The sequence below is a fragment of the Panicum hallii genome, chromosome 1 (assembly GCF_002211085.1).
Source record: "Panicum hallii strain FIL2 chromosome 1, PHallii_v3.1, whole genome shotgun sequence".
NCBI classification, from domain to species: domain Eukaryota; kingdom Viridiplantae; phylum Streptophyta; class Magnoliopsida; order Poales; family Poaceae; genus Panicum; species Panicum hallii.
The window spans coordinates 40998878-41070966 of record NC_038042.1 but is presented as its reverse complement, the minus strand read 5'-3'; the positions used below and the strand labels follow the sequence as shown (position 1 = coordinate 41070966).

The 72089-nt window shown below is 46.1% G+C and overlaps 1 long non-coding RNA gene across 2 annotated transcripts; it reads left to right on the top strand.

Annotated features, from left to right (window-relative positions):
* The first annotated feature begins 44710 nt into the window (after positions 1 to 44710).
* LOC112874805 lies at positions 44711 to 46255 on the top strand. Of its 2 annotated transcripts, none has more exons than XR_003225041.1 (3): positions 44711 to 45037; positions 45442 to 45552; positions 45842 to 46255. It is a non-coding gene; the product is annotated as an uncharacterized LOC112874805 (long non-coding RNA). The 2 variants fall into 2 exon arrangements; XR_003225043.1 differs by having other exon boundaries at positions 45437 to 45552.
* The last annotated feature ends 25834 nt before the right edge of the window (positions 46256 to 72089 follow it).

The window sequence follows — 72089 nt, the reverse complement described above, 5'->3', positions numbered from 1 at the left end:
TTCTCCTTCTTGACTTCCCCCTCGGTTCTGGCTTACTTCTTGTTCTCCTTGGGGAAGATCTTGTTCAACGGGATGTGCTCCGATACTAGCGGCTACGGGGTTCCGGCCACGGGAGGCCCTCGCAACGTTCCGGGGGGTCACCTGTTGATTGGGTAAATCGGAGTTACGATTTTGTGATGTTTAAGTTGTTTAATTCGTATATATATAAGGCAGAATCTACCTCCTGCCGGTACTCATATAAATAATCAGCACACAACAAACCAGCACACAACATCACAAACAACAAGCACAAGCCATTTTATTACTGCAAGGGGGTACAACTTAGGGTAAGGCTAGGTCTCGTACTACTCGTCTGAGATCAGGCACAACAACAACAAAAGTGGCTGGGGACACATCACTAGGGTGGCGCCGGTCATTTTACTCGCGGGGCAGGCCTTCTTCTGGGGCGGAGAGCGCGAGTGATCCTTGCTCGCCGTCCTCTGGGTTTCCACCGGCCAGGGGTTGCGCTTGAGCATCCCTTTCGACGGCGGCAGCAGAGCTTTCAGGGTTCCCTGGTGGGGCTTGTGTGTTTCCAAAAAGGGGTCCCCATCCTATGATGGGCGTCCCGAGTAAAACATGGTCCTCCCCAATTGCCGGGACTGGTGTCCCACTTCGGGTCCAATCTTGCATGCGCCGGTCTCGGGCTTGCCTGAGGCTTTCTTGGGCGACTGCTTCGTTACTGACCGCGGCTGCGGCTCTTGCCTCGGCGTGGGCGGCTCGGATCTGCTGTAATCTTACTGCGAGCTCCGCTTGCTCGGCTCGATGGGTCTGCTCCCTTAGAAGGTTGGCTTGCTCATCAAAGAGTTGGTCCAGGGCGGCTAGGTAAGTAGCCACTTGGTACAGGGGGCCTTCTTCGTGGCGACGTCGTTCTAGGTTTCTCATGCGTGCCTCCCAGACTGGGGTTCTGATGGCCGGCGGGAAGAACTTCGCTGGCGTGGGGGCGAGGTGTTCTTCAAAAATCCGGCACAAATAACGGAGTGCTTTTCTGATGGCCAAGGGGTAGGTGTCTTGGTGTCTATACCCTGTGGCGGTCGCCCGCCAGGGCTGGATGTCGGGGTAGCGATTGCTCCTGGCGATGACCAGGATCACCCTGCAGCGGAGGGTACCATGGTGCTCGTACTCTCGGCTGTAGTACCTTGGGCGCTCTGTAACGCCAAGGCCTTCCAGGGTGTCGATCAAGAGGCTGGGGAATCCAGGTGCAGCTTGGCAATCGCCCTGGGTCCATCCTTCCTCAGCCATCTGAAACAGAAATAGGGTAAACAACCTGGTATAGGTGCAAACGGGAGTAGATTTATTATTACAACAAGGGTGGTACAGTTTTCATGGATACGTGGTCATTAGGGTAGGGTTTTTGCTAGGGGTGCTAATCCTATCATGGGGATTCTTCCTCGGTCCTGATAGAGCGCTTCTTTATTGGAAGAAACCGATCCATCTCGTTTTCGGTCTGAGTACCCTTATCCCAATGGGTTTCCATGGGTTCTTCTTCTTCTTCCTCGATCCATCCACCTATCCTGTTGCGGTTCTCGTATTCTTGCATCTGGGCTTGGAGGGCGGCTAAGGAATACTCGGCGCTTGCGGCTCTTGTCCGTTGTTCCTCCAGTTCCTGGGTTAACTTTTCAATCCCATGGATTAGCTGCTTCAGTTGTGCCGCCTGTTCGCGGTAGAGTGCATCCAAGCCAGTGAGGTAGATGGACAGGTGGGAAACCGTGTCTTCCAGGTCTTCTTCTTCTCGTCCAAGTCCCCTCATTCGGGCAATCCAAGTGCGCCCTCTTCCCTCAGCGGGTGGGAAAAATCCCATAGGAGTCCGCTGAAGGTGGTGCCTGTAGAGCGCACGCAGTCGCCGCAGGGCTTTACGAGCGGCCTTTCGATAGGTGTCGGGGAAGCGGAAACCAGTGGTGGAGATGAACCAAGGGTCCACATCAGGGTAGCGGGTGCTTCTCTCCACAAAAACCATTACGTCGCACCGAAGGGTGCCTCCGGCGATGTACTCACGGTAGGCATACTCCGGTGGTTCCATAATCCCGACGTGTTCCAGGCTGAGCAATAGCAACTTGGGGAGGCCGGGCTCTGCGTGGCAGATTCTGCTAACCCATCCATTGCCAGCCATCTGGAACAAGGCAAAGACCAGTGGTGAGTGTTTGTGCAGAAAATTTCTGAATCGGGACAAGTTCTAGGGCCTGAAAAGGGGTCTCGCTCCTAGGGTCACGTCCTACGGCCAGCCTACGGCTCTGATATCATCTGAAGCGTCCCCCCATCAGGGAAGACTTAAAAGTGTTGCTTTATCAGTCCCAGGAGGCTGATAACACTTTTATTACATCAGATGGTACATCACCGTACAACTCTACGCGGTAATGGGCAGTGAAGCGCCACTATCGCGAGGATTACAACCAAAACCCACAAAACTACACTAGCTACGAACAAAGGATCATCAGAGTCTTGCGCCATGCGGAATCCAACGGTGGCCTCAACCACAGGCAAGACTGGGTGCAGGACGAAACCCTACTCGTTGTCTTCGGGGACGTAGTCTGGGTCTTCCACTGTAAAAATAGGAATGGGGTGAGTACAAACGTACTCAGCAAGTCCAATCACACCCACGGAGGGGGTATAGAAATTAATGCAAAGGACAATCCAAGGGTACGGTTAGGGTTTGTTTGCGGAAAAACTCGGTTATATGCAGGGGTTCATTTTGAAAACACTTTTCAAAACAAGTTTTTCCAATACCAAGGAGCACACGATGTTGATCCACACAGGATCCAAGTTTTAAACTGCTACCGGACTCCCCGTCCGCCGTAGCACACGGCACAACTGCCGGACACTTTCCAAACAACTCACACTAGCCCATCCATTCCCAAGATAAACACTAGTTATGTGACCACACCGTAACTTGCCCAATACCGTGGGCACGGCTATTCGAATAGATTTTCAACTCTGCAGAGGTGTGCAACTTTACCCACAGGTGGGGTACCACAGCACGAACACCTTAGTGCCGGTGCAGATCCCATCGAAGCCCTTACCCACCTTAGCTAGACCTGACTAGCCACCACGGGATTTATCAAGGGGTCATTCGACCTACCACCGAGGTTTAACCGGGGCATAAGTCACACAGAGCTTATCCCGTCTCCTTGATCACCCGTTGCTCCCAGCTCTCCTGATGGCTATCAGACTAACTAGTGGGGTTAGGCCAAGCCGTTGCCCATACAACGGTCAAGTGGTTTGCACGACAGGAAGCTAGGTGAGACGACACATCAACTCGGTCCTTAGGGGTGACAAGATGGATATCTCCCTTCCACGCTCAACCACACAGGTACGAGCTCACCAACGGCAATTCACACAGAAATGCCATCCATCCCGTCCGACTCGTCTTTCGAAACCACATTTTACCCTTTCCCACACACACGCATTTTCTTTATAAAATCAGGTGTTCCAGGTATGGTTATCACAACAAGGGTGGCTATCCTACCCTGGTTACGGCACGCAAAACCATGCAATTTTATAAAACAGGCCATCGGGTTGTGTTTATAAAAACTAGGACAGAAACATGCATCAAAGGGCGGGATTGAACTTGCCATCGTCAAGTCCTTGCGGAAAGTCCTGATCGAAGCACTGTCCTTCGGGTTCGGGGTCGCAGAACTGGTCCTCAGTTGCTCGGTCGCAGTCGGGAACCTCGTCGTTCACTCCGTGTCCTACGACGCAAACAAACAGACACACGATCAAGCGAAGGAACTAAAAGCTTTTATCGTTGAGCTTGAATCAGAAATAATTTAGTTACGGAGTTAGGGATGATATCTTTGGGTGGTTTCTTAATGGCATGATTAAAACTATACTAGAAAGGGCGTGGTAAAGTTTCGGGTCGATCGGAGGTCGTTTCGCACATAAAATGACGCGCTAAAGGTGGTTTCAGGGCTTAAACGGGGGTCCAGGGACTTGTTCGTAATTATCTAAAGGGGGTAAGGGCTTATTTGCTAATCCTAGAAGTACCCTGTGCATGCTAAAAAAAGTATCAAATATATCTTGGTTTATGTATCGAGGGGTTCGCTTTGAAATAACGGAAAGCGTAGGGTTTCTTTTGCAAAAAGGAGTGGACAGGGGGTTTCTTTCGGAGAAATACAGGAAAGGGAGGGGGTTTTGGGCAAAAAGGCCCTTTCTTCCTCCTCCCTCCCGCACAGAACAGAGGAGGGATGGGGGAGGGTACGGCGCCGGCCAATCCTCGGCGGCCGAGGCCCGGGCGGCTCGGGGTGGAGGGGGAAAAGAGGGAGGGGGCGCAGGGAACCAGTTCCCGGCCTCACCTCGGGCCGGGGCAGCGCGTGGAAGCGGGGCGGCGGAGGCCGGCGATGGTGGCCGCGGGAGCTCGGCGGGGGTGGTGCTGGGTGTGGAGGAGCGAGAGGCTGGGTGGCGGTGCAGGTCGTGGGGGGGGTGAGCCGCGCGGAGAGGCCAATTTATAGAGGGGAAAGGCAATGGGCCGGCGGAACCGTGCGGCAGCCGGTCACCGGCTCGGCGGGCGGTGCGGTACGCCTTAATGGCGGTCGTGTCGTGTCATGTGTGTCGCCGAGCGGCGGTGCGGCGAGGTCGAGGCGACGTGACGCGGGCACGTGGGGCGGCGCGCGCGGCGGGGCGGGGCAGGGACGGGCGGCGCGGCACGCGCGGCACAGAGCGCGCGGGGGCGTGGCGTGGCGCAGCGGGCGACGCGGCGTTGAGGGGCCGGGCGTGCGTGCGGCGCGGCGGAGCGCGGGCCAGGGCGTGCGCGAGCGGCGGCCGACACGGCGCGGCGCGCGGCCACGCGGTGCGCGTGCGCGCGCGTCGCGGCGCGGCCGAGGCAGGGGCTCGCGTGCGGCGCGGCGGGGCTCGCGTGCGGCCAAGGCGAGCGTGCAGGAGTGTTCGTGCGCGTGTACGCGGCACGGGCGCGGTTGGCCAGGAGCAGGCGCGCGCGCGTGCGGAGGCCGAGCAGGGGGCGGCGCGGGCTGAGCAGTGCTCGGGCAGGGGAGAGGAGAAGGGGAAGAAGGGGGAAGGGAAAAGAAGAAAGGAAGGAAGAAAGAAAAGGAAGAGAGGGAAAAGGGGAAGAAAAGAAAAGAAATAGAGGGAGAGAAAAGGAGAAAGAGAAAGGAGAGAGAGAGAGAGAGAGAAAAAGGGAGGGGCGCGTCGGCGCCGGTCGCGGCGGTGACCGCGGCCGGTCGGCCACGCGCGCGCGGGATTCGCGCGCTGCGCGAGTTAGGACTTGCGCCGGCGCTGATTGCGGAAAGCGGTCGCGCGCGGTCGTCGTGACGCGGTGGCGAGGGTTGAGGCGGTGCGCGCGGGCGTTGTGCGGCACAGGGCGGGGGACGTACGCACACGTGTGGCAGAGGGGGTCAGGGTATTACGGTGAGTCCGCTCTTAGTTGGAACACCCTATCGCGTAGTTTAGACTTGAGATTTTCAGGGCGTTACAATTGCCCTATGGTTCTGATGGAAAACCCTAGGGAAAGTTTCCCTAGGAATCTTTGGACCCTAGGGAACTTGCCGATAAAACATTAAAAAAATGCCCCGACCGTGCTCCTTCCTCTTGCATCGCCGCCGCCGCGCTCCCCCTGCTCGCCTTGCCGCCGGCCGCGCTCGCCTGCTCGCCTTGTCGCCTGCTGCGAGCTCCACCGGCCGCGAGCTCCGCCGGTCGCGAGTTCCGGCTGCGACCTCCACCGGTCATGAGCTCCACTGGCCGTGAGCTCTGCCGGCACCTCCGTCCGCTAGCTCCCTGCGTCATGCTCCGCCGTGGGCACGCGGCCGTGGGCACCGCCGCCAGTAGACGAAGCCTAGAACATCATGCGCTCCGGCCGCGAGCTCCATCGGTTCCGCATGGGCGCCCGGCGGGCCTCACACCATGCCGCCGTGCTCCACCCATCACCGGCCTTGCACCCTGGTTTTGCTCGCTGGCATTGCGGTGGCTTCGCTCACCGGCATTGCGCGCTGTGAATGGGAGGAGAGAGATAGAGGAAGGCAGTATGTGGAGATGAGGATAAGAGAGAGGAGTGAGGGGATGAGAGGATAAGAGAGAGAGGAGAGCTGGAGAAGGGATGAGATTGAACTATTTGAATATAGAGCGCGGTGGACGTGATTTCCCTAGGAATATGGTTAGATTCCCTTCCTATGGTTAGATTCCTAGGGAAAGATCCAATTTTTCCCTAGGAAACGAGTTAGGTTCCAAGGGAAATCCATAGTTCCCTACGCTTTCTAAATAAACTCTAGAGAAATAGTCTTTCCCTAGGAAACTCAGATAATCCTAGGTAAACATGTGGATTTCAGTAGTGATTGTTTCATTATGATTGCAAAAGGCATATTTTGTACTACCATTGCAGTTTCTTTTGTTGAAGTTGTCTTTAGTTACGGTAACCATCTTAAGGGGAAGTTTTAATTTCCATAACCAATTTCCTAGAACCAGGATAGGTACAATCATTAATTGTTTGTACATAGTTTGGATTGGGAATTGTCCATCCCTCTGTAGGACCCACATGAAAACATCTCTTTCCTCACAAAGTTGAACATTAATCAAATGAGTTATCATACGTTGCCAGTCAATTAGTTTATCCCCAACAATTAGTTTTATCAACTCTCTCCCTCTCTCATTGATGAGCGGACCCCACTTGTCAGTTCTTCCTCCCAGTCACCTCCTCCTCTCCTCTCCAACCACCACCACTCGATTTCTTGCTGTCAGAATGGCGTGGCTTCCTGCTGCCGCAGTCGTCACACGCTGCCGGAGCTGGGGGCCACGCCCAGGCGGAGTAGGGCGGAGCGGAGTTGGGGAGCAGGGCGAAGCGCCGCTTGCGCTCGTGCGGAGCAGAGCAAGGCGAGCGGTGGAGCAGGGCCCGTGCTCGGGCGGAGCGGAGCTGGGGAGCAGGGAGAAGCGGCGCCCACGCTTGTGCAAAGCAGAGCAGGGCGGACGCTCGGGCGTAGCAGGGCGAAGCGGCGCCCGAGCTTAGGCGGAGCAAAGCTGGGTAGCAGGACGGCTCGCCGGGGCCAGGAGGCTTGCCCGCGGTGGAGGCACTCACGCTGCGGCGGAGGCTCGCAGCGGCCCCTCGCCCGTGCGGGGCCGGGGAGGCCTGCCCGCGGTGGAGGCCTCTCGCCTACGCGGGGGCCGGGTGGCGGCCCGCCCGCCGGTGGTGGAGCTTGCACCGGCCAAGGCTCGCGCCGGCGGGAACCGGCGAGGAAGGTGGCGGCGGGAACCGGCAGGGGAGGAGCGGTGGCAGCAGACAAAGGAGAAAGGCTGCTCGGGAAAAAAATAAAGGAACTGTTTTCTTTCATAAACAGTGGCAGGTGGGTAATTTTAAGCAGAAGTTACCCCTCACACGAAAGAGAAGCAGGGGGAGGGCTGCTATGAAGATCGAACTCCAAAAAAACTACTTTTGGCTGTGGCTTTTGGGGACAACCAACCCCTTTGGTTGGCTTTTGGCTGGGGGAGGGGGGCAAAGCCACGGCCAAAAGCCAAACCAAACAGACTCTAAGTGGTATTGATCTCATGACTTCAGCTACTATATCTTGTTTCCTTCTAACATTATTATATGATGAAGGATATTGTTCATATAATAGTCTATTATTAAGCCAAGTGTCTTTCCAAAATCCGATTTGACAGTCATTCTTTAACCGAAATGACCCCCATTTATAGAATTCATTCTTAACTTTCATAAGACCGGACTAGAAGTGACAATCTCCTTGTTTGCATTGTGCTTGTGTCAATGATTTACTACCCAAATATTTATTTCAAAGTAACTGTTGCCAAACCCATCCTCATTAAGTAGCTGATAAAGCCATTTGCTAAGAAGACATGTATTCTTGACTGCAAGATTGGTAATACCTAGTTCGCTTTGATCCTTTGGTTGGCAGACTATATTCCATTTGGTGAGTCTATACTTCTTCTTATGATTGTCCCCTTACCAAAAAAAACTAGAACAAGAATGATCTAATCTTTTAAGAAGACCTTACGGTATCTCAAAGAAGGACATCATAAATATTGGGAGGGAACTTAAGAATGAATTGATGAGCACTAATTAATCGGCCCCCAGCAGACATCAGTTTTCCCTTCCAAGTACTCAATTTCTTCTCAAATCTGTCTTCCACCACCTTCCAATCACTATTTCTAAGCCTTCTATGCATCATGGGGATACCAAGGTATTTGAACAGCACAACACCAATGTTGCAACCAAATAATTATACATATTGATACGCATATTCAGTAGCATCCCCATAACAGAAGAGTTCACTTTTATGAAAGTTTATTTTTAGCCCAGATAGTTGCTCGAACACACAGAGCAGAAGCTTCATATTTGTTGCTTGCTCTATATTGTGGTCCATGAAGATAATAGTGTCATCTGCATATTGTAAAATCTACAAGCCATCATCCACCAAATGTGGTACAACTCCACTAATCTGCCCATCATTTTTAGCCCTCGATATTAATATTTCCAACATATCTAAGTCCTTTATTTGTTCGAAAATAAGGTCCATCTTCATTGTTAACCTTAATTCCAACATGCCCCCTAGACACAGAGTTATGGATCCAATCACACCATTGTGATGAGAATCCTTTCATTTGCAATGCTTGTTGGAGAAACGGCCATTTTACTTTGTCGTACGCTTTTTCAAAATCAATCTTTAGTATTACCCCATTCAACTTCTTCCTATGTATTTTATGAATGGTCTCATAGAGAATTATTACTCTTTCAATTATATTGTGGCCCGTCATGAAAGCCGTCTAAGTTGGTCTAATCACCTTCTCAGCTACATTGCTGATCCTATTAGTTGCAACTTTAGTAAAAATTTTAAAGCTGACATTCAATAAGCATATGGGGCGATACTCTTGTATTTTTATTGCATTACCTTTCTCAGGAAGAAGGGCAATGACTCCAAAGTTTAGGCTGTATATCAATAATTGTCCTTGATGAAAATCATAAATGAAAATCATAAAGAGAGCCATGAGATTGTCTTTGATTACTTTCCAGAATACCTGATAAAATTCTGCTGAGAAACCATTTGCGCCTGGAGCTTCATTATGCTCCATTTGGAATATTGCTTTCCTTACATTCTCTTCTCCAAAGGGAGCGGTAAGTATCTCATTCTCTCTTTCGCTAACTTTAGGTATATCATGGCTTATAGACTCATTCATTGCAAAATTGTTTTGCTCGGGTTTGCCGAATAAGCTTTGTAGTATTTAGTTATATATCTCTTGAGCTCGGTAACAGTACAAATTGGATTTTTTCATATTTTAAGATGAAAATTTTTAGGTTGAGAAATGGGAATATCTAACTCCCAGATTTTGGCTCCACCACTTGCAACCACCGGGATTCTCACCACAAAACTGGATAGGAGGCTTCCTCCAGCCTTAAAGCAAGGTTGCGGGACGGGCCATGCTGCTTCCCCTCCTTACCCGTCATGAGTTCATGCCGTGAGATGGGTATTCACTCTACGGTGGTGCGTGTGCACCCTAGTACCCATTGATGGCCATGGATGCTCTCACCAACCATGCATGTCATAGACCATCTGCATATAATATGAGAGGAGGGGAGAGGCGCGCCTACGGCCAGGCTCGCCATCATCATCTGCCCACATCTCATCGCCACCTATCACTTCGGGACAAAGCACGTATGGGCACAAGGGAGCTAGGTGGGCACAAGCTCTAGGAATATAGCTTTCAAGTGCGCACTTCGCAAAAAGCCTCAAGGCATCAGTAGTGTAGGGAATAAGGGAGTCCTAAGCCATCTAGGATCTACGATTGACCTCACACGTTACAGGGTCGACCTCAAGATCGACCTTAGCAAAAAGCGCTAGAGATTGTCCTCAAGCTTGTGGTCGGGTCCTTCTTTAGAAAAAAGCTTGTGGTTGGGTCCTAACGAATAAAAAAAAATGTGAGCCGAACGCTTGAGCCCTGAACGGCTGCCTGGTGGACCGAGAGTTAAGCGAGCCGGCCACGACAGGCTTGAAGAGGAGGCGTGGCCGGCCTCCGGTGATAGCGCGTGGGCAGAGGACCTAGCGCAAGAAGTGCCAGGAGGCTGCCGGCGGTGAGTTTAGCATGGCAGTGTGGCCGGATGTGAGGACATGATAGAGGTAGAGGCAGCACGTGGGAGCTCCAAGGAAGGGGAAGCGATGGAGACGGGAAGGGGAGCTCTAAATCAGCGCATGGGGAGCCGGTAGGAATCGATCCTGGAAGTTGCGGAGGAAGACAGAATGAACAAATGGATACATTTTTTCCATTTTAATTATAGGATGAGAATCCCACCTTAAAGGCCCATACAAGCCCTTATACATAATAGAGGAAGACCTCATCTGAGATGGGCCCCAGCTTAAGGTCGAGTCGGACCTTTACTACTCCGGATGCCTAGCAAGGGCGACAGACACTGTGGCTAGATGAGGCGGCATAGACCTCGGACGGTGCGTGCTGTTTGTGAAGTTATGCTTGAAGGTCACTTTGGTTAACGGATTTTACACCACAGGCTGCATGGCTTCATATGACATTAAATATCTGAGAACACAATTGGCAATCTCTATAGCACGGGGGGTTTAAACATTGATATAGCAATCAAGGCACCAATCATCTCTATAATTGTAGCATTAAAACTTTTGATGGAACATGTTGCTGTGATACCTTAAATTAATCAAATTATGTTTCACGTTTGCATTAATATATGTTTGCCATCGTGATCAACATTTCAAATTGATGGCTTTATGTTACGTGGAGTAACTAATATATTGCCGTCACTTTCACCACCGCAAATTGCTTGTGGCATGTGAGGTTTAAATATTAAGAAAAACAAAAGAAATTCTAGATACTTGTCTGCATGAGCACTAGAGGTCATCCAAGTTCCTTCAAAAATCTGAGAACACAACGGCATTCATCAAAAAAATACAAAATTTTATGGACAAAAATCAATTTCATGGGCTTGAGTGTCTGCTAGCAAAAGCACCTTTTGGGTACAAGAACAGAAGAGATTCCCTCTTCTGGCCTGCTATAGTATCATATATCTCCTTTTGTTTATAAAATTTAAGCGGATCTCTAGACGGCCTAGTTGGTAGGATCACGTTAACCACAGATGGTAAACCACTGAAACCGCAGCTGCTCGAGGTTCACGTGATGAATGCGGCCTTTTGCCACCAACCCCAGCAGTCGGAGGACATGACTGACATAAGCCACGTACATTGCATTGCCCTGCTTATCCATGGAGACCCATGTCTAGGGAGGCTACTAGAACAGAGTGCAACTGTTTAAACATGAGTTCACTGCTCAGAACTTGAAATGATTGTTCGGAGGACAAACTTTTCCTAGTAATATTCCACAAGTTCCACCCATTCATGAGGTCCTAAGATATAAAGCATGAAGTTGATCCTCTCTTGCATGAATCACCACTCTCATATACTATCATAGTTCTGTGAAAGTAGTGGTTGAAGTTTGTTATTGGATACCGTGTTGATGTCCCGATACCTCATATTTAGGAACATTGGCATAATCAATTAGGAAACCATTTGGTGAAATGACCTTTGCCTAAACTTCTTTGAATTACTCACACCACTTACCAAATAATTGACATGTAATTTGGACGTCTCTAAAATGCAACTTTAATTGAACTAGCACTTCCTGTTACAATAGCAAAAGGAACCTTTAGAACAAATGCTATTTATCATCCTCAGAGAAGAATTAATAAGGTGGTTTACTACTTTTTTTTAGATTACACAATACAACTCAAATACCCTCAACGCACGCACACTCACCCCTATGAACGCACGTACGCAAACCCTACCCCTATAAGTATTTTCGAAGATTGAGCCGGCAAATCCTCAAGATTGACGAAGTCGCCACAGGCGCCTCGCTATCGACGGGAACGTCACCTACCACTGAGAGCACAACACCCTTAAATCCTAGAAAATTCGCTCCCACGGGGAGTCGAAACCAGGACTTAAGGTGATCACAAGTCTACAGGCCCTTCCGCAGGAGGTTCACTAGCTATAACGTGGAATGTACTAAATTTTAATTTTAATAAGAAAAATAACAAAACATTTGGACCAAATGCCACTTTATAATAATCCTTGAAAAGGTACATGAGTTAATGTCGCAGATTTGTACCCCATAAATACTCTCACAAGAGAAAATACATATTGATACTAAGCAATCGGCTACTCGGGATCCTAAGTAAGAGGTATGCGAAGCTAAAGGTTTATACATGTTCCTTATGCAATCTTGCAAGCCGATCCCGGCTTCCATAGGCACATATATACTCCACGTTAAGTTACCTTTGAAGGTGAGTTGAACCTGGATTCGCTCATCACTGCCTTCCCCTCTCATCCCTTGTTTTTCTAATCTCCATGTGTTCTGTTCAGAGGGTCTTCCTGTTGGATGATGAAATTGCATCTAGACTTCTAATTCGATTTTGATAATTTATGACACTACCACAAAATAGAGATTTCGTAAGAGGAGCGTCATTTTCATGAGAGTAATGAGCAACCCTTATGAAAATATTTATTTTCATGAAGGTGAGAAAGAAACTCTCATGAAAATGTCATGAAAATGTTTATTTTCGTGTGGGTGATCCCAAAGCTCTCGTGAAAATTATGTTTATTTGTGAAGATATTGCATAACTCTCATGAAAATAATTTTCATGAGAGGCAAAAATATAGGAGCACATGGGATTCGAACCTAAGGTCTTAAGAATAGACACATACAACTTACCATTACACCATGCATCCAATCAAGACAATGTTTTGTAATAGAAACTTTTACAATGAAAAGGCTCGTAACGAAAAGCAAATGTGTAGTTCATCTTTATCTTTTTAATTCGGAACTAAAATTTATAATTAATATTTCTCCCTAATAAGAACTCCAAATTTGATGATTTTCCCTAAATTTTTTTAAATTCCGGATCTTACATTTAATAGTATTTGTTTGCATGTTTATTGCTATTTCTTGGATCTTTTACATATGGCTTATTTTCTTCCACACAAATAGAGAATAGAAAAACATATTTTTACATAGCAATTGGTAACATAACTTTATATTTTCTAATACTATAGTAAACATAAGGTTGTGTCCAAATTTGAGGTGCATACGAGTTCAAAAATATTATGAGAGGTATTCAAATCTCGAAGTTTTACTTGACTTATATGAAACTATATGAGACATGTATCCTTTTGTAACAAATGTATGGACCCACTTTACTAAAATTATTTAAATTTTTATGGCAAGCTTATGGATCAAAAATATATTATCATGTCAATTTGTAGAATTGTCTGACCCAATTTAGATATTATTGTAGTTACTATATGTTAATATGGAGATACAAGTTTGAGTTGTACCTAGAAGAAAATTGAATTTCTCATGTATCTCCAAGATATGATCTAGAATGAAACATGTGAGCCTAAAAATAATTTTTATGCAATTTTTTGTGTCTTATTAGATGCATATGTAGTTCATTTTGGAATTAATTTTAATAATCATATAGAAATTCATTTAACATACAGAAAATAGTAAATGGGTTCCAAAATTTTTAAAACTTCCAGGAGATAAGTTATATGTAGCCTGTTATATATAGAATATGTATTGGTGTATATAAGATAATTATTTTTATTTATTACATCATAATGGTGCAATAAAATAAAAAAGGAAAATAAAAAGCGTTAAGCAAAGAAGGAATAAAATAAGATCCATTTTGGCCCAAATAGTCCAACTATGTCCGATCATCCATCGTCGATCCGATGGCTCTAATCGTATCCAATGATGCAAAATCACAATCTCCCCGGAAATCCTAGCCCATCCATTCCGCTCTCTTCCTCCCCTTGCCTCCTTAGATCCACTCGCTTGCTCTCTCCTACGCGGCCGTAGCCGCCTATTCCTCGTTGCTCGAGCTGCAACAGCGCGCGTGGGCCCTGTGGGAGGCGGCGGGCGGCGAGAGCGCGTGGGGGACTGTCACGACCCAAAACTTTTTAACATGTTCAAAAATTTAATCACATCATCATGAGCATCATTCAAGCATAATGGAGCATCATGTGCATATAATTGTTGGAGATAATTGAATTTCTTGCTTTAATTATGAGAAGGGTTTCTAAGTAACTATGCCACCAAAAATTTTATTCAAATACTAGATGTCAAATGATGAATTTTAAATATTTTTTTAGTATTTTTGGATGTTTAACCCGAGCCATAAAATTCTTGGAATATTTGAAAACTGCAGTTTTGCTCGAATTTTTGTGAGCAATCCTTAAAAGATTTTTGAGTGTTTGTTGTTGCATTATGTTCTTGGTAATTTAATCTTGCTCCAATACACTGTTGATGATTTTTGGAGCTCGGGAACTACATGATTTTGAATTTATAAGTTGAATTATCGATTTTCTTTATTCCTTACTCACCCGGGCCCACCCGTCAGCCCTCTCTCTCTCTCTCTCCCCTGTGACACGGCCCGGCAACGCCAGTTGGCCAGCCATGGTGGCGTCATCATACCGTCGGCTGCTGGCTGGTCCAGGGTGCCTGCGGGGCAACGCCACCCCGGCGCCCACGTCCCTTTCTCCCCTTCTCTCTCTCCCTCGGGCGCATTTCGTCCTCCCCACGAAACCCTGACCCCGCCCGAGCTGCGCTGCTTCTTCCTCCTCCCATTGCTCGCCGTGATTCGCCATTGCTGGCGTACCTCCGCTCGATTCCACGTGCGCACAACACCCCCTCCTCCTCCTCACTCGGCCCCGGCCTTCCGCCGCCTCCCTCCCCACTCGTAGCCGCTCCCTGACACACACCTCTATCCGCCGCCGTCGCTCTCCGCCACGCCGCCGCCCGCCGCCTTGCACCGCCCAGCTGTGTCGTGGGTGAGCTTCCTTGCCGCGCCAGGCTCCTCCTACGTGCGCGGCTCCCCGCCCGTTGGCGCCCTTAGCCGAGCCCCTATGTCGCCCGCCGCGTTGCGCGCGCGTCTGCACGCGCGCGAGCCACGTCGTGGGCGCGCTCTGGCGCCCCCCAAGGCGAGTCAAGGTCCGCGCCCGGCCTTGACTCCGCCCCGGCCGGGTCTGACCTCCCGGGCCCACCTGTCGGCGCCCAGGAGCACCAGATCCGGGTGGCTTTAGCAATATTCAGCGTTATATGTTTTGTATATTTATGCTGTAAATTTGTAAATTGCAAAATAAATTGTATAGGTCTCCAAAAATTGTGAAATTTGATTTGTTTGATTCCTAGGTGATGACTCTACTTAGAAAAATTGTTGTGGTGCATGTTAACATTCTGTATACTTGTTAGGATTTATTTTTGCCAAAGTGAATAATTTGCTTATTAATTGTTAGGATGCTCTAAAAATGTCAAATTAAATTCTATTAAAATCCTGGTGAAATGCTCTATCTAGGGGTACAACTTGTGCAAATAATGTTATGCTGTTTAATAGGATTTTGGAGTGTTAAATGGTATTTTGCCTACAAGCTTATCCAAATTAAAACTTTTGCCAAAAAGGTGATAAAATGTCCAAACCACTTCTGTTAGCTTTGTCTTCATGTCTAGTTTCCCTGTTAATTTCCTGAGAGTTTATGAAAATGTTTAACTTGTCTTTTAAGATTTAACTTTTTTAAAGTGGCTGAAAATTGTGCAATTCATAAATAATCCTAATGAAATAATTTTGTTACAAGTCCAACTCCCTTGAGCTCCTAATGATATCCTCTACATGAAAACATTAAATCTTGATTTATGCTTTCTATATGAGTTGTTTTGAGCAACCCTCATTTTGATTCATATATTTTGCGAGCGTAATCGGTGAGCTCCTTATTTAGTGTTCGCGTGCTTTCTTGTTAAATGTGATGCTCATTCTTCATTTCATCATATCATTTTCATGTCATCAACATCATGCTAATGCATACATTCCATTCATGCATTATAGTGACCGAGACGATGGAGAACGAGCCCGTTGAGCCCGCCGAGATCGTCGAAACCGAGCCGGGAATTGATTTTATTGTCGAGCCAGAAGATAACCAAGGCAAGCAGCTAAGAATGATTCTTTGACCCATTTAATTTGATTTGGATTTAGTTATCTCACTCGGGTATATATATTTTATGCTAAATATTATTTATTGTATTGTCGATCCCATTTGAATGCATTGACCTCCCTTGCTTTTATATACCCATGTCTTGACACTTATAGATAGTAACTAGTCAATTGAATTAATGCTTAGCCATGCTTAGAATTAATCCGTAACTTGGAGGACATTGTTGGGAATAGGAGCACTTGCACAATACACAACCTTTACTTTGCTTGCGATTGTCTGAGTTTGGGAATGTTGAAAGTTTGTATGGGTCTAGTTGGGAAAAGAAATGGTTTCATGGTATGGGCGGAAGGTAGGGCCTCGAGAAAAGAGTCTCGTAGGCATAGTCTGCTTGAATTGATTAAGGACCGTCCGTGGATGACCTCGATTTTGAGCATGTAATCATACTACGACGTATCCAATCATGGTATGGATGAGCCGATTACCTTCTAAGTATTAATCTTTGATGCACGGTCCTAGATGCGTGGCGATAGGGCTTTGTAGAGAGGCTTAGGGGTGACATGTTCAACTTTTAATTTGATAAACTATATCCCTTACTAATGTTAAGTAGTGAGCCCGAGGCTTGGATGTTGTTGTTGAGCTTTAATTTCGGATTCGAACATATCCTTTTTTGAACTTGTAATGTTAGCGTAACCTTTATTGCTTAAAATTTGCTCTTTGTGGTCCATCGGTGATATATGAGATTGTGACGGTATGTGTATATGCATGAACTTGGGTATATGGTGGAGCACATACCGGGACTACCGGATTTGACATTATTTTTGGCGAATGACGAGTTGGTCATTTCTAATTTAGATGTGGGTTAACACGTGGCATGCTCTTAGCGCCAGCGCGGGTTAGCTCTCATCTTAATGCTAATGACTGGCGGTTCACTTAAAATAATATTAAATTGGGCAATTCTCACAACAGGTATTAGAGCCGAGGTTCTATGAAGTGAACTTAAAATTTTGCTTAATGGGTTGAGAGCGAAACAAAAATTGAGCACTTGCATTAATATTTATTTTTGTAAAAACTTGAACCTAAGGATTAATTGCTAACTTTCTCCCTTGATCTTAGAGCTATTGTCTCCTCTATTGCTTCACTTGTTGTTTAAATGTTCTTAACTTCTCTTGTCTTTATGGTTAGATGGCCCCCAAGTTGATCATGGCGACTCGCGCTTCGGAGACGATTGGATTCCCGGCTCTCCTCAACGAGATGTTGAGGTGGGCACACTACATCATTCAACCCGAGTATGCGGTTTATGCCCTTGGTCATGGAGTCGGCTTGGTGGATGACATGGTGACTCTCCACCTTGAGGCAAGGATGGTGCTTGGGGTGGAGACGTACGACTTCCAAGCTTGGGGTACCTCGATGGAGATGGCTATACAAGAGGTGGCCCGGGAAGCCATCGTTTGACTCCGTCACAAGCACCGTGAGCTTTGGGAGGATCCCTTCACCTAGCTTCTGGTGCGGGGACCCGAGGACCCATCGCGCATGTTGTCTTGCCTCCGCTTGGGCCTCTCACTTTGGAGAGGTGCATGGCGGAAACCATCTCCGCCTATGAGATGGCGCACCGGAGCTTGGTGTGGGAGTTGAATGAGACAAGGAGCCATCTGGTTCACCTCCAATACCAAATGGAGCCATATCTACGGTCGATGAAGCTACCCAAGAAGATCATGGAAAATTGGCCACGACACATGCCGCAAGAGGAAGCGCCTCCTTCGCATCTCTTTCCGCACGTGGTGGGTGCATGGGCCGAGGCAAGGGAAACGTACAATCCCATTTCGATGGGGTTGCACGTGCGTCGGTTCCATGTGAAGCACACCACTCGCGAGTCTCTTTTGGGAGCCCTGAAGCCGTTTGACCCATGACTTATCTATCGTTATGTGAGAGGGAAAGTCACCCATTATTCCAAGTGCTAGTAGGAGGGTCGTAGCACTTCGAGTAATGTGGTTGTAAGGTGGAATTAAGCGCTAGAACGTTAAAACGCACTCATTTTGTGTTGATTGAACTTGTTGAATGCTTGTAGACTAAATTTAAACACATCTCATGGTTATGGTTATGCTTAAATGTTTTTAGTGTAGCTTTATTTATGCAAGTTAATCTTGTTTTAATCTTTGCATGCTTGCTAAAATTTAATTATGAGCGTTATGATATTGTGTGGGGCGATGTGAGGTAGCGACATATTGCACTCATATATTGCATGCATGCACTCATACGCATATAATAATTTTAGAAGTATGTAAGTGGCCGTTTCTCATCCCTTTTGTTCTCCAAATCTGCCCCTAAATGATTCAAATGTGGATGTCCAAATCTTTTTGCGCTTGTCAAACTTACGTTTCTAGTGACCGGTTGTTTATAACCTTTCTGTCGGTGTTTTACCGGCTGCCCACTGTGGGATATACCCAAGGTGGTAAGTTTTGGTGAGGAGACGCCGAGATCAGGAACTCGAAGGTGCAAGGAACACAAAGCTTAGAGAGGTTCGGGCCGTGAGGTGCGTAATACCCTACGTCCTGTATGGTGATTTGTATTGCCTTTGGAGTAGAATGATCCAGAGATCTTGTTTTGAGAGGGGTCCCTGCCCTCCCTTATATATCCGAGAGGTCAGGGTTACAAAGATACTAACCAACTTCAGCTAAGGAATCATACCAGAACATGTCTCGGGTAGATTCCTCCTGTATCGGTTAGCTCTATCTCCTACTTAAATGGGATAAATAAGAGATAAACGAGATAAATAAGAGATAAGACAGACTTAATCTCTTAAACCTCTTTAAACTACGTTATGTACACAGTCCCGTGGCCCCGGGTCTGACAAGCCCCCGAGCTCTTCGTAGCTGAGTACTGCAGGCTTATCGAGTACTTTCGAAGTAGTCTTCGGCTTCTTTTGAAGCTCCATCGTGAAGTTCTTCTTCGAGTACTTACTTGGCTGCGTTGAAGCTATGAGGTGCTCATGCCCCGAATTATATTCTTGATATGGTGTGCGATTGAAAAAATCGCACTCCATATGGAGTAGCCCCCGAGCCTTAGGTTGAATCGGAGAATCAGGCTGAGGGTCATATTAGTCTTGAATCTCCCTTACTCACTTTTTCAAATAAATTTGAAAAAATAAGTAGTCGATGCCACGTACCCCGCAGCCCCCGAGCCTTGAATCCAAATCCCTCAAAATTGGAGATAAGGATCCAAAAACCGTGGCATGTAGGCTAAAAATGTCGACATGGTAAATTATCAATGTGATGGTACAAATGATGGAAATTAGATCATGAATTCGAAAACCCCCTTTTTTCGGGATAATTAACCCTGAAAAAATAATTAATCGAATATTTAATCCAAACAGTCCACCAAACGACCCCTCATCTTCGGAATATTCCCAAAAATGACTCTTCAACTTCGAAACAGTAAACTTTTCCCCAACTGCTGGTTATTTAACCCTGCGGCGACACTGAGAAAAGATTTGAGCTTCCAATCTGCGATTTGCCAAGAGCCGCAAGAATCCCCAAATAGAGCAACGCTCCACCATCCTCTTCTCGAAGAAATCCCAATCCCCCCAGATCTCTCAGCCCCTCTCCCCGCAGCCCCCAAGCAACTCGTGGCGAGCGGATCTAGAGATGGCACCCAAGAAATCAGAGAAGGAAGGGAGGAAGAAGGAGGCACAACCGCCGACCGAGGAGTGGACCCACAGTAAGTGCTCCCTGAACGATCTCAATAGGCTAGTTTCCGACGGATTGCTCCAAGACAAGAATCTTGTCAATTGGCACCCCTCATTCCGTGAACCTTTCCCCATGGAAAATGTTGACGAAATCGTCACATTTTACCATTTTGCCGAATGGGGATTGGCCCTCCCCTCTTGTTCTTTCTTCCGCGGCCTTCTTTATTATTATGGGCTTGAGCTCCATCACCTCAACCCAAACTCTATTTGCCACATTTTGATTTTTATCCATTTTTGTGAGGCCTTCCTCAGAATCGAACCCCACTGGGATCTTTTCCGCTTCCTCTTCCGCATCAAACCACAACCCACCTCGAAAAAACTTTCTATTGTAGGGGGCGCTGGCATCCAACTGCGTCAGCAGGCCGGCAACAAGTACTTATCATACAAATTCCCCTCCAACCTTCCCGGGTGGAAGAATCACTGGTTCTATACCGAAAACCATGCCCCCCAACTCCCAGCAAAATCAAACAATCCACCTGTAGTGAGGCCGGAGTGGAATATTGAACTTTCCAGAGGGGACATGGATCAAGTCGAGGAACTGTTAGACATCATAGAAGCACACAAGATGATGGGAGTGACCGGCGCATCCGTCATGGTTTCCTTTTTCAAACGTCGTGTCCAGCCGATCCAACAGTGCCACAAACTTGGATACGAGTACACAGGTGCTGAAGACCCATCCCGCATGTGCGCAGAGGAATTGTCAAACGACACCGCACTCCTCCGAGTCAAGCGGGTGCTGCTGGACATGGACGTCGTGCCTTACGTGCCTGGATTGTTTTCCACATGAAGTCCATCCAAACCGGTAAGTATTCGACTACTTTTTGTTGGGAACAACCTCTGTTATGCCATTACTAACTGAGAACCTTCTGCAGGTGATATGAACGGGGGTGCCCGATCTTCCGTCAGGTGAAGGAAAACTCGTTTTGGTCGGAATGCGACACACCGATCCGGCTTCAAGTCAGCAACTCGAACCCCGCAATCTTAGCACCACAACTCCTCTGGTTATCAACCGTAGTCACAATCCGGTTGACCTCGCCGAGAAGGCTAATCCCTGCCTGCGAAACGAAGAACACAAGCAAGAACTCGAAAGAAACGCAGCACTCAAATTTAAGTGACAACTGCAGATGAATGATTAAGTTCGAAAGTTGGGGTTCTACAAACCGAAAGACGGCGACTGTTCAAGACAGATTGATCTAAAGCAAAACCCAAACCCTAATGAGGGCGGTGGCTGCTGATATATAGGGGATAGGGGCGTGGCTTCCCCCTGGACGCGCCCCTAATGGGCTCAACAAAGATACACGGCCCAAAGGCCAAAATACGATGTCGCAGCACCAGGATAGAATCTGGACGCCAACTTCCTCGGACAATTTCCGACGACTCAGAAGGAGTTTGGACCTGAAACCAACGCCAATAGAAGCTCCATGAAATTATCTTTCCGTCCATATGTGGATCGTCGAATTCGGACTCCGGATGTGGCCTGGGCGTCCAATTTACATCAGGCTGCTCCTGGACTCCGAGGTGGACTCGAAGTTAAATTGGATTGGGTCTCCATGTGGCTTGGCGGCCGTTGCTGTTCCTCCACACCTCCATGCTCCTCTCCATGTGTTCCCTGGACCTCTCCTTGGTTCCTAATCACATTGTAAAAATTAGGTAGCAAACCATTCTCACAATTATTAACAGAAACGCTTAGGAGCGAGCTCACCTCTAAATTTAATTGTCGCGCGCGAGCTCTTGTGATTGGAGCTTGAATGGTTTGAATGTCCAGCGAAGGAACCTCTTGTATATCCAAAGGAGTGATGTCCTCATCATCCTCCCCCGCTAGAATCGGAGTCGTCCTCGACTCAAGCTCATCCTCTTCTCCCAAGTAAGGTTTCAAATCTGAAATATTAAAGGTGGTACTAACCCCGAATTCGGCAGGCAACTCAAGTTTGTATGCATTATCATTAATTTTCTCAAGTATTTTGAATGGACCATCAGCTCTTGGCATTAACTTAGACTTCCTCAAATCTGGAAAACGTTCTTTTCTCAAGTGCAACCACACAAGATCACCCGGTTCAAACTTTAATTCTTTCTTACCTTTGCTACCAGCAACTCTATATTTTTCAATCATCTTTTCAATATTGTGCTTAGTTGTTTCATGTATTTTCAATATAAATTCAGCACGGTCTTTAGCCTCACTATGAATTCGCTCACTAGTAGGCAAAGGTAAAATATCAATAGGAGCTCGAGGGTTAAAACCATACACTACCTGAAAAGGACTTACCTTGGTGGTAGAATGTGTTGCTCGATTGTAGGCAAACTCCACATGAGGCAAACATTCGTCCCACATCTTCAAATTCTTCTTTAAAACAGCCCTCAACATGGTCCCCAAGGTACGGTTCACCACCTCCGTTTGGCCATCAGTTTGCGGATGACAAGTGGTAGAAAATAACAATTTTGTACCCAACTTGTTCCACAAAGTACGCCAGAAGTGACTCAAAAACTTTGCATCACGATCTGAAACAATAGTAGAAGGCATACCATGCAAGCGTACAATCTCTTGGAAAAAGAGGTCAGCAATATGAACAGCATCATCACTTTTATGACATGGTATAAAATGTGCCATTTTAGAAAACCGATCCACCACAACAAAAACGCTATCTCTCCCCCTCTTAGTCCTAGGCAATCCTAACACAAAATCCATAGAAATATCCGCCCAAGGAATAGAAGGAACAGGAAGAGGCATATACAAACCATGTGGATTCAAGTGTGACTTAGCCTTTTGACATGTAGTGCAACGACTCACGAACCTCTGAACATCTCGCCTCATCTGTGGCCAAAAGAAATGGTTGGCCAACACATCCAACGTCTTTGTGGCCCCAAAGTGACCCATCAACCCTCCACCATGTGCTTCCTGCAACAAGAGAAGACGAACGGATCCAACTGGAATGCATAGGCGGTTAGCTCTAAACAAATACCCATCATTCAGCACATATTTATTCCAAGCACGACCCTCTTTACAATTTAGGAGCACATCTTTAAAAGCAGCATCAAGTTCATACTGTCCCTTAATCGACTCAAATCCAAAAATGCGACAATCAAGTTGAGACAACATGGTGTAACGACGAGACAAGGCATCAGCAATAATATTATCTTTCCCTTTCTTGTGGTGAATAATGTATGGAAAAGATTCAATAAATTCAACCCACTTGGCATGTCTACGGTTCAGTTTATTTTGCATGCGAAGGTACTTAAGTGATTCATGATCAGAATGAATAATGAATTCCTTAGGCCATAAATAATGTTGCCACGTCTCTAGAGAACGAACAAGAGCATAAAATTCTTTATCATACGTGGAATAATTCAGAGTAGGCCCATTCAATTTCTCACTAAAATAAGCAACAGGTTTACCTCCTTGCATCAACAAGCCACCAATGCCAACGCCACTGGCATCACATTCAAGCTCAAAAGTCTTACCAAAGTCAGGAAGTTGCAGCAAGGGCGCCGAAGTAAGCCGCGCTTTCAAAGTATCAAAAGCTTTATCTTGTGCTGGGCCCCAATGGAAAGAAACACCTTTCTTCGTCAACTCATGTAGTGGGGCAGCAATGGTGCTGAAATCTCTCACAAAACGCCGATAGAACCCTGCAAGACCAAGAAAACTTCGTACCTGTGTAATAGTCTGAGGAGTAGGCCAGCTCCTAATGGCATCAATCTTTGCACCATCCACTTCAATACCCTGAGGAGTCACAACATAGCCAAGAAAAGCAACTCGATCGGTGCAAAAAATGCACTTCTCAAGGTTAGCATACAAGCTTGCCGCTCTCAAGGCGTCAAAAACAGCACGTAGATGATCCAAATGTTCCTCATGTGACGTGCTATATATCAAGATATCATCAAAATAAACCACCACAAATTTACCAATGAAAGCACGTAAAACCTCATTCATCAAACGCATGAAAGTGCTAGGTGCATTAGTTAAACCAAAAGGCATCACTAACCACTCATATAAACCAAATTTTGTCTTAAAAGCAGTTTTCCATTCATCACCCAACTTCATGCGAATCTGGTGGTATCCACTACGCAAATCAATCTTTGTAAAAATTATAGAGCCACTTAACTCATCAAGCATATCATCTAACCGAGGTATAGGATGACGGTATCGAATAGTTATGTTGTTAATGGCTCTACAATCTACACACATGCGCCATGTACCATCTTTCTTAGGAACCAAAAGCACAGGTACAGAACAAGGACTAAGGCTCTCACGCACATACCCGCGGTCCAAAAGCTCTTGGACTTGTCGCTGAATCTCTTTAGTCTCCTCGGGATTGGTCCTGTAAGCTGCTCGGTTGGGCAAAGACGCTCCCGGAATCAAATCAATTTGGTGCTCAATACCTCTCAAAGGTGGCAACCCTGGTGGTAGCTCATTTGGAAACACATCCTCATACGCCTGCAACATGTCAGCGACCGCAGGAGGCAAAGTGCTAGCTATATCACGAATAGGACATAAAGCATCCTTACATATCAAAGCATAGCACACAGTAGAAACATCCATATCATATAGATCAGATTTGGTTACAAGCATATTATGAGTTTTCAATTTAATAGCGGCCTGGGTTGCAACTGGGGCAGCAACATCAGGTGAAGCAAGTCGTTCTTTATCAGCTTGTACAATTTCAGCAGGGGTCATTGGGTGCAAAGTGATTTTCTGGCCCTTATACATAAGTGTGTATGTGTTACTTCTACCATGGTGGACAGCATCATTATCAAATTCCCATGGACGACCCAACAAAAGCGAACATGCGTCCATGGGTACCACATCACAATCTGCATAATCAGAATATGGACCAAGAGAAAAATGCACCCGTGCAGTTTGATTTACCTTAACCTTACCTGAGTCGTTTAGCCACTGAACATGGTAAGGATGTTTATGAGGACGTGTGGCTAAACCCAACTTCTGGACCAAATCAGCACTAACCAGGTTGTTGCAGCTGCCTCCATCAATGATTACACGTGCACGCCGATCGTGGATCACAAATAAAATCTGGAACAAATTATGGCGTTGCATCTTGTCTGCCTGTCCCAATTGTGTACTGAGGACACGGTGGACAATACAAATCCGCTGAGAGCCCGCATCACCCGCACTCAATGAAAGACCCTCATTAGAAGGTGGGACATCTTCAGTGTCGTCCTCAGCATCCGAAGTACTGACGTAGCCACCATCAGCAGTGGCAATGTATGTCCGCTTGCTTGGGCATTCTCGAATCACATGGCCAAAGCCCTGACAACGATGGCACTGAATGCCAGAGGAAGAGCGCGCTGCTGGGGAAGCACTCTTGGTCTGTTCCTGCACACGAGACTTACCAGCGGCGGGCGTGGTTGCTGGAGCTGGTGACACCACCGTGGAAGTGGAAGGTCCTTTGGGAGTAAAAGATTTGGGCATGTAGGATCTGTTGGGGGTGCTCCTGCTCTGAGGCTGCTGTTGTTGTCGTCCCTGCAATTCTTTTTCTGCAAGCATAGCAAGCTGGAACAACTGGTTGGTGGTAGTAAAAGATTTATAGTCAACAATGTCCTGAATTTCACGTTTCAAACCACCATAAAAACGACACACTTTATCCTCAGCATCCTCAACTACACCACATCGAACCATGCCCTTTTGAAGCTCTGCGTAATACTCCTGAACAGACATATCACCCTGATCTAAACGTTGTAATTTCTTACGCATATCACGTTTATAAGATGCAGGAACAAAACGATCACGCATTGCTATCTTAAGCGCGTCCCATGAATCAGGTTGTATATTTAATTGAGCACATTCTTGCCACCAGATTATAGCAAAATCTTTAAATTCACTAGTGGCTTGTCTAACCCTATGTTGGTCAGGAACAAGATGGGAAGCAAATTTTTGTTCAACAGTCATCTCCCAATCTAAGTATTCCTCTGCATCATAACGACCATGGAAAGAAGGTATGGTAAATTTGACTTTGGCATAAGGGTCATCATTACCTGTAGTGCGCCGATGTTTGATTCCTCCCATACCTGTTTTATTCTTGCGAAGACGTTGACGACGGACCTTCTCCGCACGAGTCTTAGCCATATCAGGCTCGCCATCAGACCCAAAAATGATGTCATCATCATCCTCTAGCCAGTCATCATCGTCGTCTTTGCTCTTGGAAGGGTTGACTTCAAGACGTTGAACCCTGTCCGTCAGTGTAGAGAGGCGTTTGTTCACCCCCTCAATCGTATGATTGGCCCCTTGGACGTCTTGCGCCACCTTATTTATCTCCTTAGCGAAAAACTCCTTGAGTTCGTCCATCATGGTCTGCAATTCACTAGACAAAACAGGCCTGTCGTCCGGCATGGTGAGTGAAACAAAAAGACCCTATGAACTAGGTGGGTTTGTTGGTGGAATCACACCCTCACACGCGTCTTACCAAGTTCTTACTAAGTTCTTACCAACACAAGCAGTGGGATGGTACAACCGGTGGATGGTGAAAAACCTGTGAGAAGAGGGTACCAAGATTGCAAGGGTCCTTCGCTGCACTGAGATGAAGTGTATGTATATGGAGCTGTAGGACAGGCACAATATGTATGTGTATGTGGAACAAAATCGAGTGCAGATGAGCAAAGTTCAATAAATATCCAAAGTACAAGTCACAATTGCTGGCTAAGACGTGTCCTACGTGTAGCACAACAAGTTGGAATAAAGAACAATGGAAGAAACTCACAGAACAAGCAGAATGGCAGTACCGTAAATATTGTACTAGCAATGCCAAAAAGGCACTAGTGCAAAGCCTAGTTGATTTCGATTTTCTTTTTTCAATGATTTTTTTGATATTTTTCTCAGCACAAGCAACACCAGAATAGGAACCACACCAAGTTTCACCTGAAACAGAGATCAGGTGTGGTCTACAGAAAATCAAACAGGTATGCCGAAAAGCGTGCCGGACAGAAACTGAATTTTTTAATTATCTTCCTGATTTTTTTTGAATTTTTTGAGATCGGCCTGACCGGCAAAGCCCGGTGAATCGTATGTGCAACTTTTCGTTGCCAAGCTCCTGTAAAAATTTCAGTCAAAACGGAGAACCGAGCGAAAAGTTATGCCTGTTTTATGGAAGGTACCTCAAGTTATGTTTTGTTTCGAAGGCACAACCCGGCAGATAGATCAGCAGCGGCTAGGGTAATCGCCAGATGAAACCAAGGGGGGCTGCGGTGCAAGGCGGAAGGCACAAGGCGGCTCGCAACCTATCTAGGGCTGGCGCGGCGAGAGTTCACACAAGGCGGCTAGCGAGGGCAAGTCGAGTAATGGGATGGATCGACTTGGGATCTGGGTAATGGTGGATGGGACAGCGGCGGAAACAAAAACAGAGCGATGGTGCGGTTGAACTACGACGAAGACAAACCCTAAACCAGCAACACGACTCGACTACGGACACAAACTGAACAAAGCAAGTCTGAAAACGAAATTGCAAAGGCTAAACAAAGGTTCTAGGACAGCGGAATATTTTTTTGTATGGCAATTTTCTGGGGTTATAGGACGATGGAACAAACTAAACTAGAGTAAGCCTGACGGGAATACCTGAGTCTCTGATTACCACTTGATATGAACGGGGGTGCCCGATCTTCCGTCAGGTGAAGGAAAACTCGTTTTGGTCGGAATGCGACACACCGATCCGGCTTCAAGTCAGCAACTCGAACCCCGCAATCTTAGCACCACAACTCCTCTGGTTATCAACCGTAGTCACAATCCGGTTGACCTCGCCGAGAAGGCTAATCCCTGCCTGCGAAACGAAGAACACAAGCAAGAACTCGAAAGAAACGCAGCACTCAAATTTAAGTGACAACTGCAGATGAATGATTAAGTTCGAAAGTTGGGGTTCTACAAACCGAAAGACGGCGACTGTTCAAGACAGATTGATCTAAAGCAAAACCCAAACCCTAATGAGGGCGGTGGCTGCTGATATATAGGGGATAGGGGCGTGGCTTCCCCCTGGACGCGCCCCTAATGGGCTCAACAAAGATACACGGCCCAAAGGCCAAAATACGATGTCGCAGCACCAGGACAGAATCTGGACGCCAACTTCCTCGGACAATTTCCGACGACTCAGAAGGAGTTTGGACCTGAAACCAACGCCAATAGAAGCTCCATGAAATTATCTTTCCGTCCATATGTGGATCGTCGAATTCGGACTCCGGATGTGGCCTGGGCGTCCAATTTACATCAGGCTGCTCCTGGACTCCGAGGTGGACTCGAAGTTAAATTGGATTGGGTCTCCATGTGGCTTGGCGGCCGTTGCTGTTCCTCCACACCTCCATGCTCCTCTCCATGTGTTCCCTGGACCTCTCCTTGGTTCCTAATCACATTGTAAAAATTAGGTAGCAAACCATTCTCACAATTATTAACAGAAACGCTTAGGAGCGAGCTCACCTCTAAATTTAATTGTCGCGCGCGAGCTCTTGTGATTGGAGCTTGAATGGTTTGAATGTCCAGCGAAGGAACCTCTTGTATATCCAAAGGAGTGATGTCCTCATCAGCAGGGACACACGGAATTGTACCGCAGCTACCCGCCACAGCCCGACATCCCACGGCCAGACCACCTGCTCCCCAGCGCCGCTGCCGAAGCGAAGAGGGCTCGAGCAGCTGCAGCCCGGCACAGCAGCGAGTCCACGGAGGACGGAAGCCCCCTGGCGGAGACAGAAACCGAAGGGGAGGCAAGAAGGGACAACTCCTCCAGGCCAGCCGTGGAGTTGGCCGAAGCTCTGCCTCTGGTGCCGCCGGGTAGTGCGCAAGCGAAAGGCGCAGGAAATCGAATCTTCCAGGTAATTGTTTGCTGCTTTGTTAAATTGCTAAACATCGATATTGTTACATGCTGACAGTGGCCACTTGTAGTCCTACTGCCTCTGCACCCAGGTCCGAGCCCGAAGAGATGGGAGCAGTTCCATCTGCCACCACGGCTATTACCATTGCCGTGGCGAGGACCACGCCACCAGCTGGTCAAACCCCGCCGCCAGCAACGAAAACTCCGCGACGGGCCTTGCGGGTGAAAAAGGCCGTCAAAAAGAAGTCTACACTGTAAGTTTGCATCTGGTTGCATAATAAACATTCTGCTCTTTTTGACTTGTATAACAACGAACTCGACTTCATCAGGGCTGCAAGCGCCGTGAAGCTCCAGCTGAAACCGGCCACGACTACCTCAGCCCCCGGGTCGTCAACCCAAGTAGAGTCTTCAAGCGCAGGGCTAGCCACAGCTGCTCCAGCCCCTGAGCCATCAGCCCCTGGTGGGTCGACACCCACGGAGCCAGCCCCCGAGGCAGACGCGACGCTGCCCGACTTGCCGCCTCCCGAGCTCCAACAAGGCGAAGCCGAAACCGGTGGCGAGGAACAGGTCGAGGCCCCTGTTGCCGCTCCTACGGATGGCGCAGGTAAGCATCTGACCGCCCATGGCTAGCTGTCAAGATCCAAGTGCTATATGATGAAAACATTTGTAGTTGCAGGTACCCAACAGCCACCTCCTGAAGAAGCCGCGGGGACCTCGGGGGGTCCTCATGAAATGCTGAAGGCCGGGCCCGGGTACAAGAATGTCATCAACACCGACCTGGTGGATGACCCCATGCTGACGGCCGACAACATAAAGTCCTTCAGGAGAACTTGCAAGGAGCTATGTGATTTTGCCATGGTAAGACCTGAGTACTTGTCTGCTTGTATGCTTTGTCGAATAGTTTTGACTCAATCTTCTCTTTTGTGCAGAATGTGATTACTCACTCACAGAAGAAATCAGAAAAATTGAAAGCAGTTGTGAGTGGTCACCAAGAACTTGCTGCCCTGGATAAGCGTGTATCCGAGGAGTATACGAAGAACGGCCTTTTGGAGAGGAAGCTCCAGATGTTGGAGCATGAAAGGACTCGAGAGACATGGCTCCTCAAGAATGACCTGCGAAACCTCGAGAAAGCCAACTCCGAGCTCCAAAAGCAACTCGAGGAGCAGAAGAAGGCGCTCGAGGAACAAAAGAATGCGCACCAGGAGCAGCTCAAAGAACAAAAGAAAGTGCACCAAGGTAAACTACCCTTGCTTCCCTCAAGTACTTGAATTTATCAATTTATCCCGAATTCTGAAAAACTCTTCACCATAGAACTTAGGAAAATCTTAATGTGTAAAGAAGAGCTGCTTAATGACATGAAGAACCTGCTGTATCGCTGTACAGATGACATTGAGAGGTTGCAGAAGGTGATCAGCGACACTGAACAACAGTTCGTCGACTGCCTTCAGCAAGTCAAGACGCTGGGCGAGAAGGATGAGCGGCAACAAAAGGAGCTGGAGGACCTCAGGGGGGCCGCCCAGGAGCTGGTGGACATGGTGGATCCACCAGGAGAAGGCGGAGCGAGCCCGCGGCCCCTGCTAGAGTGACTTTGCGGAGCCCCGCAGAAGGTGGTCAAGTTCCTCTCAGAAGCCCCGATTGTGTGTATCAGCTACGCCCTCGCCTTCGTGAAGTCCTTCTTGCCGGAGGCGCAACTAGAGATATTTGCTCAGGGCATGGCTGCGGATTGCACCGAGGACCAATTCGACCAATACCTCCAAGAAGCCCAACTTGTAGCAGAACAGATAGTACAAAGTGTACTGCAGGATTAGGGTGTAAAAAACAAGTACTTACATCCTTGTATATATACTTTATTTGATGTCTCCACTTGTGTGCCTTGGCTGAATTGTCATCCAGGTTTAAAGGCTAAGTAGTAGACGCGACCCTGGGTGCAGCGACCCTGAAAGTAGCCATAGCTCCAAGTAGGAACTCGTCTAATAAGTTAGCCATAACCCAATCGGGCAGGCCTAACCTGTTAGGAGAGAACGCGAGCATCGTCGCGGGATTGCCGTGCTTAAGGCAGAGAAAAAATGAAGCTACACAGAGTGCATCGACTCTGGATGTAGTAGAGGTCGCTCTTCATATGAGCGCGCTCCACGAGTAGGAACCAGACAAACAGATCGAACTTGATGGGAGCGAACGCGGGCATCGCCGCGGGACTGCCGTGTTTTTGGCAAAAAATGAAACTACCCTGAGTGCCATGACTCAGGATGTAGTCGAGGTAGCTCTTCCTGTGAGCCCATCCAACAAACTGGGTATAAACCAGTCGAACGGATCGATCTTGTTGACTCATCCAAGGTCGCGGCGGAAGTCGATTCGTAGAAGATATGAACGGAGCCAAGGCTTCCGTCGAAACATGAAGATATGAACGTGGCCGGAGCCTCCGTAAAATTCATCATATGAAGTTGATTTATATATATGATACATGTGGCCGTAGCCTCCGTATGTTCATAGAGAAATTTACAACCCGAATCTTGTGGCACGTAGCCTCCAAATTGATTCGAGAAAAGGGGACCGCCTAAGCCCCCGGAGATTCAGCTATCTCAGGACATCTTCTCATGGGTAAAACTTGCGCAGGTTCTGAATGTTCCAAGAGTTCAGAACATCTTGACCCTCGGGATATTGTAGTCGATATGACCCTGGTCTTCTAACCTGCTTGATGACGAACGGACCCTCCCACCTTGACTTCAGCTTGTGTAGGCCGGATTCGTACTGAATGCGATGTAGGACCAAGTCACCGATGCTGAATGACCGTTCCCTCACGTTGCGATCATGATATCGCCGAATCCCCTGCAGGTATTGGGCTGACTGAACAAGAGTGGTGCAACGAGCCTCTTCAACAGAATTGAGCTCTAATTGCCTCGCCTCGTCCGCCTCGCCTTCATTGTACATTTCAACCCTTGGGGATTTCCACATGATATCAGCCGGCAAGATAGCTTCAGATCCGTACATGAGAAAGAACGGAGTTTGTCCTGTGGCTTTGGACGATTGAGTCCAAAGCCCCAGACAACATGTGGCAACTCGCATATCCATTTGCCTCCCTTCTTGCTATTTTCATCATAGAGTCTCTTCTTGAGGCCGTCGATGATCATGCCGTTCGCCCTTTCGACTTGTCCATTGGTCCTTGGGTGTGCAACGGAGACATATTTAACCTCGATGCATGCATTCTCACAGAACTCCCAGAACTGGTTGGTCATGAAATTTGATCCCAAGTCCGTGATGATGGTATTTGGGAAGCCGAAGTGATGCAAGATATCAGAGATGAAATCAACAACCCGATCTGGTGTGAGCTTGGCTATCGGCTTGTACTCGATCCACTTGGTAAACTTGTCGATAGCCACCAACACATGGGTGAAACCGCCTGGCACCATTGTGAAGGGCCCAATCATGTCAAGGCTCCAGCAAGCAAAGGGCCGGGATGGCGGTATGGTGATGAGGCTGTGGGCTGGGACATGAGACTGATTGCCGAAGAATTGATAGTTTTGGCATCTGCGCACCAGATCCTCCGCGTCGGATACTGCGGTGGGCCACCAGAAACCGGCCCTGTATGCTTTCCCCACCAGAGTCCTCGAAGCTGCGTGGTTACCACAAACACCTTCGTGTATCTCCCGCAGTATGTCATAGCCATCTTCCTTCGTGATGCACTTCATGAGAACGCCTGACCGGGCACCGCGCCGGTAGAGCTTGCTGTCAACTAGGACGAAACCCTTACTTCTGCGCATGACACGCGCCGCCTCTGCGCTCCTTGCATCAATTCCCGCCGGTAGCCTTTGATCCCGGATGAAGTCGATTAACGCCTCTCTCCAGTCCTCACCCAGCGTCATGACCTCCCGATCGGGTTGTTGAGGACCCGCATCGGTGCATATCTGTGGTGAAGTCTTGATGGATGGCTGCTTGAGCTCCTGGACAAAAACTCCCGGTGGAACCTGAGCACGAGTTGACCCAAGCTTGGACATAATATCTGCGCCAACATTGTGCTCTCATAGCACATGATGAACCTCCAGGCCGGAAAATTTGTTTTCCAACTTACGCACTTCCTGTACATAGGCGTCCATCGTCTCCTTGTTGCAGTCCCACTCTTTGTTGACTTGCTGAACGGCAAGAAGAGAATTGCCGTACACAAGTAGTCACTTGATCTCTAGTGATATCACCAAATGAAGTCCATGAAGCAAGGCTTCATACTCGGCTTCATTGTTGGATACCTCTCACAAGATCTGAAGGACATACTTCAATTGTTCGCCTCTTGGAAAAATAAGCAAAACTCCGGCGCCGCCGCCATCGAGCTTAAGGGACCCATCAAAGTACATGGTCCAGTGCTCTGGCTTGTCGACTGGAGTTGGAACTTGATTCTCCCTCCATTCGGCTATAAAATCGACTAGAGCTTGAGATTTGATTGCAGTGTGTGGCTTGAAGTTGATTGACAAAGCCCCTAGTTCCACTGCCCACTTTGATATACGCCCCGTGGCATCTTGATTATGAAGGATATCCACCAACGGGAAATCCGTAATAACAGTGATCTTGTACTCGTCGAAATAATGGCGCAGCTTACGTGATGTGATTAAAATTGCGTATAAAAGCTTCTGAACGGCCGGGTACCGTACCTTGGATTCAGAGAGTACTTCACTGATGAAGTAGACAGGCCTCTGCACCCCAAATGCATGGCCTTCCTCGCCTCGCTCGACTACAATAGCACTGCTGACAACATGAGTTGTTGCCGCAATGTAAAGTAGTAGATCTTCCCCCAGCATATCCGCTGGTTTCCACGCGAATATGTCTCGGTTAGCTCGAAGAAAGCTGACGACCGCGAGTTCCTATTTCTCACCTAAGCCCACGCCGATAACAGCGGTCTTAGATGAATCACCCTCCTGGAGCTGGATGATCTTGAGGGCCACGTCGTCGGTCGACTGGATGCTCGACTTGCTAGCCTTTCTCGAAGGAATCTCTAGCCCAGATTGAGAGAGCTACTGCGCGGCCGCGAGTACTTCACCGGAAGCATCTGGCACACGAGTAGTCGAAGCGTACTGGATCGCCTCCTGATTGCAGTCATACGACTTCTTCAAGTCGCCACGGAGAGTAAGTACTCCACTTAGTCCTGGCATCTTGAGAAGCAGATAAATGTAATGTGGCACTGCCATAAACTTGGCGAGTGCCGGATGATCCAAAATCGCATGGTAAGAAGATTCGAAGTTGGCCACTTCGAATTTAATGAACTCAGTGCGATAATTCTCCCTCATGCGGAAGGTGACTAGGGGAACTACCATACCAAGTGGGTGCACCGCGTTACCTGGGACGATGCCATAGAAAGGGGACTTGCTCGGAACCAGCATGTCCTTGAAGTCCAGGCCCATCTTCCTCAGAGTGCTGGCGAAGATGAGGTTGAGACCGCTCCCACCATCGATGAGCACCTTGGTGAGCCTGACCTCAGCCACCACAGGATCCAGAACCAGGGGAAACTTGCCGTTGTAGAAGTAGTCGATGATGTCATCCTCCGAGATGTTCGTGATGGTGGCGCGAATGTCGAAGAAGCGACGTGTGTAGGACCGCAGGAGCTCGTTACGTTCCTGTTTACACTGAGTAAGATCATGATGAGTACCTGCACGAGCAATCGCTCCTTGAAAGTTGTCGATGAAGACCTTCTTGAGCCGCTCGCAGGAGTCGATGGAGTTGTTGCTGAGGCTCTCCAGCCACGTGAGCGGCGCAGGGTCCAAAGCCATCGGGAAGTAGACAACCTTGATGATGTTCGAGCCCCCTGCGACCTCAATGGCCATGGAGTAGCAACGCAGCCACTGCTGAGGAGCCTGCTTGCCGTCGTACTTGGTGATGCCGATCGGCTTGAAGCCCTCAGGGTACTTGTAGCTAATGAACCGCGCAGAAAAAGCTGGGAAGCGGTCGCTACAGTCAGTACCTTTGGTCTCAACTTCCTCGCGTACCTTGCGCCTGGAGTCGATCACAGACCGCGCATCGCGGCCTTCATTGATGTGCTAGCGTAGGTCTTCTGGAGGAGGCCAGTGATTGGCCTGCCGCGGGTTACCCCCTGGAGGTGGCTGCTGCCTCCCGCTAGGGGCCTGACTCCCGCGGGCGTTATCGTTGTTGTGGCTAGGTTGGGGTCGAGGACGACCACCAGCCGTTCGGCTGTGAGCCTGGCTCCGGCTCTCGCCCATGCGCTCCTCCCGGATGGTAGACACCGGGTTTTGCTGATCTAGCTGGATCCAGGCCCCCTGCACGTAAAGAAGCGCCTGACGAACACTCGGATCATTACTGCGCTCGAGTATTGCCGTGACTCTGACGATGTTGGCCACCAGAGTCCTGAAGCACCGCTCGCTCACGGCGGCGAAATCAGGGTCAAGCTCGCGATGCATAGATCGCCTGCGCTCGTTGACCCTCCTCTGCCGGATTGTGCGAGCTCTATTCCTGGCCCTCCGTGCCTCACGATCGGCGTCGTTCTCGTCGCCGGCGTTGGCTGTGACCTCATCTTCAGATACAGCATCAAATTCGACGATGGGGAAGTTGCCATCATCCTCGCCTTCTTCCGCCATTATTACCTGGCGAGAGACGAGCTCATCAGAGCTTACGTCGACTAGTTCCGTCGACCCCTCTGCCACGGTAGCCAACGGCCTGCCCTCCTGGAAAGGCAAAGGTTCGAGGTGGGCCACAAGTCGACCCTCAGCCTCGAGTAGATCAGAGAGCTTCATCCCCCTCCAATGTACGAAGCGCCTCTCGGGTGTGGAGGTGACCATCAGATCACCGGCGCCAAAACTACCTGAAGCCCCCCGACATGCGGTGGCTTCGAGCCCTCCAAGTTGGATAGGGAAACCAGGTCCTCCTCTAGTGCAATGAAGGATTCGGAGAAGTTGGCCCCCTGAAGATCAGTGGCCAAGTTGCGTGAACCGAGTCAGGATCGGTTACGTGAATCCTTAGATTGTAATGAGTCCAACCCAGGGGAAGTTACCACAACGCTGGATAAAGTCACGCCGGGAGCAGACTCCACCTCGATCTTTGCTGCGGAAGCATGGGTTGACAAGTCATCGAGATCATCGATGAACTTGTCGAGGTCGCTGCGGGGATCCGCAGTGGAAGTCTTTGGCTTCATGTCGATGAGGAATCGACGGAAGTTGCCCGCACCATCTGCGATGCAGACCCACGAGCCAAAAACAAATGTCGTGCCCTGAGAGGGAACTAACCTGGAGAATTGGAAAGTTGCCATCGAGCTTGCCGGTGGATCTTCGACGCGCGCCCCTACCTGGCGCGCCAGCTGTCGGTGTTTTACTGGCTGCCCACCATGGGATATACCCAAGGTGGTAAGTTTTGATGAGGAGACGCCGAGATCAGGAACTCGAAGGTGCAAGGAACACAAAGCTTAGAGAGGTTCGGGCCGTGAGGTGCATAATACCCTACGTCCTGTATGGTGATTTGTATTGCCTTTGGAGTAGAATGATCCAGAGATCTTGTTTTGAGAGGGGTCCCTGCCCTCCCTTATATATCCGAGAGGTCAGGGTTACAAAGATACTAACCAACTCCAGCTAAGGAATCGTACCAGAACATGTCTCGGGTAGATTCCTCCTGTATCGGTTAGCTCTATCTCCTACTTAAATGGGATAAATAAGAGATAAACGAGATAAATAAGAGATAAGACAGACTTAATCTCTTAAACCTCTTTAAACTACGTTATGTACACAGTCCCGTGGCCCTGGGTCTGACACTTTCTTTTATAGTTGTTGTTCGAGTCTCAATCTTATATCAAATCATTATCTATGCTTTATCATTCCGCTGTTTCTCCTTAAGATCATTACTTTTCAATCTCGATCTCTAACCTATCTTAATTCTTGCTAGGATGAATTTGCGCTCGGGAACCGGCACGAACCGCGCGAATGTTACGGGTGGGAATAATAATAACAACAACAACAATGACCTTCCCAACCCTCCCATCCATCCCACTCACGCGGACGTGCTTTCCCAACAAACTCAACTCCTTGGGCAATTGGTGAACCATATTGGCAACATGGGCAACGCCGGCAATCAAGCTCCTAGAGAAGAGCCTCAAGTGAACAAGTATGGGGATTTCTTTCGCACCAACCCGCCCATCTTCCGTGGCTCCAAGGATCCTCTTGATGCTGATTTTTGGCTTAATTTCATTGAGAAGAAGCTTAATCTTATCCAATGTGAGCAACATGAGAAGGTTTTATTCACCGCTTACCAACTTCATGATGCCCTGGGGGCTTGGTGGTGGAATTTGAGGGCCTCACGACCCGAGAATTACTGCTTCACCTGGGAGGAGTTTCGGACGGCATTTCGCTCCTTCCACATTCCAAAGGGTATCATGGACATCAAGAAAAAGAAATTTCTCAATCTCACTCAAAGTCATCGGGATGTAATGTCTTATATTAATGTCTTCAACACTCTCTCTCAATATGCATCCAACGAAGTGGCTACCGATGCTAAGAAGCGAGAGAGGTTTTATGACGGCCTCTCGGAGGAATTGCAAGACAAGCTCTCTACCACCAAGTTCAATGACTTCAATGACTTGGTGAATATTGCTATTCACACCGAACATAAGATGAAGAAGCTTGAGGCCAAGAACAAGCGTCCCGCTCCTAATTCGGCGTGTGGTAGCTCCTCACGCTCACGTGTGGGGCCACATCCTCCTCCACCTCGTGCGCCGGGTGCGCAACCACCGCACCCTATGTGGGTTGTACGCCACTCTCAACCTCCTCAAGGACAAGCTCCAAGGTCGGCCAATGCTTATTGGAACAACCCGAGCGGTGCCGCAAGGGGTCCATGCTACAATTGTGGTGGTATGGGCCACATCTCCAAGAATTGTTCATCTCCAAGGCAAGGTGGTGCTTCCAATGCACCGAGGCCCAACAATCCTCCACTGCAAGCACCACGTCAAGGAGCTAAGCCACAACAAGCTCCTAGGCGTGGCCGCCTCAACTACGCCACCACGGAGGAGATTCCGGAGGATGCCGATGTGCTCATGGGTACGCTTCTCATAAACTCTTATCCCGCCCTTGTCCTTTTTGATTCCGGAGCAACCCTTTCTTTCATTAACAAGAAATTCATGTTGCATAGTAAACTTCAAATGCAAACCCTACCACTACCATACCATATAGATTCACCGGGTGGGGAAATCATCTCAAAACACTTTGTAGATAAAGTTCCAATTTTTATTGAGGGAGCTACTTTTCAAGCAAATCTTCTCATCCTAGATAAGCTAGGTTTAGATATAATCCTCGGAATGAATTGGTTGGGAAAACATGATGAGGTTATCAAATGTGGGCCACGCACCATCGACCTCTTGCACCCCTCCGGGAATAGAGTCCTTCTCTCTCTCGCCAAAAAGGAAGTTTGTCTTTATGCCATGACGGGTACCGAAACCATGGCATTGGAAAATATTCCCGTGGTTTGTGAGTATCCGGATTTATTTCCAGAAGAATTACCGGGCATGCTTCCCAATCATGATGTGGAGTTTGTTATTGAGCTAATGCCCGGTACGGCTCCCATCTCCAAGTGTCCTGACCGTATGCCCCCTAATGAGTTGAAAGAATTGAAAGAACGAATCAAGGTCCTTTTGGATAAGGGTTTCATTCATCCAAGTTCCTCTCCTTGGAGATGCGCGGCTCTCTTTGTGAAGAAGAAAGATGATAGATTACGGATGTGTGTTGATTACCGTCTGTGAATGAGGTCACCGTCAAGAATAAATATCCTCTTTCTCACATTGGTATCTTGTTTGATCAACTTTCGGGAGCTTGTTATTTCTCCAAGATTGATCCAAGGTTGAGTTATCATCAAATTAAGATTCACGAAGAAGATATTCCAAAAACGGCCTTCTCTACTAGATATGGTCTCTATGAATTCACCGTCATGTCCTTCGGCTTCACCAATGCACAGGCTTACTTCATGTATTTGATGAATAGTATCTTCATGGAGGAACTTGATGTCTTTGTGGTTATCTTCATTGATGATATTCTTATCTATTTGAAGACTCGAGAAGATCATGCTCGCCATATCCAAATTGTATTGATAAAGCTTCGGAAGCATCATCTTATGCCAAGTTTAGCAAGTGTGAGTTTTGGCTCAAGTAAGTATCTTTTCTTGGTCATATTCTCTCCAAGGATGGCGTTGCCATCGATCCTAGCAAGGTGCAAGACGTTCTTGAATGGAACCAACCTCGAAATGCACCGATATCCGGAGTTTTCTTGGACTTGCGAGATACTACCGCCGATTCATAGAAAACTTTTCTAAAATTGCCAAGCTAAGGACCGAGTTATTGAATAATGGGGTCAAGTTCGAATGGTCCCAAGCTTGTGAGGAAGCCTTCCAAACTCTCAAAGATCATCTCACTACCGCTCCCGTTCTTGCTCAACCAAACATTCACAAGGACTTTGATGTTTATTGTGATGCTTCTCGCATTGGTCTTGGTTGTGTTCTTATGCAAGAAGGCCGAGTGGTAGCCTACGCCTCTCGTCAACTCAAGCGACCTGAAGAAAATTATCCTACTCATGATTTGGAGCTTGCGGCCATGGTCCATGCTCTAAAATATGGCACCACTATCTCCTTGGTATTCATTGCAATATCTACACGGACCATAAGAGTCTTAAATATATTTTCACCCAATCTGATCTCAACATGAGGCAACGTAGGTGGCTTGAATTAATCAAAGATTATGATCTTGAAGTTCACTATCATCCCGGTAAGGCGAATGTCGTTGCCGATGCACTAAGCCGCAAGGCCCAATGCAATTGTTTAACTATGGGACCTCCTCTTCATACTCTTTGTGATGAATTCCAGAAACTTGAAATGGGAATGGTCAAGGAGGGTTATCTTGGTGCTCTCATAGTCAAGTCCGACCTCTACGATCAAATTAAGGAAGCTCAAAAGAATAACAAAAGTATGGCCCGAATTCATGCTTTGATGAACGAGGGTAAAGCTCAATGTTTTTCTTGTGATGATCAAGTAGTCCTATTCTTTGGGAAGCATATTGTCGTGCCCAAGGATCACAACTTGAGGCGTTTAATTCTCGATGAAGCCCATAATTCTCAATTCTCTATTCATCCGGGTAGTACCAAAATATTTCAAGATCTCAAGCAAAGGTTTTGTTGGACTCGCATGAAGTGGGAAATCGCTCGATACATCACCAAGTGTGAAGTTTGCCAGAGGGTTAAGGCTGTAAAACTCAAACCGGCCGGTACTCTTCAACCTTTGCCTATTCCATCATGGAAGTGGGAGAATATCGGAATGGATTTTATCACCAGGTTGCTGAAGACCACGCAAGGGTATGATTCTATTTGGGTAATCGTTGACCGTTTAACCAAATTGGCTCACTATCTTTCGGTCAAGACTACCTATCGAGCCAAGCAATAAGCAGAGTTATATCTTACTCGCATTGTGTGCCTTCATGGTGTTCCAAAAACTATTGTCTCCGATCGTGGTCCTCAATTTGTTGCCCACTTTTGGAAGAGTCTTCATGAAGCCATGGGAACCGACCTCACCTATAGCACCGCTTATCACCCTCAAACCGATAGCCAAACTGAGAGAGTAAATCAAATCCTTGAAGATATGCTACGAGCTTGTGCCCTAGTATCTGAGAAGAAATGGATCACTTGTTTGCCGTTCGCGGAATTTTCTTACAACAATAGTTACCAAGCAAGTATCAAAATGTCTCCTTTTGAAGCCCTCTATGGACAACGGTGTAGAACACCTATCAATTGGTCCGAATCCAAGGAAAGGCCTTTCTTTGGCCCGGATTTGGTGAAAGATGCCGAGGACCAAGTTAAGATTATTCGCGAAAATCTTCGCATTGCTCATTCCCGTCAAAAGGTCTATGCCGATCGTCGCCGCCGTGAACTCCATTTCAAGGTTGGTGGTCATGTCTATCTCAAGGTCTCTCCTTTCAAGGGCACTCATCGTTTCCAAGTAAAGGGAAAATTGGCACCCCGTTTTGTCGGACCTTTTCAAATCACTAAAAGGGTTAGAGTAGTGGCTTATCAATTGGATCTTCCTCAATCACTTTCCGCCGTTCACAATGTGTTCCATATCTCTCAATTGAAGAAATGTCTCTATGTCCCGACCGACCTCGTCAACCTTGAAACACTTGATCTTCAAGCGGGCCTTACCTACGAAGAGCATCCCATTGCCATTCTTGATTATGATGAAAGGAAAGTGAAGCGAAGCATGGTGAAGTTTGTGAAAGTTCAATGGACAACCACTCCGAGGATGAAGCCACATGCGAATGCGAGGATCGTTTACGCCAAGACTACCCTAATTTCTTCTTCCCTAGGTAAGCCCTCAAGCTCTCCCTACCACACCCCACTTCCTTCATGAAGTTTATCTTTCTAGATAGCTTATATGTGTACACAATCACCATCAAAGAAAAAATAGAGATATCCTACTAATCCCCCACCACCCATGCTCTCGTACATCCTCTCTTCGATGTTATCTTGTCTAGGTGAATATGGCCTTATTACACTCGAGGTTTTATCGCTTTCCATCTACCAAATCTCGGGATGAGATTTTCTTAAGGGGGGAAGAATTGTCACGACTCAAAACTTTTTAACATGACAAAAAATTTAACCACATCATCATGAGCATCATTCAAGCATAATGGAGCATCATGTGCATATAATTGTTGGAAATAATTGAATTTCTTGCTTTAATTATGAGAAGGGTTGTAAAGAAAGTTTAAATTTTTCAAAGTAACTATGCTCCCAAAAAATTTATTCAAATATTAGATTTCAAATGATGAATTTTTAATATTTTTTAGAATTTCTGGATATTTAACCCGAGCCATAAAATTCTTGGAAAATTTGAAAACTGCAGTATTGCTCGAATTTTTGTGAGCAATCCTTAATAGCTTTTTGAGTTTTTGTTGTTGCATTATGTTCTTGGTAATTTAGTATTGCTCCAATAAATTGTTGATGATTTTTGGAGCTGGGGAAGTACATGATTTTGAATTTATAAGTTGAATTGTCGATTTTCTTTATTCCTTACTCACCAGGGGCCACCCGTCAGCCCTCTCTCTCTCTCTCTCTCCCCCCTGTGACGCAGCCCAGCGACGCCGGTTGGCCTGCCACGGTGGTGTCGCCACACCGTCGGCCGCTGGCTGGTCCAGTGTGGCCGCGGGGCGACGCCACCCCGGTGCCCACGTCCCTTTCTCCCCCTCTCTCTCTCCCTCGGGCGCATTTCGTCCTCCCCGTGAAACCCTAACCCCGCCCAAGCTGCGCTTCTTCTTCCTCCTCCCGCCACTCGCCGTGATTCGCCGTCGTTGGTGCACCTCCGCTCAATTCCTCGCGCGTGCAGCAGCCCCTCCTCCTCCTCGCTCGGCCCCAGCCTTCCGCCGCCTCCCTCCCCGCTCGCAGCCGCTCCCTGACACGCGCCTCTATCCGCCACCGCCGCTCTCCGCTGCGCCGCCACCCGCTGCCTTGCGCCGCCCAGCCGTGTCACGGGTGAGCTTCCTTGCTGTACCAGGCTCCTGCTGAGCGTGCGGCTCTCTGCCCGTTGGCGCCCTTAGCCGAGCCCCTTTATCACCCGCCGTGACGCCGACGCGCGTGCGAGCCGCTTCGTGGGCGCGCTCTGGTGCGCCCCCATGGCAAGTCAAGGCCCGCGGCTGGCCTTGACTCCACCCTGGCCGGGTCTGACCTCCCGGGCCCACCTGTCGGCGCCCGGGAGCGCCAGATCCGGGTGGCTTTAGCAATATTCAGCGTTATATGTTTTGTATATTTATGCTGTAAATTTGTAAATGGTAAAATAAATTGTATAGGTCTCCAAAAATTGTGAAATTTGATTTGTTTGATTCCTAGGTGATGACTCTACTTAGAAAAATTGTTGTGGTGCATGTTAACATTCTGTATACTTAGGTAGTAGGATTTATTTTTTCCAAATTTAGTAAATTGCTTATTAATTGTTAGGATGCTCTAAAAATGTCAAATTAAATTCTATTGAAATCCTGGTGAAATGCTCTATCTAGGGGTACAACTTGTGCAAATAATGTTATGCTGTTTAATAGGATTTTGGAGTGTTAAATGGTATTTTGTCTACAAGCTTATCAAAATTAATACTTTTTTCCAAAAATGTGATAAAATGTCCAAACCACTTCTGTTAGCTTTTTCTTCATGTCTAGTTTCCCTGTTAATTTCCTGAGAGTTTATGAAAATGTTTAACTTGTCTTTTAAGATTTAACTTGTTTAAAGTGGCTGAAAATTGTGAAATTCATAAATTTTTGCGAGCAAACATTAAATCTTGATTTATGCTTTCTATATGAGTTGTTTTGAGCAACCCTCGTTTTGATTCATATATTTTGCAAGCGTAATCGGTGAGCTCCTTATTTAGTGTCTGCGTGCTTCCTTGTTAAATGTGATGCTCATTCTTCATTTCATCATATCATTTTCATATCATCAACATCATGCTAACGCATACATTCCATTCATGCATTATAGTGACCGAGATACCGGAGAACGAGCCCGTTAAGCCCGCCGAGATCGTTGAAACCGAGCCGAGAATTGATTTTATTGTCGAGCCGGAAGATAACCAATGCAAGCAGTTAAGCACGATTCCTTGACCCATTTAATTTGATTTGGATTTAGTTATCTCACTCGGGTATATATGTTATGCTAAATATTATTTATTGTATCGTCGATCCCATTTGAATGCATTGACCTCCCTTGCTTTTATATACCCATGTCTTGACACTTATAGATAGTAACTGATCAATTGAATTAATGCTTAGCCATGCTTAGAATTAATCCGTAACTTGGAGGACATTGTTGGGAATAGGAGCACTTGCACAATACACAACCTTTACTTTGCTTGCGATTGTCCAAGTTTGGGAATGTTGAAAGTTTGTATGGGTCTAGTTGGGAAAAGAAATGGTTTCATGGTTTGGGTGGAAGGTAGGGCTTCGAGAAAGGAGTCTCGTAGGCATAGTCCGCTTGAATCGATTAAGGACCGTCCGTGGATGACCTCGGTTTTGAGCATGTAATCGTACTACCACATATCCAATTATGTATGGATGAGCCGATTACCTTCTAAGTATTAATCTTTGATGCACGGTCCTAGATGCGTGGCCATAGGGCTTTGTAGAGAGGTTTACGGGTGTCCCCGGTGGATCTAGGTAACTCTCCGCGCAAGTTAGGCATGATGTTCAATGGTTAAGACTTGTCGGGAAAGGTTGATGCGAGTACCCCCTTGCTCATCGTGATCGGTTGAATAAGTCGCATGGTCCTTGTGTCATGTGGGTAAAGAAGTACACCCTTGCAAGGTTAACTAATCAATTCAAATTGCTGCGCTCTCGGTTATGAGCAAGCTCAATATCCAATGAAATCTTCGTACAAGTATCGTTTTTGGTTCGGACTTGGTTCATGTCAACTCTTGATACTCTTTTGTTTTGTAATTCAATTAACTAAAAGTTCAGATGGTTTGGGCAAGATAATTAAAATGTTAGGAAGCTAGGTGTTGGATTAGAGACCTCATGCTTATGCAAATTACTTAATCTTAAAGTCTTATTTTGTGAGTCTTCATTTGCATAATCCTTGATTATTAATTAATTGTGTAAGTCTTGCGAGTACTTTTGTACTTATATTTCTTTGTTAACTAAGTTGCAGGAGAGTCGGAGGTTGTGTTTGGCCACTTCTATCCCGTCGACCCCGGTGCGGGCGAGGAGCGGGTCAATGCGGCCTAGATGGTGTCCTTGAGCAAAACCATTTATCGTTATTTAGTTATCCACTGCGAACTCGTTATTTTGGGGATGACATGTTCAACTTTTAATTTGATAAACTATATCCCTTACTTATGTTAAGTAGTGAGACTGAGGCTTGGACGTTGTTGTTAAACTTTAATTCGAACCTATTATTTGTTGAACTTATAATGTTAGCATAATATTTATTGCTTAAAATTTACTTTTTATGGTCCATCGGTGATATATGAGATTGTAACGGTAATCTTGAGCATATGATGGAGCACGTACCGGGAATACCGGATTTGATACTATTTTTTGCAAATGACGATTTGGTTATTTCTAATTTAGATGTGGGTTAACACGTGGCATGTTCTTAGCGCGAGCGCGGTCGCGCATCTTAATGCTAATGACCGGCAGTTCGCTTAAAATAACGTTAAATTAGAGGGTTGTTGGAGGAACTCGCGGGAGCAGGGAGTAGCCTGCAGCGGGGACTGAGCGCACGGGAGGCGGCAGGAGGCGCGCGAGAGCATGGGGCAGCGGCCAGTGGGGCGAGGGGAGCGCTCATGCCTGCAGGAGCTGGGAGCGGCGGCCGCGATGGCGGGGCCTGTGAGCTACGGCCGCGGCGCGCGAGGGTAGTGCCTGCGGGCCAGGCGGTGGCGGCGCTCGAGCGGGGTAAGCGGCTGCCTGTCCGTGTGCTGGGCCGAGCTCCTGTAGCTGGCTGAGCGGCTGCTAGGCTCAACGGCTGGCTGAGCCAGCGGCAGCAGGACCTGCTGCTTCCGTACCCGCAAATCTGGCGATTGAGGTGAGTAATTGATGCTATATTACTGATGCAGGTTGTATTCTATGGCTAGAATGAGCCATTGTTTGCTACCAATGAAAGAGCAGTAGTATTGGGCAATTTGCACCGAAGGTGTTCGAAGAAAGGCCTGTTAGAACACACTTTTGTTTAGACTAAACTGCACGAGCTAATGGTTTCTTTTTATCCACTTATCAAATTATAGACTAGCTGCAGACACATATCCCTTGTTGAACTATGATAGTATTGCTTTACCACCATAATGAATACTGTTGTGTTCTCCATGTGAAAATCCATTTTGTTATAGGGCAGCAGCTAGCAAGTGTTTGATGATTGTTAGAAGAATAACTTGCTTATTTCCATTGCCAGTAACACTAACTAATAAGTTTCTTGCTTCTCTGCAAGGTTAGAACTAGGGGATGAAACAATTCTTAAAAAAAAACTATGGGATGAAACTTCGCTGCAGCTGATTGCGTTCAGTCATTTTTATGAGTACCGTGGACTTATTTTTCAAGCTCAAGGTATTTCTACATCACCCTCCTTGAATCCATTTACACCTTTTAGTTGTGTTATTTTGTATAATTTGCTCACCTGATTATTGGTTTCATGTCACAAAAGCTGAGTTAAACTTATCTGTATCAAATTTCTACTGCCTATAGTTTCAAGAATGTCTGCTATATCCTTTCAACCAGCAAATCTATCTTCTATTTTCAAAAGATGGATCTTGACTTCTCCAATTTCAAATTTCTTTCATGCTGACTAGTGTATTGAATTATCACACATGTTCTTATTGTCTCAATTTGATTTCAGAATGCTATGGAAATGGAAAGGGGTGAAACCCCAGAAGAAGGTGAAGAATCCAAATCTGCAGATGAGATTGTGTGTGGAGTTCGGTGTGAGTATTGTCAATCAAGCAAGTTCATAGAGAATATGGGTATCCATTTAGCTGGTTCAAATAGACCTACCACAAGCACTTCCATTGTACTTGTTACTATTGGCCAATACTGTCCTTAGCTTCATCTATGAGAGAACAACAGTTGGATAATGAACTAGACAATTGAAAATATTAGATTTGTATGATCTCGTGGTTGTCTAGAGATTTATGGTAGACTAATTCAAGCATGGATGTCTGAAGCATTAATATTTGGATCATACATGTACTTGGATGTGCACTGGAGTAATATGTGGGTTATATATATGTATGGATGTGTGCTGGAATGAAAACATGATGTTTACTTCAATTTCCTGGTGGCTTGAACTCTCATGAAAATTACGCTATTTTAGTGTTGGGGTCAACTCTCATGAAAATGACCATTTTCGTGGCTGCATGAACTCATGAAAATAAAATTTGTCAGAATTTTTGTAGCGGCCTGAATACATTTTTGTGAGGGTTGTAGGCCTATAGGGAAAACATACATTTTTGTAGGAAAATGTTCGTGGCGGCTTTTTCGTGATGTTTGGCTCTCATGAAAACAACCTTGGAAATCTGGTGCCACAATATATTTCGTGGAGGTTATTGTCATGAATTACCGTCATGATAAAAGATCTTGACGATTGACTCTCATAAAAATGGCGTTTTCGTGGCGCCTTGTTGGTGAGAGGAATTTTGTGAGAGTTGGACATCACTTAATATTTTTGTGATGGTTTTAGCTATTTTCGTGACTGTTTTTGGCTCTCATGAAATTTTCGGATTTAGTAGTGTGACAACATGATCATTCCGATTAGTGTGTGTCCTGCAGCAATAATTTTGAGTTAGGTCACTATTAGGGGCTTTTCATGCTTTTATTGCCCCATCATTGGCAGACCAGGTGTAAACTGGTGCCTGAAGCAAGTATTTTGCCCGAGAAATCAACTTTAACTCACCTATAGTGCTAGCTTAGGAATCCACTCTACCCTCACCACCTATCTTGGTGTGTCCTTGGACCAACTAGAATAGAAGTTAGTGCACACACGTTCCTTTGGATTCGACAACCCTTGGAATACTCTAAGGTGAAAGCTGCAATGGTATTCGTACGCTTGCGAATTTATTTGCTATCGCTAAAATACCCGACAAGCTTTCTGGCGCTGTTGCCGGGGGACGGTTGCTGTATCTTTCTTCATACCTAGTCGTCCTCGTACCTTTTGCTTTTCTTTCCTTCTACCCTTACCCCCGCTACCCGTAGAGAAGCTATCCTTTAAAAGACTCTATATCCTAAGTGATTTATTCACTATCCTTTTTAATTTTCTTTCTGCTATCTTTACCCCTGCTACCAAGGAGCAACCTTCTATCCAAAGCCTCTCTACTCCTAACGGCAAGTTCTACGAGCCACCACCATCCAAACACCCAATTCTTACATCCGGCTATGAACTTCATCCCGATCTTATCGCTCTAGTTCAAGAGCTTCCCTACTCTGGGTTAAGATGCGAAAACCTAGACCACTATCTGCTTGAGTTTGAGCTGCTGTGTTCGCATTTCGCCTTTGCAAGCATGACACAAGATGTCCTCCGGTGGAAGTTGTTCCCCTTCTCTCTTAGAGGGAGGGCTGAACGATGGTACACATTTGCCGCAGGCGTCGCGAATGGCAGTTGGGCCTTAGAAAGAGATTCTCTATCTCCTTTAAGCAGAATGAGAGGGAAACTTTAGGCGTAGCTTGGGCTCAATTTTCACTCTTAGTGAAAATCCGACCATGCCTTATCGATACTCAATCCTTTGGGGCTTCACATATTTTATAAGAGTCTCGATAAAGGTTCTGCCGATTATCTCGACTCCATCAATGGAGGGGTACCTCTCCATAAGATTCCAGCTGAAGGTTGGGAAATCCTAGACAATATCATCGAGTACACCACCTTTGTAGTCAAGCCCCAACCCCTTTGAGAAGAACGTAAGTCGAGCCACGAGGATCTTCTAGCGGCCGAATCTGATCTTTCATCTTCCACATCCTTAGATTCAGCCATAGAACCCTCGCCAGAACCAGGAACATCAGAGGGAGAAGATATTCGACCCCTAAAGTTCCCTTCACAATTCGAGGATGATCCATCTAGATACCATAAAAACACCTCGATCTCTTCGATGCCCAATTAGGGGAGGAAACTTCTTCTGTCCATACCGATCAATCTAGAGACCCTTTGACAAAACCTTCCCTCAGGCCTACGGTACCTCCTTCTCTTCCTGATCCTCCCAATGAAGCAATTCTCGAGGAGGCCATATAGGAGGAATGGGCGGATGGTGTGGTACGCTTTTCCGAAGAGATTTGGATTAGTTCACCATCTATGATCATTCTTTGCTCTATAAAGGGAAATATCATAGAAGCCCATCTCAACCCCATCATGGAGGTCAATATCATACCATGGCACTTAGCGTACACTCTTTCAGGCAATGTAACACTAGGACCATCTGACAAGCTCCTTAGAAGTTGTCCATCTGGACACATCCTTGAATGTTGGGGGGTCGCAAGTGCCGTGCCGCTCACAATAGACAAAATCAAGATCAACCTAGAGTTCCACATCTTCGATATCCTCAATTTTGATCTTCTCCTAGGCTACCCGCTACAAAAACTTCATGATGCATCTCAAGGGAGCCTAGATGAAAAGCTTAGGGAAACCGCTTCTACCACCTTTACCTCTTGCTTAGAAAACCTACGGTGAAGCCTCTTCCCGAGAAAAACCCACTCGAGAGGATGATGCATGTATCTCCATTCATATAGTTCAAGCCTGTTCTACAACTTCTAAAGAGTACGACTTTGAAGAAACCCTTCACCATTGTGAAGATGAACGATCCTCATCACCCTCGATCGAGTTCGAGCCTCTTCCCGTTAGCCTGAAGTACGTTGCTCTCTACCACGATCGAGATTCAACTATGATCTCTCACGATGAATCTCTTGAGATGGAGAATCTTTGGGCCACAGAATTTTGTGAGGCACCGACTCTAGAGTTCGAAGGAAAAGATTCCATAGATGAGCATGGGAGCTTCATTCTTGTAATGCCACAAAAACCATGCTCATTCAATACCTCTCCAGAGTTAGGCACATTTTGTGCCCCGAGCACGTATAAGGACTACAACAACCTTAAGGTCCTCTCTCGGAAAATCTTTAGAAGGTTGGTTGTAGATGCATTTGTTTATCATAAACATTGCAAATTTTGTGGATGCTCTATGGCGCTAACCTTGCAGCTAAAGCTTCATGAAACATCAACAATTGGTGGTGTGAGGGGAACAACATCACCAATGTTAGCTGCAGGAGGAAGTTCCCATGGTCGAGCTTGAGATCAAAAATAAAGCACTGCTGGGAGATAGCCCGGATTATCATTTCCCTTTCAAATAAAAGCAAGTTCATGTCTTTAGGATAATCTCTCCTTCAGGTATTTTTGGTCACTAACCATTTCAAATAGAGATTAAAAAGAACGACGGACAGGTGACTCCTAAGAACATGAGAGCTACACTGACTACAACACCATGGTAATTCTTGGAGAGGGAACAATTATGAAGGGAAGCTTGAACTCCACACAATTGAGTTGTATTGCTTAGTAAAGCAAACTCTAAGTGTGGGGGAGGTATGTAAGTATCCCGAGTAAGTTCCTTTCATGCCAAATCTTATCTTGGTTTGGATATGGTGTTAGTTCTTGCATCTTGTGTTGGTGTTTTACCGGCTGCCCACCGAGGGATATACCCAAGGTGGTAAGTTTTGGTGAGGAGACATCGAGATCAGAAACTCGAAGGTGCAAGGAACACAGGATGTAGACAGGTTCGGGCCGTGAGGTGCGTAATACCCTAAGTCCTGTATGGTGGTTTGTATTCCTTTGGGTGTAGGATGATCTGATGATCTTGTTTTGAGAGGGTCCCTGTCCTCCCTTTTATATCCGAGAGGCCAGGATTACAAGGATACTAACCAATACCAGCTAAGGAATCGTACCGGAACATATCTCGAGTAGATTCCTTCTGTATCGGTTAACTTTATCTCCTACTTAAACGGGATAAATAAGAGATAAATAAGAGATAAGACGGACTTAATCTCTTAAACCTCTTTAAACTACGTTATGTACACAGTCCCGTGGCCCCAGGTCTGACATCTTGCCCCATTAAAATAAAAAAATAACAAAAATATTTGAGTTCGAATAAAATAAGACCTCCTGGTTCCCGAACCAGCAAAGTCTCCCTTTTGTTTCCACCTTTTTGTTCTGAATACACAACACCAAGTACAAGCACAAGTGTGGGGGAAATGTCTCAAGTTCATCATCGACATACACACTCGATATCTCCCACAAAGGTATCGCTCAACATCGACTATGCTAGTATGATAAGGGACAAGGCGAGGGCACAAGAGTAAGTCAGCCACCCCCGTGGTTTAGATGAATCACCACTGGTCTGCCTTGATCCCTATCTTCTTCATGAGCGATGGTATGTGCACTCTACCTCTCTATTCCCTTGTTCACGAGTTTAAATGAATCTCATCTCTGACTATTGAAAGAAAGCAAGTCAATCTTCTAGAATACTCTTGACCATGCAAGAAAGAAGATATTTTGAAGGTGAAGATATTACCATGGATATAAATATTTATGGAAAGTTCTAGAGTCACTTGTCTTATATGGCAAATGAAAAAATATCTAGAAATATTCTAGAATATCTTTTGGTGTATGGTAAGGTAGAAAATATCTAGGAAGGTCCTAGAGTAGGGGACACATGTCATCAGCATATGTGTCGCCATGGTCTATATATATGAGAACCCCCTCTCCCTCCTCTAGTAACCTAAGAGGCAACAACACATAAAAGCCACAAGCATTAGAGAGAGTTGGGGTTGTAGTGATAGGTGAGCGTGTGAATGAGTGCTAGGATAGCCACTTAAGAAGTGTTCACACTCTCGTGTGATATTGTTGTTCGTGTAATAAAGTGTTGTTCAAAAGAGTTGGTCTCCCAATCTGCTTCTATAGTTTCTAACTACTTAGTGCGTGGATTGTGCTCTATCGAAGGTTGGCTTTGCCCCCGAGATCACAACGGTCCAAGCTTCATCTGTAGGTTGGCTCTGCCACCCGGGAGCTAGAAGGTCGGCCCTGCAGCCAAAAAGGATCAAAAGACACTAAGTAATTAGAAATTATAAAGCTGTCCACTACAGAGTGAGTGTGTGTTCCTAGGTATAGGTCCACCATCAAGTGGGTGATTAGGGCCACCTCCATTTCCAACAATTGGTATTAGAGCCAGGTTCGTCCGGGACCGTCATCTTGAGGAGGCATCAGTGAGCACAAGTGCTTGTGGTATCCACTGTCAAGCAGGTGCTAAGGGGAGACTCTGTCGGTGCACAGTCTGGGACTGTGAAGCTTGTTGGTTAGGGACTAGAGGTGCTGGCACTGGGCATCGATTACTATGGCAGATCTTGGCGCAAGCAGTGGAATCAGGAAGCTCAACAGCCACAACTATGGTTATTGGAAGACCTGCATCGAGTCCTACTTGCAAGGTCAAGATTTGTGGGAGGTTGTTGTAGGCAGTGAGGTTGTGCCTCCAGCGAAGGAGAAGGATCAAGGGGAGCCCTTACAAAAATGGAAAATTAAAGCTGGCAAAGCCATGTTTGTGTTGAAGACTACAATCGAGGAGCACCTACTAGAGTATATCAGAGATGTAGATACTCCGAAGACAGCTTGGGAGACTTTGTAAAAGTTATTTTCCACGAAGAATGAAGCATGCCTACAACTCCTGGAGAATGAGTTAGTAGGTATCTCTCAAGGAACCTTGACTATCAGTCAATATTTTACCAAGGTGAAGTCTATTTGTCGAGAGATATCTCAGCTTGAGCCCGAGGAGAAGATTGGTGAAGCTTGTATGAAGAGGATAATAATTCATGGGCTTAGACCTGAGTATAGTGGATTTATTGCTGCCATGAGAGGGTGGCCGAATCAACCATCTTTGGTTGAGCTAGAGAATCTATTGGTTAACCAAGAAAAGTTGGCCAAGCAGATGGGGAGTATTACCGAGAAGGAAGAAGAGGAGGCTCTCTTTACAAGTAAGAAGAAGGGCTTGTTTAGGAGACAAGAAAGATTCAAGCCAAAGTGGACAGATGGTGACAAGTATCATGCAAAGGAAAGAAGTCCTTCTTCAGGGGGAGCAAGAGGAAGAGAAGATAAAAAATATCAACCAAAAAAGCGAAATGGAGGGTGCTTCAATTGTGGTAAGGCTGGCTATTTTGCTAGAGATTGTCGTCTTCCAAAAAGATATTTTGAAGGAAATATGGCCACTACCATAAAGGAAGAGAAAAAGGAGGAAGCACCTAACAGTGAAGAAGAATGGGATATTGAAGCCGGTTTTTCTCAAGAAGTAGAAGATAATGAGTTGGAGGAGGACATGGAGGCACCTGCTTTTGCAGCGACAATTGATCCAAAAATTGACTATAAGGAAGATTGGATCATTGATTCTGGGTGCTCCAATCACATGACTAATGACGATAAGAAGTTAGAGATATGACAGACTACAAAGGAGGAAGAGAAGTATTAATAGCCGATAATTCAAGATTGGCTATTTCTCATGTTGGAAAGACAACCATTCCAAGGTATGGTCCTCATCAACTCCAACTCAACAAGGTATATCATGTCCCCGGGTTGAAGAAAAATCTTCTATCAGTCTCTCAGTTGACAGAAGAAGGAAAATATGTTCTCTTTGGACCGGAAGGTGTGTCTATATACAGAAAAGTAAAGGTGATTGGCACACCAATTTTGGAAGGAAAGAGGAGACAATTAGTCTATGTCCTCTTTGCTGAGTCCGCTTATGTGGATAAGACTCGAAGGAGTGAGACCGGGGATCTTTGGCATGCCCGTCTTGGACATGTCAATTATAGGAAATTAAAGGAGATGATGCAAAAGCAAGTTTTGAAGGGGCTTCTTCAAATGGATATTCAAATTGATACGGTTTGTGCCGGTTGTCAGTTTGGCAAGGCTCATCAATTACCATACAAAGAGTCTGAGCACCGATCGATGACACCGTTGGAACTCATACATTCGGATGTTTTCGGTCCGGTGAAGCAAATATCTCTTGGAGGTATGAGGTACATGGTGACTTTTATTGATGACTTCTCAAGGTATGTTTGGGTTTACTTTATGAAGGAGAAGTCGGAAACCTTTTTGAAGTTTAAGGAGTTTAAGGAGAAGGTAGAAGGTGAGCTCGATATGAAAATTAAGTGTCTTCGGACTGATAATGGGAAAGAATATTTATCAAATGAGTTCACCAACTATCTCAAGGAGAATAAGATAGTACGCAATTAACATGCCCTCATACCCCACAACAAAATGGGGTTGCAGATCGAAAGAATTGGCATCTTGCAGAAATATGTCGAAGTATGCTCCATGCAAAGATTATTCCTGGAAGGTTCTGGGCTGAGTGTATGAGGACAGCAGCCTATGTGATTAATAGGCCCCCACAATCAAAGTTGGGATTCAAGTCTCCTCATGAGATGCTATGGAAGGTGAAGCCAACGGTAAGCCATCTCAAGGTCTTTGGATGTGTATGCTACGTATTTGTGCCAGACCACCTAAGGAGCAAGTTTGAAAAGAAGGCAATTCGATGCATCTTTGTGGGCTATGATGATGCACGGAAAGGTTAGAGGTGCTGTGATCCAACCACGGGGAAATGCCACATCTCAAGGAATGTGGTGTTTGATGAAGCTTCGGCATGGTGGTCCCCTGAGAAGGTTGCGTTGCCGGAATCTCATGACTTGGTGGAGGTACCGAAAGAGATTCAAGAGGAGTCTCATGATGGCATTGAGAAGGTTCTAGAAGAAGTACAAGGAGAGGAGCAGATCCCCACTCCGGATCATTCTCCAAGCAAGGGGAAGAGCCCATGGAAAATGGGTGTACATTGGCCAGCTCAAAAGAAGGTTCAAGAGCCTATCCAAAATTACGGAGGATAACAAGGAAAACAGGGCCACCTCCAAGGTATGGGTTTATTGCCCTCACTGATGAATTACCTATTGAGCCATCTTCATATGAAGAAGCAAAAAAAAGTCAAGAGTGGCAAAATGTTATGAAGGAGGAAATTGAAGCACTAAAAGGAAATCAAACATGGGAATTAGTGCCAAAACCAAAGGATGTGAGACCAATGTCCTGCAAATGGGTATATAAGATAAGGACTCGCTCTGATGGCTCAATTGAGAGGTATAAAGCTCGACTTGTTGCTCGGGGATTCTCTCAACAGTATGGACTGGATTATGAAGAAACATTTAGTCCGGTTGCCAAGATTACAACTGTCCGAGTATTACTTGCACTGGCAGCAACTAAATCATGGAGATTATGGCAGTTGGATGTCAAGAATGCATTGCTACATGGAGAACTTGTCAAAGAGATATATATGGAGCAACCAAGAGGCTTTGAGAGCAAGATACATCCAGAATATATTTGCAAATCGAAGAAGGCACTCTATGGTCTTAAACAAGCCCCAAGAGCATGGTATGGAAAGATCAGTGGGTTCCTTATTCAAAATGATTTTAAGGTTGCTCCATCGGATTCTAGTTTGTTTGTGAACTTTAAAGAAGGAAGAATAGCAATAGTTCTTGTTTATGTTGATGACTTAATTATCACGGGAGACAATGTTGAGGAGATACAAAGGATTAGAAAGAATCTCTCCATCCGATTTCAAATGAAGGAGCTTGGAGATTTAAAGCATTTCCTTGGATTGGAGGTGGAGCATACAAAAGAGGGAATATTCTTAGGTCAACAAAAATATACCAAATATATTCTTGAAAGGTATGGCATGCTTGACTGCAAACCTATCTCTACTCCTATGGATTCTAATATGAAGTTCAAAGTGGATGATGATAAGAACTTGGAGGATGTGACCATGTATCAAAAAATGGTTGGAAGTCTCATATATCTTACACTAACCCGTCCCGATATTGCTTACTCCGTTGGTGTGGTTAGTCGATATATGAGCAATCCAAAGAAATCTCATCTGATGCAGTCAAGCGTATTTTAAGGTATGTCAAGGGTACCATCAATTTTGGTGTCAGTTGGTTGGCTATTGTGACGCTGACTATACCGGAGACTATGATACACGAAGATCAACAACCGGGTATTCCTTCAGTCTTGGATCCAGGATTATATCTTGGTGTAGCAAGAGACAACCTACTATGGCATTATCAAGCACCAAAGCAAAATACCGATCAGCAACAATGGCAGCACAAGAGAGCACTTGGCTTAAACAATTGATGAAGGATCTACATCAGCCAACAGAGTACCAAGTAAGGATTTTCTGCGATAACTTATCTTCTATCCGATTGGCTGAAAATCCAGTTTTTCATGCAAGGACCAAACATATAGAAGTTCATTACCATTATATAAGAGAAAAGGTCCTTGAGGATGAAATTGAGATGGTGCCTATCAAGATTGAAGAGCAAAATGCCGATATGTTCACCAAAAGCCTTCATAGGGAAAAGTTTGAGAGATTTCGGGAGGCGCTTGGCATGGTCGACAAAGCAACTATCGTGAGAAGATTGCCTTGAGGGGGAGTATTGAAAGAAAGCAAGTCAATCTTCTAGAATACTCTTGACCATGTAAGAAAAAAGATATTTTGAAGGTGAAGATATTACCATGGATATAAATATTTATGGAAAGTTCTAGAGTCACTTGTCTTATATGGCAAGTGAAAAAAAATATCTAGGAATATTCTAAAATATCTTTTGTTGTATGGTAAAGTAGAAAATATCTAGGAAGGTTTTAGAGTAGGGGACACATGTCATCACCATATGTATCGCCATGGTCTATATATATGAGAACCCCCTCTCCCTCCCCTAGTAACCTAAGAGGCAACAACACATACAAGCAACAAGCATTAGAGAGAGTTGGGGTTGTAGTGCGAGGTGAGTGTGTGAATGAGTGCTAGGATAGCCACTTAAGAAGTGTTCACACTCTCGTGTAATATTGTTGTTCGTGTAATAAAGTGTTGTTCAAAAGAGTTGGTCTCCCAATCTGCTTCTATAGTTTCTAACTACTTAGTGCGTGGATTGTGATCTATCGAAGGTTGGCTTTGCCCCCGAGATCATAACGGTCCAAGCTTCATCTGTAGGTTGGCTCTACCACCTGGGAGCTAGAAGGTCGGCCCTGCAGCCAAAAAGGACCAAAAGACACTAAGTAATTTGAAATTATAAAGCTGTCCACTATAGAGTGAGTGGGTGTTCCTAGGTATAGGTCCACCTTCAAGTGGGTGATTAGGGCCAACTCCGTTTCCAACACTGACCATTAAAGAAATTAAACTCATAATTAAAATGAACCTTGGCTCAAAACATGATCTTAATGGTTGGCATACATGTGCTATATTCCTGGCTTGCTCCTAGTTGCTTGTGAACCTATATCTTTAGGGAAGCATGCTACCTATGTTGTTGATATTTGAGATATGGTATGATAAAATGAACCTTTCTCTGTTCTATCCAAAGTACTTGGGGAAATTATCTTAAAAAATAATGGCCTAGCTAGCTCCTTAGTGATATGCCTCCGTCCTACCAAAGCCATATGATGATCTTATTGAAAAACTGATACACATATGCTGCTTGCTATCATGTTGAGCTATGCCAGATTGTTGTGGCCCTTGTGGAATATCCTTCATACTTTCATGATCAAGATCACGTACACTCTACTTCCACATACTAGACTTCTACACTGGAAGCTAGTATTATCCCATTCATCCATCCACCAAATAAAACTCCACATGTGTTGTGACCTCTCTTCAGAAAGTATCCTTGCAAAAGAGACATGGGCTATGCAAAAAAAAAATGAAGAAATAAAGCCATGCTCAAAGCATGAAAAAGAGAGAGACAAAGATAGCCCATGTCCAAAAGAAAGAGAACAAGGAGAGAGATGGAACCATACAAAGGGAGTCCAACGCCTTTCCACCATATTCCATCCACACACTTGCACATCTTGATCAGGTTGTATGGTTTCTATTCTACTTGGATCCGGTCCTTGGCTTAGCAACATATGTGATGCAGGTATGCCTCATCTTTATCCCTACCTTGAGCTCCACATAAGCCTCATTAGAAGTAGGGCAAAGAAAGGCAAGTTAGTGCCTTGGTGAGGATAATACACATTGAGTGATTTAAGAGAATCATTTGAGGAGCTAGGTAAGGTTATCTTTTGAAAAAAAATTACATTGCCAAAAACCCAAGTTACTTAGATAGAAGGAGTAGAGGGGATTTGGATCAAGACCGTTCTAGCCATCAACCACCCAAGGTAACATGATAGACACTTCAAAAGTTCACAAGTTCAGGTATGGCTTTGAATATCTTACATGTTGATCCTTACCATAAGAAGTCGTGCTCCACATTAGTCCTTTCTCCTTCACTCGAGGATGAGCAAAGGCTAAGAGTGGGGATGTTGTTGACAGCGCTTAAGTACCACATTTTGGGTGTCAATTCCTGCATAAACACTAGAAAGACAAGCATCAACATTAGTGGTAGGGGTTATTACTAACAAATTCCACAAGTGTTGTTGAATATTTGTATGCGGATCAATTAGAGGAGAAAACACATCTCAAGAGCAAGGAAACATGCCTCTCAATCCAAGGGTAACACCCTTCCGGCCAATCAGGCACAAGCATAAGGATCCATGGGCCCACCAGAGGGGGTAAACCGACACAACTTGGCTTGTATCACCCAGAACCAAGGGCCCACTAGGCAGCCACCCTGCCAAAGGATAAGGCGGTGGGAGCCAAGGCCAGTTTGGCCGAACCAGGCTGAGCTCCACTGACCTTTCCCTTCCACAAGGCACCTCCACAGCTTCTCCCAATGTCGGTTCCAGGTGACTTCACCTATTTCGCCAGCCGAAACCCCCTGCCCACACCTATAAGTATTAGAGGAGGGGGTAAGAAGGAGGACACACTATCCAAGAGATCGTTTCAGCCTCATTCCAAAGGCAAAGCCTTGCCTAGCTTGTGTTTAGAGTAGAGAGAGAGTGAGGGGGTAGTTCGGAGGGGTGCGGGGCCTGTCAGTGCTCTTCTCCAACTTGTACCTCTTCAGATGCTGCTACATACTTCAGATTTAAGTAAGCATTCATGATTCCTTCTTATAGTGTTATACTTGGTTGCATGAATAGCATTATATGTGGTAGAACCGCTTGAATTATTCCAGCTCAAGCGTGCTAGTCCTCGCTTAGGTAGGCGATAGAAGCTCAGCGCACTTCAAACGGAACAACTCATTGGTCTGTCGGGTCACCGCCTGATTCAACCACGGTTACACAGGATTAATGTAGATTTACCTCGCACGAAGAGAGTCCAGCCTTACAATAGCTCGCAACTTTTATTCCACAAGATAATTTAAACATTATTACACAAAGGTTTTGTTTCATCCTAACTAATACAAATTTATACAAGTATTGTTCGAAACTTCAAATTTAACAGACAGTATTCAGAGTTAGCAGCGGAAAAACAATGCGACTACATACGTCGCAGCGGTAGGCACCACACTTAGCCCAAAGCATGACGTTACATTGAAGGGTCATTGCCGGCCCGGGACGGATCCCATTCCACGGACCAGCCAAGCGGAACAGTGCTAGGCCAAGTCAGACTATCCTCTTGAGTCACGACCGACATACCTGAAAACCATATTACTAGGAAGGTTGAGTATACTAATACTCAGCAAGGCTTACCCGACATTGGGTATACTTAGCCCATAACTAGACCATGATAGGTTGATCGGCTCTAGTTTTCTTTTGCTGAAAAGTAACAAAGATTATGTTCTTACTTTCATATTTTAGCTTTCAGATTCTAGTTTCTTTTAACCATTCTAGGTAAGCACCTATACTAGTTAAGCAAGGTAGATATTAAGCATACATCAAAATTTTTCCATTAACTGTTACTGTTATTACTCTATGTGGCAGATATATCAAGCAGTCTCAATCTTCATGAGAAACGGACGATTCTGAATTGGATTTCATAACCTTGCAAGGGATCCTAACTCACACGCTTGGAAACTTTCCTTTCCGGGCAACCATTTCCATCTTATTCTGGGGCGTGGATCAGGGCCATCATAAGCGACTGCAGGACCATACACACATCCAATATGCAGGATGTATGTCTACAACATGACTGTATGACCCTACTCCTATCTGCTATGCAGAACGTATTCCCACACGTCGGTGCGTGTGTGCAACAAGACCAAAATTCGAGTGGTGGGGTAAGTCCACTAGCCGGTCCAATCAGGTATTAGGCTTACCGCATACCATATTTACGTTATGTGGCTAGTACTTTCAAACACTTGACCACCACTACCACACACTGTGGCCGAGAGGGGGCGGAGCGCCGGGACGACAGTGAGGCCGAACGGCGGCGGTGGACAGGACTGCCGGCGTGGCGTTCTGGTGGCGTAAGCACGAGTGGATGGAGAAGAACTGGTCAGGGAGCTTTAGTGGGGTGTAGTGGTGCCGATGGAGCATGGGATTGCGGGTGTGAGGCGGCGGAGGTGGCTGACAACGGTGAGGAGAGAGTGTGGTGGAGCTGTGGCGACGGTGCCGAGCGGAGAAGAAGCTGAGGAAGCGAAATGCGACCGTGCGAGGAAGTAGAAGAAGTTGAGGAGGACTCCTGGCTGTGCTGCGGGAACAAGAAGGGGCATGAGCAAGCTGGAGCAGCTGCTGGCGACCGGCGGCGTGATGAGGCGGCTTCGGACGACGGCGGCACGACATGGCAGGGTGGGGAAAAGCCAGTAGGGTCGGGCGAGCGGCGGCCGGGTGAGCTGGAGGGCCAGGTGATGGGGTTTAGAGCGGCGAGGGCAGCTGGTAGCGCGGGAGCTCACCGGCGAAGGGCGGCAGGCAGTGGAGCAGAGGAGCAGAGAGAAACAGAGAGGTAGGGGGGAGAGGAAGACGATGAGGACCCCTCCGTAATTTTCCAAAAGAACAAGGAGTGCACTATAAAGTAAAATTTTCTTTCAAAACATAGCCCAAATGAAAATATGCCCAAAAGCAAAAGTATAGAGTTTAAAAAGATCTACAACTTTGCTTTAAGGGTCAGCTTCAAAAGAATTAGGGTTTTGAAACTATTTCGAAATCCGACAAACTATCAAATTTCACATAAAACCTATTTAAAATTCACATTCCAATTGAAACCTTATGCTGATTCTACTTCTTATAGTGGTTTAAAAGTAAATTCTTGCCTTTACAAAATTAACCCTCATACAAATTGAAATTACCCTACCTTCAAACACATTTAGCAAAAGAACCCTAATTTTTCCATAATTACAAAAATACCCTTTACTTGCATTTATGTTTTAAAAGCATTGATCAAAGCAACACACACTTCATTCTAACAAGCACAACATATACTAGAATTTAGCATGCCTATTTCGTAAGTACCTGAATGTCACAGCCTTCCCCCCCTAAAATGAATCTCGTCCTGAGATTCCAGAATAGGATGAAATCGGATGATTAGATATGTAGATTGGCTTTAAGGAAGTCTGGAAAGTTGTGTTGGAGATATGACTCGGTTTTCCAAGTCGCTTCTTCTTTAGTGTGATGGTTCCATTGAATTTTAAACATCCTGATGGTCTTTCTTCTTACGCTTCTTTCCTTGGTATCTAGTATTCGGATCGGGTGCTCAGTATAAGACAGATCTGATCTGATTTCAATGGCTTGTTAGTCGATGATCTCGGTAGGGGTTTTGATACACTTCTTAAGTTGAGACACATGGAAGACATTATGAACAGCTACTACTTGAGGAGGAAGTTGAAGGCGATAAGCTACGGGTCCACAGACTTCGAGAATTTCAAAAGGTCCAACATATCGAGGAGCAAGTTTTCCTCTTGTGCCGAACCGTTGAATACCTCTGGTAGGAGATACTCGATGATATATGAAATCACCAACTTCAAACTGTAATGGTTTTCTTCATTTGTCTGCGTAGCTCTTTTGTCGAGATTGGGCTGCCTTTAGATTACTTTGAATGATCTTCACTTTCTTTTCTGCTTCAGTAATAAGATCGGGTCCAAAGATTTTACGTTCGCCGGTTTGAGACCAACTCAAAGGAGTTTGGCATCAGCGACCGTATAATGCTTCAAATGGAGCAATCTTGAGACTCGATTGATAACTATTATTGTAGGAAAATTCCGCCAAAGATAAGCATTTGTCCCAATTCTTTTCATACTGGATTACACAGGCTCTAAGCATATCTTCTAAGATTTGATTTACTCTTTCTGTTTGTCCGTCAGTCTGCGGATGATATGCAGAACTTCAAATTAACTTGGTCCCAAGAGAATGTTGAAGTTGCTCCTAGAAATTAGCAATGAATTGTGCTCCACGATTAGAAATGATCGTTAGGTATTCCATGGAGATGAACGATTTGGTCAAGATAAATCTCGGCATACTTTTTAGCATTGTAAGTAGTATGCACGGGAAGAAAATGGGCGGTTTTGGTTAATCGATCAACAATTACCCTTATAGAATCATGCCTTTGGGAAGTGTTGGGTAAACCAACAATAAAATCCATACTGATATCTTCCCACTTCCAAGAAGGAATGGGTAAAGGTTGAAGAATGCCAGCAACCTTTAAGTGACTGGCTTTAACTCTTTGACAAATGTCACACTCCGAGATATACTTTGCAATCTCTCTTTTCATGCGAGTCCACCAGAAGTTTTGTCTCAAATCTTGGTACATCTTGGTACCGCCGGGGTGCAAGGAAAACTTAGACAGATGTGCCTCGTCCAATATCTGCTTACGAAGCTGATGGTCCTTGGGTACAACAATACGCCCATTGAACCATAGAATCCCCTTGTGATCCAATTGGAAACACTTGTATTTTTCCTCTCCTTGGGCTAACATCTGCTTAATGATGTTGACACCTTCATCATGCTGTTGTGCCATGATGATGCTATCCTTAAGTGTAGTCTCAACTGTGATATGATTTAAACTACCTTGAGGAATAATCTCAAGATTGAGTTTTCTCATTTCCCAGCAGAGAGTTTCACTAAAGGTTTCTACTGATAAGCAAGAGCAGTGCGCCTTGCGGCTAAGTGCGTCCGCAACCATGTTGGCCTTGCCTGGGTGATAGTGCACTTCTAGATCATAATCCTTTATAAGTTCCAGCCAACGTCTTTGCCTCATATTTAGATCTGCTTGCGTAAAAATGTACTTGAGGCTGTTATGGTCAGTATAAATGTTGCACTTAGTACCTATCAGATGATGTCTCCAAATTTTAAGTGCATGAATAACAGCTGCCAGTTCAAGATCATGTGTAGGATAGTTCTGTTCATGAGTCCTGAGTGCTCGTGATGCATAAGCAATTACTCGGTTGTCTTGCATAAGTACACAACCAAGTCCAATGCCCGAAGCATCACAATAAATGTCAAAAGGTTTAGAATTATCTGGTTGAGCCAAAACTGGAGCAGTAGTGAGATGTGCTCTTAGGGTGTGGAATGCTTCTTCATATTTCTTATTCCAGGAGAATTTAACTCCTTTCATTAGTAATTCGGTCATGGGCTTGGCTATTCTAGAAAAGTCAGGGATGAAACAACGTTAATAGCCAGCTAGACCAAGAAAACTGTGGATTTGATGGACTGAAGTAGGAGGCTTCCAATCCAGTACTTCCTGTACTTTACTCGGATCGACGGATATGCTGTCACTAGAGATGGTGTTACCTAGAAATTTAACTGTATCCAACCAAAACTCACATTTGGAGAATTTGGCATATAAACGGTGGTCTCTCAATCTCTGAAGAACCACATGGAGATATCTTGCATGATCTTCTAGGTTTTTGGAATAGATCAGGATATCATCGATAAATACCACCACGAATTTATCGAGCTCTGGCATGAAGACTGAGTTCATAAGATACATGAAATATGCTGGTGGATTGGTAAGACCAAAAGACATAACCAGATATTCATATAGTCCATATCTGGTGGAAAATGCCGTTTTTGGAATGTCACTAGGCCTAATCTTTATTTGATGATATCCAGAGCGAAGGTCAATTTTAGAGAATACCTTGGCCCCGGCTAATTGATCGAACAGGATGTCAATGCGGGGAAGAGGATATTTTTTTTATGGTTACCGCATTGAGAGGACGATAGTCTACACATAGTCTTAGACTATTATCCTTTTTCTTCACGAATAGGGCTGGACATCCCCATGGTGAAGCAATTGGGTGAATAAAACCTTTATCAAGGAGGTCTTAAAGTTGAATTTTCAATTCGGCCAGCTCATTAGGTGGCATACGATATGGCCTCTTTGAGATGGGGGCTGTGCCGGGCTGTAGTTCTATAACAAACTCAATGTCCCTATAAGGAGGCATCCTAGGCAAATCATTCAGAAAAATATCTGGGTACTCACATACAATAGGGATGTCCTCTAGTTTGATTCCTTCTACAGCATAGGCACAAGAGTTGATGCACTTCCGTCGTGAGAGATAAAGAACAGTAGTGCCTTGGTAGGGTGAGTTTATCTCAACTGTTCGGGATGAGATATCTAATGATACTCAGTGCCTAGTCATCCAATCCATGCCTAGTAGGATATCCATTCCTTCTAGATTTAATACAAGTAAATCTGTCTTTACCAGATTGCTACCCAACTGAATTGGCACATTTCTACAGATTTGATTTGAGACAATTTTACCGCCAGGAGTCGCTATCATATATGCTCCTTTAGTAGTATAGTAATCCAAGCCTACTTTTGTCCCAAACTTTGAATTGATAAAACTATGAGTTGCACCAGAATCAAAAAGTATAACTTCAGGTTGATGGTGTATAGTGAATGTACCTGTCATTATTGGTGCACCCTCGGGAAGTTCAGAGAGAGTTGTGAAATTCACCCTCCCTTGGTGGACTTGCACAACTTGCTTCTTGCCCTTGCCTTTGCTGCTTGAGTTGGACGTCTGCCCTTGGAATGATTTCCTAGGTTGAGGGCAATCTCTGATGAAGTGCGATGAATTGCCACAATTGAAACAACGATTATTGTTGTTTCCCTGGTTGAACTGCGGAAAGTTCGTGTGATGCCCTGAAAATTTACCAAATTAAAACATGCGTTAACGCATTCCGACCAAAAACTTATTCGTCGTCGAACCCTAACTTTAACCCTCTACCTTTCCCCGCCATCCTGACAGCCGACGCGAGCCAATTACGTTCCCCGCCCTGTGCCGCACAACGCCCGCACGCACCGCCTCAACCCTCGCCACCGCGTCACGACAACCGCGCGCGACCGCTTTCCGCAATCAGCGCCGGCGCAAGTCCTATCTCGCGCAGCGTGCGAATCCCGCGCGCGCGTGGCCGACCGGCCGCGGCCGCCGCCGCGATTGGCGCCGACGCGTTTTCCTTTCCCCCTCGCTGGTCCCCTCGCGCTGCGTGCGCGCGTCGCGCACGCGAATCCCGCCGGCACGCGTCGCTCTTTCTCCCCTCCCCATTTTTCTTTTTTTTCCCCATTTCCTTTTTCCTTTCCATTTTCCCTCCTCTTTTCCCTTTTCTCTTTTCCCCTTCTCCTTTTCCTTTCTCCCCTCCTCTTCTCCCTGTTCCTCCCTTCTCCCTCTGCTTCCACGGCCGTGCACTGCCGTGCCCCGCGTGCCCCGCGTGGCCGGGCCTTGCGCCGCGCCGCCCGTCGCCCGCGCCCTCGCCCCGAACCCGCGACGCGCCGCGCCGCGCGCACGCGCGCGTCCTGTTTCCGCGCGTGCCGCGCCGGCCGCACGCACACCTGGCCGCGCCCCGCCGCGCCGGCCGCCGGCCGCCCCCTTCCCCGCGCACACGCGCCCCTGTGCCCGGCTGCCCGTGCCCACGCGCGTGCACGCGCGTGCACCGCGTGCCGCGCCGCCCGCCGTGCCGACCGTCGCTTCGCGCGCACGGCCGAGCCGTGGCGACGCGCCACCCGCCGCTACTGCACCCCGCCTCGCCGCCCGCGCTGCCCTGTGCGCACAGCACCCGGCCCCTCTCCATGTGCCGCGCTCGGCGCCCCCGCCGCCACGCCACCCCGCGACACGCGCGAAGGGCCGAAGCGCCATTAATGGCGCTCCGCCCCGGCCTCTGTCGCGCCCCGGCCTTGTGGCAGAACCAACCTGAATTATACCGGCTCAAGTACGCGAGTCCATTCCAGAGGGCTCCGACGTACTTCAAACGGTATAATCCCTTGGCCTGTCGGGTAACGTCCCGATAAACCACCGATACACAGGATCAAATAAGGTTACCTCACACGAAGGTGAGTCCAGAGATACAATCACCATTATATTTTACATCACAGGGAATCATATTACAAGAGTTTCCACAATAGAGCAAAGTTTCAAATTTAAAGAAAACAATACAAACTGATAAAGTTATGGTTTTAGCAGCGGAAATCATACGTGATGATCTACAGCACGTTGACAAGACGGATGTCATGCTAAGCCCGGGCACGACATCACTCGATATCACCAGTGCTGGCCGGGGACGGATCCCATTCCACGGACCAATCATCTGGAAGAGCACAGGGCCAAGGCAAGGAAAGAGTAGGGTCTTCACAGATATCACCTGAAAAACATTCAACTAGCAAGGCTGAGTATACTAATACTCAGCAAGGCTTACCCGTCTCATGGTATACTTAGCCATGTAACTAGACTTATGAAGGCTTTTAGCTTTGGGTAGTGTTTTCAGCTGAAAAGCAACAAAGAGTAGATCCTTACTTTCAACTTTTAGCTTTCAGGTTCTAGTGGATTAACCATTCTAGGTAAGCACCTATAACTACTCAAACATGGTAGAATCTTTAACCAAACATCATCTTTCATAATCACAAAGTTGCTCTTGTTACTCTATGTGGTAAAGGGGATAAGCAGTCTCATTTCATCGTGAGAGGTGGACGATTCTGAATCGAGATTCAACCCTTGCAAGGTAAACCTAACACACACGCTTAGAACACCACAGGGTCATTCCGAAGCAACCGTTTACCTTTCATTCCGACTCGTGGATCAGATCCACCACAAGCGACTGTAGGTCATACGCACTTCCAAAGTGCAGGACATACGTCTGTAGCGCGACTACAAAACCCGTATTCCTGGTTGCCCAGCAACACGTATGCCTACACGTCGAACAAAGTAACCAAAAGAAGCAAATACATGTGGTGGGGGGTATGTCCACTCCTCGGGCCGATCGGTTACTAGGCTTACCGCTTACCATATTTCACGGCATGTGGCTAGTACTTTCAAACGCTTAACCACCGCTACCACACACCGCGACCTTATCAAGTTCCACAACACAGACGGGGTATCATCTTGACCATGATACCTCACAAACTCCCGTCCGTCATCCTTATAGTGATAACAGAAATGTAAACATCACAATTCCTATATCGCGCGAGTGACAGGAAATCACTCGACTTCTACCGGTCCTATAGGCAGAGCAGCTATTCGGACCCAAGTTCTAGTATTCAATACATAGGTTTCTGGGATTATGCAACTAAGGTTTCCAAACAACTCCTAAAAACCTAATGCATAAAGATATACATAAATAATAATATAGGTTGCAGTGTAATAAAGTAGGGGTTATGTCCGGGGCTTGCCTTTATTGGTGGGTCTGAAGTCAGTAAGTCAATATCTTCCGAACTTTGGTTCGGGGCTTCAGATAATCCCGCGACGAAGTTCCTAGGGTCTTCAGAATAACTTCCTTCTGGTTCCAGGATTAGTTGGTAATTTCCGTCGGCGAGAGTGGTCGAATCTATATGATATGCAAGATGGAGTTTAATGAATGCATACACTTTCATTTTAACTCACGATAAAGTTGCAATCCAAATAAATGAACATTACATTTCGACAAACAACCTAATTACCCTGTACTGGGCAGTCATTTATTGAGTATTAACTAAACTAACTAGTTACGTTAAGCAACAGGGTGGGTTACACTAAACCCTATACTAACTTCATTAGGTAACATGTTTGGTTATCTAATTGGTTGGTGTATAGATCTTGGTTTTAACTGATGAGGATGCATCCGGTTTAGCTGACTGATGTGCTTTGGTCGTGCCTAACAGAGGTGTGTCTACTGTGCGATCTTACTGATCCAAGGTTGTGTACTTTGGTCTAGGTAGCCGGTTGACAGGTGCACTGGTTTTCTAATCGATCGATGAAAACATCGATCACTTTAGCAGAGGGATGTTTCCTAAAGCAGCTGTGTCGTAACTAAACTGTGCGAGTATCGGCGTACTTATCCGATCGCGTGCGTATCAGCATAGCGGATCCATGCTTTAGCAAAACTAGTCGATCGGTGATTTGACCTTCTAGCCGATTTAGTGTATCGGCGCATTCGCCGATTTATACATCGGGTAGAATTAGTCGAGTGATGTATCGGCATAGCTAGTTGATTAGTGCGAGTAACTAGCCGATAGTGTATTGGTAGACTAGTTGAACTATGTATCCGTACGGTTTGGGCTTCGGCGTGCTCAGCCGATTGGTGGGTCGGCTATGTAGCTGGTTTTCATCCTTAATGTTCTCCTACATCTATTAGGGTACATCAGCCGTGTAGCTGATTGTCCTATTATGCCCTAACTGTGCCTTATTGAGATGCGCTTAAGTGTTAACCTAGATAAATAGGTGTGGTTGCATCGACTTGATCACGTCAGTACAACAATCAATTGTCATACAGCCGATGGGGTTATTTAAGTTAGACCTATTTCAAGAATTAGATGTAACAGAACACTAATATTAAACTAGGTTAGCGAGACCATAAGTGCAGAATTAGACTAAAGAGGATGTGGTTGAGGGTATATAACCGGTAAGCATATAGCCGATCTCTCAGCCGATAAATCGGCTGATAACAGTGTGTGGATAAAGATGGGAAAACTAAGGATTGACCGGCCATATTTGACCACTATGGGAGACAACTGGAATCGGCTTAGATCAGTGGATAACAGAACTCTAAGATCGTGTGTGTATCTCCGATACGTCGACTATGTGCAGCCAATACGTTATCAAAATCGGATGGCTAGTCGATCAGTGAACATCAGCATGTTAGCCGATCAGGGTATGTAACTATTTGATTGTGTATTGGTAAACTAGTCGATAGTGTGAACATCGACCGAGCTAATATATGCGCATGCGTTAGATTTGTGAATCGGCACAAGTAGCCGATCCCCTATGCTATACTGGCTGTGCTTAGCTGACAATTACATTCTCTATTGGATATACCTATCCAACTATTGATGGGAGTGTTAATCGGAGTAACTAGTGTTTGATTGGTTCGATTGTATCAGCAAATAACCGATTGACGCATAACCGGCGTGGTTGTCTAGATCGGACCAGGTCGGTCAGGGCACTAACATCGGATCGGACCGATAGGGCGGTTAACATTGGGCCGATGGGCTTTTGCCGATAGGGAAGAAGTCAAAAGGCTTATGGCCGATGGGGTCACGCCTATCGAAAATCAGCTGAACTAGTAGCCGATTGCTAAGCCTAGTTACAAAGGTATATTAACTAAGTAGTCGATACACGAGGTAGACTAGGACCTTTACATAGGAAGGGGCTCTAACAAGATTGTAATCAAATCCAGGGCAAAGGCATGAGCATCTATATGAATGAAGGTTAATCAATCATCACAAAAAGTCTGTCATAGGGCAGCAAGTATATCAGGCATGGTGCACAATTTATCTGTGGTCAATCTATGGCAAAGACTTTGGCTACCAACAGCTAATTAAGTTGTGTCACACAAATAGTAGGCTAAAAATAATTCAAACATTTCACGTTCGAATTAGACCTCTCTTATATTTTAAAGTTGCACAACAAATCTAATTAAGGTTCGAACACGCAGCACAAGGAACATATTGCAATAACAAGCACACACGACTAAACATAACTTTAAGTGGATATGCTTAGCTATTTCTTTTATAAAATAAATTGAATTGATTAACATAAAAGAATTTAAGTTACAAAACAAAATTAGGTTTGAAAATTCCACATCAATTCATACTTAATCTATAAAAATTGTATACCAAAAATCATGATCTACAAAGTTATCATGTAGGAGCTATGAATATTACTCTCCCTTATCTTAGATTTAACATAGATTCTAAACTATTTGGTTTCATATCAAACTCACTTAATAGAAGTTGTAGAGCTCAAAATCTAGTTTCTAACAAAACTGGTTTTGCAATTTTTAGAATTTCCTACAATTTTCTATTGAATTTATAAGTCAGCAACACAGCTCACATGAAATAATAAGTACCCTTACACAGAGGTCCTCAAACTCTACTGTTCTCATGAGTCTAGACTTCGCAGAAAACCCCCTGAGCTTGCTCTAATTGTCACACGAAGTCCATCACCTGCAAACAGAACAGAGGAGCACTTGGGGATCGATTCCATGGGGAAAGAAGGAAATCCCGTACAGGGGAAAGAGCTCAGGGAGGCGCTTCACCAGATGGTCGCCGGGGGGGGGGGTCGAGCAGCACTCTAGGAGTCCGTTTTGGGGACCAGAAGGTGAGCAGGAGGGCCAAAAGAAGGTCCTCCACGGTGGGGAGGCAGAGCTCAGTGGGCAGACAGCTTCGGCCGGGGAAAGGCAAGGGCGGCAGTACAGCTCCGGTCTGGGGAGAGCAGGGGCGGCGACATGGATCCAGAGGCGATGGTTGGGGCAGCTTGATTTAGCGGGGGACGACGCGCCACAGGGAGCTGAGCGGGCGGACCAGAACGGTGTGCTCGAACTGCGCGCTGAGGCTGCCGTCCGCCGCCACCGATTCCCGCTCCGGCCTGCCGTCGCTAGCTTCCACGCGCTCCAGTACCTGCGCGCCGGCTTGGACGCGCGCTCGCCCGGCCCGCACCACTTGCTCCCGAGCCGCGCGCCGCTTGCGCCCGCTGCCGCCTAGGCCGGCCAGCCACACGCCTGCGCGCGCTCGCGTGGGGCCACCTGCCCGCGTGCCGCTCGGGCGTCGCTCGTCCAGAGCCCGAGCCGAGCCGCCCCGCCTGGCGCCGCGAGCCACTGCAACTGCTGCCGCCTGCTGCTCCGGTTCCCGCCGCCAGCCGCGCGCCTGGGCCGCCCAGCACTGCCGCCCAGCTGCTGCCTGTTTGTGCTGAGGAAAAAGAGAGGGAGAGGATAGGGACGGGACTGTGCTGCCGGTGGGAGAAGAGATAAGGGCGCCAGAGGAGGAGCTGAGGGGCAGTGACGCGTGGAAAATTTGCAGCAGGAGGTGGCAAGAACGGGAAAACAGCGGTGAACCGCAGTTCAGAGGAGCAGAGCAGCGCCAGAGGAGGAAGACAAAGGGAATTTCCCGAGGACTAGTTTGTAATTTTAGAAAATTGCAGGGACCTCTCGGTAAAGACAAATTTAACCACTGTTCTAGGGCTCAAACAAAAATGTGACCAAAATGAAAGTTGTACAACTTTTCAAGCTCTACAACTTTGTTTTAGGGTTTGAACTCCAAAACTCACAATATGAAGTTTTATTTTAAGACTTGGACTAAATTTGAATTTTATAACATCTTTGTCATTGTTAGTATAAATTATATATAACCTTGGGTCTATTCGCAAATTGCTAAGTAAGTCATGATTACTTACATTATTACCTTTTTATTTCTAGTAATTTTGGAAAGTTACTTTTGTAAATCACCTATTTTGCATAAAAGGACTTGTTCTTTTATAAAATTACATAAATACCCTTATTTTTACAACTTTACCCAAAAATTTTTATACACTTCAACACATACATTTTAAATACAACTATTGGATAATTATATGATTTTTACAGGGAGTAGATTAAGAAAAATATATTTGCAAAACCACCCTTCTCTTATTTTGAAGTTACCTTCTGTCCAATTACATTTTACAAAAACAACCCTAGGTTTTTCTGTAATTATAAAAATACCCCTTTTTACTTGCACTTTAAATTTTCAAAAGTTTCACATAACACACATGAGCTTTATACAACCAAACACATTTTTCACACTAACAAATATATGTCTAACTTACAAGCACATAAACTGTCACAGCCTTCTCCCCTAAAAAGAATCTCGTCCCGAGATTCGGACGAAAGACTCTTAAAGGAAGAGAAGCAAATCACCCATCAAATACGGCAGGAAACAAACACACCAGAGAAGTAAAAGTCGTTGGAGTATGATGAGATAGGTGTAACGAGAGCATGGATAGATCGTATACGGATGAGTTTAACAAGAGAAGAGAGAGAAAGGTGATCAAGTTCTCATAGATTTGAGATCACAATCATGAAGATGAGAAATGTCGGTGACATTCTTCACAAAACAAATGGATAGCAATTGAGGATAATACAAGAGATGGATAGATGATGGTTGAAACATTTCTGCTCAGAGTTTATTATCTGAATAATTTTAGATGATGTTAATTGCAAAACATACCTATTTACACTGATGCAATCAAGAAATAATGATAAAATGCTCTAGCTTAGAGTGCAATGCTTGGTATATAACCATGAACATGATGCACTGTTGAAATGCATGATTGCAATGATGATGCAATATGAAGATGGAGAATTTCATGCACGATCAAGATGGTGCGTAAGACACAATGCAATTACCATGATGCTGACCGAATGATGCATACAACATGATGCAAGGATAATGATACTTGCAATGTATGCACGTATGAAATGCATGAAATATGATGCATACTCTCATGAATTGATGATGCATATGACTCGCGTCTTACAACCGTTCTATCGTAACTAACACCTGGTTAGTTCTATATCCTTAAGCGAGGATCAAAAGTTAGGACACTAGTAAGGTTGCATAAGAAGAGATTGCAGTGGGGTTACGTCACATAGACCTAGTCACCAGTGCGCTCCTAATGGCTCAATCATGTGGCTGCAGCGCACATGAGGCCTTAGGTTCCGACACGGCATCATGATCATGTGATTAAACACCACCACAACAGAAGAATAGCAACCCTATAGTGCCAACAGCAGCAAGGAAAACTTAGAAAACCGAAGACAACCCGAGGTTGCACAGGAGGCACACCCGAGGCACACCCGTTAGTCAGTCTACGGATTTTTGACGATGATGCAACACCATGCACTGACCAAAGATGATATATGTCATGATGCATGATTTTTGCCGGAAGAATGGTATTTGAAAAATAATTATTGTTACAATTCTTTTTAATTTATCCAAAATCATCTGAGCAGAAATTGAAAGTGCAATCTTCAGATGTTGTAACCAAAATAGCCAACAAGATAAGGTACA